The 72089-nt window shown below is 32.6% G+C and overlaps 1 long non-coding RNA gene and 1 other non-coding gene across 3 annotated transcripts; both read left to right on the top strand.

Annotated features, from left to right (window-relative positions):
* The first annotated feature begins 12436 nt into the window (after positions 1-12436).
* Positions 12437-62768, top strand: LOC108394674 (uncharacterized). 2 transcript variants are annotated; one of them, XR_001852486.3, is made up of 3 exons: positions 12437-12537; positions 21721-21773; positions 59597-62768. It is a non-coding gene; the product is annotated as an uncharacterized lncRNA (long non-coding RNA). The 2 variants fall into 2 exon arrangements; XR_001852487.3 differs by lacking the exon at positions 59597-62768 and adding an exon at positions 38400-38734.
* LOC118968991 (U6 spliceosomal RNA) lies at positions 35863-35969 on the top strand. The gene has a single exon (XR_005056877.1). It is a non-coding gene; the product is annotated as a U6 spliceosomal RNA (small nuclear RNA).
* Positions 62769-72089: the final 9321 nt, after the last annotated feature.

Here is a 72089-nt window from a genome sequence, read left to right as displayed (position 1 = left end):
TATCTAAAATTTGTCATATCAATATCATTTGCTATTTGCTTCCTAACTGTACTTCTCATGCTTTAAACCTTAATTTTTTAGGTTTTGTGGTATACATTTTTAAACCTTCAATGCATACTTCAGAATTCTTATAACTAACATTTATGGCAACATTTAATCATATTTATTGTACTCGTACTATTTGCTAATGCTATATTAAGTATGTTTCCATTTTATAATCTGATATAACCCAAGTAACTTGGGTGACAAATTACCTAGATCAATTTCTATCTTCCTAACACAGAAACAACCTAGAAACTTGATTGTTCTTTTGTACACAGTATTCAGGATATAATGGAACATTACTAAATATGAAAAGAAGGCCAACTATATGATAACCAAAGGAAAAATTTTAAAAGGCTTTTGTTATCTTGTTTGAGACAAATTCTTGATAATCAGGAATCTTTGATTACTCACCTGCTGAGGATGTAAAAACTTAATCCTCCAATTGAATTTTTTGTAATAAGTCTGCCCTAGTATCCAAATTACAGAAAGTGAATTCTTGGTCCTAGACATCCAGTTAGGTGTTGGTTCTCATCCTTAACTACACATTAGAATCACGTTGGAGAATTGTTTTGCTTGTTATTTTTGTTGTTTTTAATGCTGATATTGAGTGACATCCCCAGATATTCTGATCTAACAGATTTTGTTTGATGTATGGGCATAGAGATTTTTTAAAGCTCTCCAGGTATTTCTAATGCAGAGCCAAGGTTAAGAAACACTGAGCCAGAATGATAATTTCATAAAATACTAAATGAGAGAAGAGAAACTCCAGTTTTCCAAAAACTGTAGTAATGACTTTTTCTAAGCTTGGATCATCAGATCTTTAAATTAATTCACAATTCTGAAAAAGCACTTGCACTTTTCTGAATTACAGGCACATGTTTCTGCTTTTTACAGCAATGAAGGGAATAGACCAAATTAACAATATACTGTCAGATTACATTTACCTCCATGTTATGCAAGGATCATTTCCATCCATGCTTTAGTCAAAATCTTTCCCTAAGAAACCCAGACCAGATTTCTGTAAATATCTGTTCATTCATTTTGCAAACTTTTTCTGATATATATGATCCCAGGTTTATTAAGACATACTTAAGCCTGCAAAACCATTGGTTGAATGGTGTAACTCTGAGGGGAAAGTATGTTCCCAGCCTGGGGCAAATGACCTTTGAAGCCGAAATCAGTCAAAGGGAGAAATGAGTGTGAGAAACCTGTTTATTGTTTACAAGCAGTTGTCTACTTCTGCTCATCCATGTCTTTTGCAACCCCGCTGCGAAAAGACCCTAAAAATACCTCTTCAGTCCAGGTGCCCACTCGCTCTTCACCTCACACTTGTAATCATCTATTGATAAAGAGATGGTCTACTTCTCTCCAAGCCTTAGAAACACCTATTGACAGGGAGATGCACTAAGGCCAGGTGAGAGATTCTGGACATACTGCAATTTTACCCACAAATGGTTAAAATTAGAATAACTTTTCCTTTGAATTCATGCTTATTTAAGAAAGTCTTCTATACATCATCATCAAGATAGCCACATATGGGACACATTTATGCTTGAGATTTCTACAAGCATCTTCCTTTTTAAAAATCCCCCTAAATTCAAAAGCAATTGTCCTAAGGTATAAGGATATCATGGCACTGTGCCCATTTTTATAGAAAGGGTTTTCAGTAACACTCTAGCCAATACAGATTTGTGTTACATATTCATATTAGTCAGTGTTGAAAAATAATCAATATGTGTGTGTGTGTGTGTGTGTGTGTGTGTGTGTGTGTGTGTGTGTGTGTGTGTGTGCATTGACAGAGGTACAGAGAAAGGGAGAGAAATTTTATAAAATTGGTTCCAATGATTGTGGAGGCTGTGATCAGGAAGCTGGGATCACAAAGGCCTGGATTGCAGAGGCTGGCAAGTCCAAAATTTGCAGAATTTGCAAAACAGTCTGGCTATGCAGAGGAGTCAGTGTTGCAGATCAAGTTTGAAGACAGTATGCTGGCAGGATTGCCTCTTCCTTGAAAAACACCAGTTTTTTTTTTTCCTTTAAGGCTGTCAACTAATTGGATAAGCTCCACTTACATTATGGAGGATGGTCTGCTTCTCAGAATATGCTAATTTAAATGTAATCTCATCTAAAAATTACTTCAGAGCTATATCTAGACTAGTGTTTGACAAATATCTGGGTACTATGTCCTACCCAAGTTTACTCATAAAATTAACCATCATACTAGAAAAGTGAGGTTTGAATTAATATTTTTTTCTTTTTAGCATCTTGACCAAATCTTAGGTTCATTCATTTCAAAATACAAACAATAGAGAGATCCTGTTGTAAAAATGAGGTTTTGGTAGTGAATCCTCTTAGCCTCAGCCTCTGTCCTTGGAGTCAATGGTTAGTTGTATTATTGTTGCTGCGTTGTTATGATTATTGACTTGAATAATTCTTTGCTATGTTTTTCTGGTATAAGCACAGACTTTTAGGTGACATAATTAACAGTTTCACATAGCTTTACATTCTGAATGTTTGAGCCTCATAAATATAATTAATAAAACAATTCTAATCAAATATCTGGTGAACTCTTATGAGCTCCAAGACAGTCTTCAAAAATTGGGAGAAAAGCAAACAAAAGTTAATCATTGTAATTGTTACAAGCCTGCAGTGAATATAAAATTAAAAGGTGCTTATAAAACACTTGGAGCAGTACATGGAAGAAAATAAGCTTACAATAAATGATATTGTAATTTTGATTACTACTTTGTCTTTCTGTTTGTAGATCAGACAAGTAATAGAATAAGGATGAGAATAATATAATTCTGTACAAAGGGCTGTCTTTATTCAAACCCATGCCCTCACCCATTGTTTAAAATACTTTTATGCCTTCCAAGTACTTAAAGGGAGAACCTGCTTAAATGTTGCTTCAAAATGTTAAAAACAAATCAACCACCACCATAAGTCAATATCCCTTTTAGGATAAAGAACTCATCTTTGAAATATGTGTACCCATTTCAATGTGTATTCTGCAAATATTTCTTGTCATAATAGAATCTGATTCATAATAATATAGCCACATATGGGTCTAGCTGTCAGCAATGTGCTATGAGGCGGAGGGGGATCTACTTAGGGAGAAGTTGGTTAAAGAGCTCTTTAGGCTGACCTTTCCTGGTAAGTTGATGATGTTCTCATTAGCAGCAACCCTGCTGGTTACCCTCAATAAAAGATAACATCCTGCTGTTAACGCAATTTCCATTTTTGTGATTTAATAGTACAATTACGTTAAAGATACTTTTCTAAATGGATTAGGGTTTAAGCAGAGATAAAAATGTTTTTTAGAAATTTTCATTGTTTCCCCCAAAACCAAGCAATATTTCTCAGAATGTGTAATTATATAGGATAAATCTGACAATAAGGTCACCAATATTCAAGTGATATTTTTAATATGCTTCTTACTAAAGAGAACAATTGTTGCTAAACTCTTTACAACACAATTTTAGTAGCTTTTATCTTTGTAGTAGAGTTAACATTATTTCCCACAGAAACACCAATTTCATTTCTTCTTACTGTAAAAATATTACATCTGTTTTTTGAGACACAGGTAATTCTTTTTGTAATTGAATTAAATGAATATGCTGTATGAGTTTGGCTATTAGATTTATTTTTTGAAAGGAAGCAGTCCATCATTGTGGGAAGAGAAAGACTGAAATCTGGCAGACCCATGGTTAAATTTTGGCTTCACGAGTTATTAGATATGTGACCTTGAACAAGTTATATTCACCTTGGAACAATATTAGTTACTTAATTCACTAACCAGTGTTAGAAGTAAAAATAAGGCAGGAATCTTGCCCTCCAATGGAAAATTAGGTAATAAATGTAAAGCACATAGCTCATGTTAACTGTTGTCAAAGCATAGGCTCTTTAACTTAGGACCTCTAGTAGTTCAATGAAAGAGAACACTAAGGAAGGGGTTTCTTTTACTGTTGAATCTATTATGTTGACTTGTGGAATACTTAAATAATCTATTAATTATGATATGTGATTTTTTTCCTGTGGCAAGGATTTAAGTTTATTTCTTTTAAAGTATGATTCAACTCAAAGTCTATAGAGTACTATCAGGATACTCCTTAATTGTTCTGGCCAATTTGTTTATGAAAAAAAGACAAGAAAATATGAAAGGAAAAAGAAAAAAGAGATAAATATTGAAACCATACGGAAGAGCATTGGGGTCACCTGAACTAAGTAAAATAAAGAGGAAGCATCATTAGCTGCTTCCCACCACACACCCACTGTTCCACAAATATGAGAACCTGGAGAAATGACAGAACTTGCAGTTTAGTTAGGGAATGGCTATACTCAAAGGAAGGAATGGAGCATCAAGCAATAGATTCTGCAGCAGGGACTCAGTTAAAAGATTTTAACTGGTAAAGTACTTGGAATTTGGGGAGAAACAAATACTTTAATGACCCAATATGAGATGCTTCACATTTCCCAAGAAAAACAGGGGGCCAGAGTTAGATATCCAGAAGCCCTTCATTACCAATTAGAGACAAAAAATAGGATAAAGCTGGAAACGTATTTTTATGTGGTGCAACAATCTAGTTCTGTGTAACTATTATATGATGTATTATTATTATGTGTTAGAAACAGTAAAGGTTTGCTCTTTACAAAGTAACACACATAAATAAATAGATAAATAGTTTTTATTTATATACATTTTATTGGTGGTCTATTTCATGCAATGTACATTTATTATGACCTAGTTGGCAGTTGAAGTTTGAAGAAGTGGTTTTGATGTGAGTTCAGAGTATGTATTTGCACACAGAAAATTTATGCCTTTTTTGGTTATGAAAGTACCTTTTTCAAGGAAAAAAACTTAGCACTCTATGCCCTTTAAATTATTTAAAAAGTTAAATCATTTTAAACAAAACAATTGTAAGAATATAGTTACATTTAAAGATAAAACAAAGAGGGGAAATAAAGTTTTTAAAAATATAATTTTTATTGGTTGCCCATTACAGGCAAAATACTTTCCTGGGTGCTGTATTGACATATGACAGAATGTATAGAGAAAATAGACAAGAGCAGAAGACAAGAGTCAAAATGTAAGAAAATATCACTGGTGTTTTTGGAATACATTAATGGTGCTTACCAATAGCCAGTTCTCTTCTTGAGAATAAAAGACACTATAATTCCATGTTTAGTTCCAGTTAAGCAGAATTTTATGACTAGTTCCAGTAGTGAAATGTGAATAGAAGCAAAGTATGCTTTTTCCAGTTAAAGCAAGGTAAAACTCATCTGGAATTTTCTGTTCTCTCTCTCCCCATTTCTCTCTCTTTTTCTCCCTCCCTCTTCCCCTCCTTCTCTCTTTCTCTGTATCTCCCCAGTGATTACAAAAGCCCTAATGTTGTTTGTTACTGCATCAAAACTTAATCTGTACTGACTGTTATACTATTAATTATAATTTCTAATATATGATAAGATGTAGGTGCAGGAAAATAAGGAATAGAAGTCAAAGTCTGGCAGGAATCTTGCCCCCCTAAAGATAAAGATAATAGAACTGACAAATGTAACAGATTCTAGGGGAACATAAGAAAATGTCACATGGAGTACATTAATTACACACCTTATTCAAGTTTTGAATCAGTATTAATCTTTCCAAAAGGAATTAGTTTTTCTGATGTATGAGTTCAGAGATAAGAACCCTGAAGCCAGAAGAAGCAGAAGAGCAAAATAAAAGTTACATAGATTATTTACTATATTATTTACTGTATTTTTAAGTAAATAATAATATTTACTAAATTAAGTAAATAACACTATTATTTACTATATTATTTAAGTAAATTATTTACTATTTCCTACCTAGGAAGAATCATTATTAAAACATCTATAATTATAAAATATTTAATCCCACATGTCTATAAATTATATCATATTTCACCTTTGCTGCGAGTGAAATACCCAGTTTTAGAGGAGAGAATTCCTATTACATGTGTTGGCTCAGCCACTTCTCTCCATGCATGTCTTATTTTACCATACTGCCTTGGATTGTTTTACGTTTGGTTTGGCTACTAAATTTCTAGTTCATGAGCACCATATCATTTGTTTTTAAGGACCTGTCATTTGTGTGTCATGAATTTCTTTCACCACCTGAATAGTGCATAATTTTAACTCCCAGTGTTTGGACTACACATTTATGTTATAAACAATTGATACTTATCTTACATTCTTTTAAACGGTTTTAATCTTGTAAAATGTGCACATACACGCACACACACACACACACACACAAACACACACACACACACACAGTTAAATTACATTTTCCCAAGTTCATGGATTTTGCTCTTGTTCCTTTGAAGGGTACTGACTCCAACATAGTGATGTGGATATTACAACTGAAAACACCAAATTAACATGTGATAGATATATAGAGAAAACAGACAAGAGCAGAAGATAAGCAACAGAACATGAGTGAATCCACGAATTTTAGCATCAACTGGAAATAAGAGTTGACTGTAAGGCTTGTCTTTCAAGTCCAATGTAAATAAGTAATAATAAAAGTTGCAATTTATTATGTAGATTAGAATAGTATCTAACATTTTTAAAGAAAGTTAGAAAACTTGGAAATACATTCCTGTTTTTGCCATAGAGGATCAACTCATACTTGAACCTCCAGCTAGCTGTTATATTTCTTAAATGTTTTTCCAATACAACATTTGGGAGGAAAAAGGAAACATTATAACAAAAAAGGATGCACTCTGTTGAGACATCAATACGTAAATTCTGCACATTGACCATTTCTCTTCTCTTTGCCCCTGGTGCCTAAAGAGATACAGTTATATGTTAAGCCAGTGATCTCAGATTTTTATGTACCATTACAAATCTCTTAATTGATCTTTATGTGGAGGTATTTGTCATAATTTAATGTATTTAGATATACACTTTTCTAAATTTTCTAAATTATGAGAAGAACATAAAAAACAACTTCAGGACTTTTACTTTGTTGATTTAACAGAATCTCATTATTAAAATTATGAAGACTGAAGTTATTGGCAAAGAAATGAATTCGGATGTATTTCTATTAAAAATATATTTGGAGGTTCTGAAAAATTTCAAACATCCTAACCACAGATGATTTTCATTCTTATAATTTAGCATAAAATGTGCATACAGTGTGAGAACACTGCTATGATATCTGCAATGACATTTTTCTTATGAAGCACAACTTTATTTAAATACCTATTTGATGCATTGAAGACACAGTGATCTAGTGTTGAGAGAAACCAGAGCCATAGAATAACAAAGTAACCTCAGGACAGGGAGAGCAGGATGATGGATTAAAGAGGGTACCATGAGGAACAGCACGAGAGGAAAGGGCTGACGCAGCAGGCAGTCTGGGCCCAATGCTCCATTTGGCCCCACACAAGATGTGGAATCAATACCAAAATTTTCCTTTTTTTTAATGATAAAAAAAGGGGTAGAATTGTTTAAAGGAATCCAAAAATTTAAGAATAAGTACTATTTTTATGTGGGATTGTTTTTTAAGGCTGGTTGAGCAAATTAAATTCTACAGGAAAAGTAAAAATTCAGTCTCTTTTTTTAGATTCAAAGTAAATGGAAATAGCATACTGGATAAGAAACACAAAAATACCTTTTAAACCTTTGTATTCACCAGGCTACTAAATCCACACAATAACCCTAATGTGTGGTGAATGAATTATGCCAGAATATGGCCCTTCTCAGAGAGTAGTTTTTAATTGTTCAATGCCCTTTGTCTCAATGGAATTGATTTGCATTTAAATGGGCAGTCCTTCAAGTGATTATCCCCTTACACTTTTTTATTAATATAAAAGCACTGAGTACTATTTGAGTGCATGCAGAAATTATAGCATGCTCTGATAAACTGTAGAAATGTTAAGAGAATTAAGTTTATCTATACTTTAAAACTATTTTCTCTACCATTTATTAAATTAATTGTTGTAGAAGAAATGCACACTCCATTTCAATTTAAACAATACCTGAATTACTATTTTTAGCAAAAATACCCATCTTGACTGGATAGAATAATTGTGCATGTGCCAATAACTAACATAAACTAATCTACAACTATGACCAAAACTAATACCAAAATATTTTGTTTTGTATATGCTAACTTTTAAAAACCACTCAATATCAAATTTTTAGGACTGTAGGAAATACATGCACTGAATATGAACATTAGTCTATAAATCCATGTAAAACACTAAAAAGTGTGTCAAATTAAGAGAAAAAAAATAATTTTGAAAGACATGTGCTAGAGAATATTGACGACTATTTAAAATAAAATGAAAAATACAGCTGTGATGAACCTCTCAGATCATCCTAGCATTATTTTTAATGCAAAGGAATGCAACCAAACATTTACTTTGTTAAGCCATTAATATAATTCATTACCAACTATTGAGAATCTCCCAGTCTCTCTAATCTATTTCCTTCCTTTCAATTTTCCTTAGAAGCAGTAATAATACATTTTAGGTAAAAAGGAAAGAAAAAGAAAATTAAAGACTGGTATGCAGGCACATATCTATCCTGATTCTATGGGTGATCAGGAATGAGTGTCCTCTAACAGTTCTTTTTATGTAGCGTGGCATTAAGGTTAGGGTTAACGTGTAGCTGAACTGAGGTATATCTTTTTAATTTCCAGGGATATAGGGAACAATGGCACTTATTGTTGGCCAGGATACCAATCAAACGTAGTAATATTGAGTCATAATATGCTGCTTAAACTACTGAAACCTTCCTCTTCCCCACCCCCAGTGATTCCTTGTACCAGCTTGTCTATATTTTTTATTGAAAATTTATATAATATATTGTTCTACATATGTATCTGGTTTGGACTAAGTGACCAATGGGATATAAAACATTGCAGTGTATCTTTACCTTTCCATAAAGGTAAAGGTCTAAAACTGGGGTATCTTGAATATCTTGGCGTTTTGTGACCCAGAATAAAGTGCATCTTTATATGCAACTGAGAAAGGACTCTGCAAACTGTGCCTGCATGTCCCTGAAATTCTTGATTTTGCCTGTGTATTCTGATCCCCTTCCCAGGAAAACAACCATGACTGTTTAAAATTACATTAACAAATTAAAATATATGGCAATTGCCCTTAGGTCATACAGCAGAAAGAGAAACAGTTACTCAAAAAAATTTTCTAAATCTATTTAAATTTAAATATCTTTAAATATGTTATCTAAAATGCCTACTTTTTAACAACATACTATGAAACATTCATAGAAACAACAAAGTGAATCCCATACAGAGAAAAAATAGGGGCAATAGAAACTCCCTTTGAGAAGAGGCGAAGCATCAATTTAACAGATAAAGACTTAAACTGTCTATTGTAAATATTTTCAAAGAACTAAAGGAAACCATCCTTAAAGAAAGTAAAGAAAGGCATGACAAAGCTTCATCAATTTGAGAATAACTATAAAGATATTAAAGTTCTAAAAAGGAACCAAATAGAAATTATCGAGTTGAGAGGTATAATAATTGAAATGAAAAATGCACTATAGTAGCTCAACAATAGCTTTGATCTGGTAGAAGAAAGAATCAGCAAAACTGATGACAGATTGATAGAAATAATACAACCTTAAGAACAGAGAGGACAGAGAGAATGTGAAAAAATTATCAGAGCCTCAGAGAAATGTTGGACTCCTTTATGCACACCAACATGCCTAAAGGACTATGAGAGGAGAGATGACATAAGAGACAAGTGTTTGAAAAAGTAATGGCCAAAATCTCCAGAATTTTGATGAATAACATTTCTTCTGTACAAGCAAGAAGCTCAACAAACTCCAGGTAGTATAAATGTATAGAGGTCCTGTGGATCCAGCCATAGGATAGTCAAAATATTTAAAGACAGAATCTTGAAAGAAGAGAGAGAAAAACAACTTGTCATATACAATGAAGTCACAATAAGTTTTAAAACTGATTTCTCATCAAAAATACTAGAAGCCAAAAGACATGGTGACATCTTCAATGTGCTGAAAGAGCAAAACAAAACTGTTGCGAGCCGACCTATCATACAAGAAACTAGAGAAAGTTCTTCAGATTGAAAGCACATAATAATAAGTGTTTTCAGTCTGAAACATTTCTAACTGAAAGTTGGTGCTCCAAATAAAGTGCACCAATAAAGATAATTATTTAGGTAAAATGTACATGACATTGCAATTGTGAATTTCTTCTCTTTAATTCTAGTATCTGATTTATAAAGAAATTGTGTGAAACAATAGGCATATTTATATTACTGGGTTTATAATATACAAATGTAATATAGTTTATATTAAGCAGAAAGGATATGAGTGGGAATAGAGCTGTACTGTACAGAGGAAAAGATTTCAGATGACAACTTGAATTCATGGGAACAAAGAGAACCAAAAATTATAAATAAGAAAATCTATATTTAAAAAACTGCATAAATATATGCTGGCTCTCCTTTTCTCTCATTTTTGTTATAAAACAAAATTATACAAATATATTATGCTTGTTTAGTTTTAAACATTCATTGTTGAGTTTTAATATATATGGATGTAATATGTCTAACAATAATAGGCGTAGAATAAAGGGGAAGAGGGAAAAGACATTTATAGGAGCAGTATGTTTATATTTCACTGGAATTGTTAGCATAAGTCTGAAGCAGAGTCTGATAATTAAGGTGGTAATTGTATGCCACAGATCAACCAAAAAAAATAAAAAAATATACTGAAAAAAATAATTAAAGAAACTAAAATCTTACAATTGGAAAACAGATGCTAGTCACAAAAGACTACATATTACATGAATCTGTTAACATGAAATTTACAGTTTAGGCAAATCTATAGGTACATAAAGTAGATTTGTGGTTGCTTAGGACTTATAAAATTGAGCTTGAGGAATATAGAAGACACTGCTAATTTTGGGGGTGATACAAATGTTTCAGAATTTTAATCAGGCTGTACAACTCTAATATACAAAAAACTATTGAGTTGTATACTTTACATGGGTAATTTCATGGTGAGTTATATCTTACTAATGCTATTAAAAAATAAATACAATTTGTGTTTTGTGTTCATAAGTTTTCTATTTTGTATCTTTGATTTTTTAAGATTGACTTCATGAAATGCCAGGACATAAAAAAGATAATTGAAGCTATGCGAAAGAATAACACACAACATAGAAACAAAAGATGACCTCCAATTGTATACTAAGTTATATAGGATTTCAGCAATTTTTAAATGTATTTTACATTTTATAATACTCCGGAATATTGGAGAACACAAATTTTTGACTTAATGTATAATTCTCTAGCAGCTATAGGAGAATGTGTAAGTGTACACCTATTAAAGTCCATTTGACTTGGGTAATAGAATAGAAAACAGAAATCCCAAAATTTCTAGACATTTCTGTTAAGTTCTGCTGTGAAGTAATCTGGAGAAGGGGTTTACTAACTGTTAACAAATGGAGTTCTCACAATCTATATGCAAATAATTTATACATAGAGCTCCTTATGTCTCCTTTTTGGCCAACAAACTTGAATACTATTGAGAGGTCAAGGAGAAATGACTATTTCCAGACAAAGAGAGTTGAGAACAACAGTGCCAAATGCCTTTCACCACTGGGTCAGAGATAAAAAAGTGAGAAGTAATTAAATGCCTGGATGTAATCCCCTTGTGAGACTGCTTTAAGGAGAAAAACAAATAAATGACTTTATATATAAGGCTATTCATCCTAACTAATATAAAGCTCTTAAAATAATCCATCCATCTATATATCAACCTAAAGAGCCATTATTCCTCATGTGGGATTTAAACTGAATTCTACATATGCTTTGAGCCATTATTCCTCATGTGGGATTTAAACTAAATTCTACATATGCTTTGTCATCTGTCAATATACTGTAGTATTAGATACAAATGATTATAGTAAAGGGGATCTTAACAATCATAATACCAACAAATTTAATGTTATATGAATTCAAACCTGTTCATTTTCTCCAGCTAAGAATTTTGTGCAGTTTCTACTGAAAATGGGTTAGACAGTGAGATCCAGTTGAATATTAATTTTTTTTTTTACATTTATGCTTAAGCTAATTAATGGTAATATAAAATGCATGCTGTTCTCTTTCCAGAGTTTTGGTTTTATATTTTGATTTATGAATCAGTAAATTCAGTTAAAAGTAGAAAATATGTGGTGGTAAAAATAAAGGATCCTTTGCTTATGCCTTTATATCACAAGCATGGAGATAACCACCCATTATGTATGGGGAGGGTAGGGAGAGAGAGAGCGAGAAAGCACATGATCGATTTATTTAAAGACTTGGCTCCTGCAGCGTGGAGGCTTGGCAAATCCAAAATCTGGTGGGTGTGGCCGACAGTCTGGGGACTCAGGGAAGAGTTGCAGTGAGTCCAAAGGAAGCCTTCTGGAAAACTAGGAAGAGCATATGCTGCAGATGAGCTCTGAAGTAGTCTGCTGGGGAACCCCTTCTTGCTCAGGTGAGGTCAGCATTTTGTTCTTTTCAGGCCTTCAATTGACTGGATGACTTTCATGCATACTATGGAGGGCAATCTACTTTACTCAAACTCCACCTGTTTATCCAAATTTTATCCAAATTTCATCCAAAAACACCCTCACAGAAACACCCAAAGTAATGTTTGACCAAATATGTGGTCACTGTGGCCCAAACAAGTTAACACATAAAATTAACTATTACAGTGACCAAGGGTTACTTTATTGATGAATCAAGAACAAAAGCAGTAACAGCTGTGGCTTATCAAGTGGCATCACATGTCACCTGAGTGACAGTGCAGAATTGTCTATTGATCTTGTATTTAATTTAGAACTACTCTTAGAAACCATTTATTTCAGAATTTGCAAAGATACTCTTAAGAAAGGAAGCCAAATTCTATATTCAGATTTGCATAATTTTAAGATCACTGCATTGTTCCAGATCACATAATCTAAAGCATTGCTCTCAATAAAACTTGTACTACTGACCATTATAATCTTGTTGCTTTCCATAGTGCTAATTCTTTTTTTTTTCAGTGTATTGTTTTTCTTAGGAGCAGTTGAAAGGGTACCAATTAATTACTATTCTTTTCATCCTAGTTCACAAAGAGTTTTTTAAATTTCTTTTCATAACGTAACGCTAATTTTCCACTTTGGTGAGTGTAGCACAAAACAGATTGGTCCCTTTCAAACAGGTAAGAATTAACTCAATATTGATTCTCCTATTAAAAGATAGGAACACCTTCTTATATACTTCAAATTCTTATATATTACAAACTTTAATTCAAATTTCCCCTAGTAACAAACATTAACAATCTTATATTTCCTATTTACTTTAGGCCACCCTCTCTGTCATGTCAATGATTGTACTAATTTAAATATGCCCAAGTTATTAAGTGCTATGTAATCACAGCTTGACAATAAACAATTAAATATGGTAGCTTAAAGGCCAGTGATTGCCACCAAAGACTGAGTGGAGCTAAATTTCTTGGTGTGGTCACTGTGCACCAGAGCCTAACTCCCTCCCCCACTGACCATGTTGCAGATTCCAAAATTTAGTATTATCCAGATTCAGAAGGGTTACTTGTTCTGTCACACATTCAAGAAATCTAAAATAGTGTTAGTCTGGATATAAAGCTTTCTCATAACCAGCTTGCTTGTGTTCCTACTTCCTGAGGTCAATAGACTTTAGGGACAAAATTTTTCCTCACAATGTTGATTTGTAAACATAGAATCACAGAGTGCTGAGAGACATTTCATACAGATGGTGGTTACCTGCTGATATTTTCATATATAACTCTCTGGTTGTCAGAACATGTATCTTCCAGATTCTGTCTTTCTTCTCTGAGTACATTTAGATGTCAGTACCACATTTTGATCTTTGGTTTCCTTTTTTTGAGAGACTAAAGCTGACTGTATCTGTTCTTTAAAGGTAGTCGTTCTTCATACTGGGCTTAATACAGTTCACTTAATACAAAGTGAAGAAAGAACTAATCCATACAACAAAATCTAAAGATTATTAAGATATCATATTTTTATAAAATTGAGAGTTATAGTATTGACCAAAGATATTATCAGTAATAAACTTAGATGGACAAGAGAACAAGTTTATGATATTTAAATCTAATGATCTATAAATCATAAGAATCTGATGCATTGGTAATTATTAACAAGTATAGATATTTATCTATAGAAAAAAAAGTAATTTATATCTGAATTCCTACTTAGCAAGCAATGGCCCACTGTCTTTTTCTATTTGTAACATTAATGCAAATTTAAAATACAATGAGATGCTATTTTCCACCTGCTAGGTAGACAAATATTAAATATTTGACAGAATCCCATATATTCAAGATTGAGGTAATAGGTGCTGCAGTAGACTGAATGTGTGCTCAGTGGTATTTTTCTAATGAAGGGCAGTTTGGCCATATTGTACATCTTTTGAGATTCCACAATTATATATTTTATAATTACAGTCAGATACATAAAACGATGCTTATGTAAAAGAGTATTAATTATAACATTGTCTTCAGTAGAAAAGTATTCAAAGCAATTTAAATGTCCATCTTTAGGAAACTGGTGCAACAAACATCATGTGCTATGATAAACAATGACAGACTCCATACCTGTAAGTGAATAAGCAGCAATCAAATGAAATGGAGTGATGAAACTCTTTCAAAACTAGTATGGTACAATCTCCAAGTAATATTCTTACCAAAGGAAAGCAAGGTGTGCTACAGTGTCCATATTGTATGCTATTTGTAATTTAAGGACACACACACATACATGCACATATACACATGTATACACATATGTACAAACATAAATAAATATATATTACTTGCTTATGTGTGTATATGTGTATGTGACTTCTTGGACTGAGTAAGATGCAAAAATTTTCATTGTGTACACTTTTTTGGTACATTTTGGATTCTGTGATTCCTATAAGTATTAAGTGTATTAAAATTAAAAATTGTAAGTGAAGGAGGTAATGGCACAGCCTTTCCCCAATCTCAGACCCATTTATTTTACAGTCCTCAAATGAATGGGTTCTCACATACTTCTTTAAGTAACTTATCTGTGACTGGGAAGCTTAGAATAAACATTTAGAAATATAAAGGTATATAATAACTTTACACAGAATGGGAGTAACATAGGCTTAGAGAGCAACACTTAAATAAAGGTGCATTATCCACTGGCTCATGAAATATGGAATGGTGTAACATGCTTTTCTTGCAGGATTATCATAGATTAGAAAACAATGAGAATTCATCCACTTCAGTGATGTTACATATGGCCCAATCCCTATTCATATACTCTACCCTGTCCTTGAATATTTCAGAAATGAAATAGAAGAGAAAGCATATAAAAGCAAATCTAATTAAAGGAGGATTTAATCCTTGTCTGTCCATGAGAAGTTTCTTAGAAAAGAGGATGAGAATTTCATGCCCTAGATTAATACTGCCACTCTTCCCATCAAGATGTGTGGTTTATTCCCTTTTACTTGAATGTAGGCTGGCCTTGTGTTTGTTAACCAATGGACTACAGTAGAAGTGACACTATAGCTAAAGTCAAGGTGTTAATAGATCTACTTCCTTCTGGAGTCTCCGAGGGTAGAACTTGTTTCCTTGCCCTTTCTGGCTACCCATAAGCCATATCTTCTGGCCACTTTTCTAAAGCTACCCATAAGCCATATCTTCTGGCCACTTTTCTAAAGCTACCCATAAGCCATATCTTCTGGCCATTTTCTCACAATGACATCATCAACCTCTGCTTCCTTGTCATATCTTCTTTTCTTTCTGTATCTTACCTTCCTCTTTTAATGACCCTTGTGATTATATTGAGTCTATCAAAGTAATTCAGGGTATTCTCAGTCTCAAGATCCTTAAAATCACATTTGCAAAGCCCCTTTTGTCATATAGTTACATGTTTCAGAGACAATTAGGATCTGGACATTTTTTTCCTTTTGGTAAACAGAAGCATTATTTTATTTGCCATACCACTTGAGGGACAAGACACCTAAGTATGTTAATATGTAAACAATCTTACCATGAAACTAAGTTGGACCTTCAGATGACTGCAGCTGTAAGCCACCATCTTTTAGAAAACACAGTACACACCAAAAGAAAGAGAAGTAGCTTATTGGTAGCAAATCTAAAACAAAATTGGTCTGGCTCACTTGCTATAGCATAATCCTCCTGCTGACTTGTTCCAGGGATACCCACTCTGTTTCTGCCCCCAGTACTGCAGGAAGCAGTGGAAGCCCCAGATGCACAAAATAAGCCATGCAGGACAAAATAACATTGCAAAATGCTGATTATTAGATTATCAAAGGAATCACAGTCCACAACTTTTAGTCCAGTTTATGCATGAAAAAGAGATTGACCATATGCTAAAATTAAAAAAACAAAAAAAAATAGTACCAAGGGTCTCTAACATAATAGCCAAATCCCCAGAATAAAGTTGAAAATTGCTCATCATACAAAGAACTGAGAAAATCACAACTTGAGTAAGAAGAGACAATTACCTGAAGCTGAATAAGACAATCAACTGAAGCTTACACTGAGATGAATCTGAAAATGGAATTATCTGGCAAGAGTTTTAAAGTAGCCATTATAAAAACATTTCAATAATCAATAAAATTATCTTGAATAAAAAATCAAAGAAACATATATTCTTAAAAGAACAAAAAAGTATAAAGTATAGAACTGAAAAGTATAAATTAAAAAATGTACTATATGGTCTTAATTGCAGAGTGGAAATGACAGAGAATAGAATCAGTTAACTTTTGGACTGACTGATAGAATTTATCCAGTTTGAACAATAGGGAAAAAATAGACTGAAAAACAAAAGGAACTGAGCCTCATGGACCAATAGAATTATAACAAATATGCCAATATTTGTACCATAAAACCCAGGAAGGAAAGAGTAGAGTGGGATAGGGATATGAAAAAGTATCAAGGAAAATAATGCATAAAAACTTCTCAATTTAGTGAAAGGCGTATATGCAACAAACTGAGCAAATCTAAAACAAAATAAACCCAGAGAAATACACACCAAGAAATATATTAATTAAACTTCTCAAAATAAAGACAAAGACAAAATTCTTGAATACAGCCATAGAGAAATGAAACACTACTTACAAGGAAACAACAATTCTAATGACAGCAGGTTTCTCATCTACAGCTAGAAAAAAGTGGCATATTTTTCAATGCTGAATATAAAATACATCCCAATCTTAGATTCTTTAACTGGCAAAACTATCCTTCAGGAATGAAGGGGATGTAATCACATCTTTAGCCAAAGGAAAACTGAAACAGTTTGCTATCAGTTGACCTACGCTCAAAGAATGGCTTAGGGAATTCTTAAGACCAGAAAGGGAATGATAAAAGAGAAAATCTTGGGCATCTGATAAGCAGAAAGAACTTTAAGAGCAAAAATATAGGTAAGTACAACAGACTATATGCTTTCTCATTTATTTTTTAAGTAACATGTGATGATTAAAACAAAAATTACAACATCATGCAATACTTGAGATAATTGTATTTAATAGTGGAAAGGGGAAATGGACCTAAACAAAAGTAAGATATTCATATTCTACTCAAAGTAACAAAATGATAACTGTTGATTGTGGATAATGACTTACATATATTGCAATGGAAAGAGAAACCTCTAAAAAACTGTGTAACATAAAGACAGAAATACCAAATAACCCACAAGAAGGCAAGAAAAGAGACACCTTTATTCCTAATAGCCGATAACTGGAAACAAACCAGATGTGCTTCAATAGCTGAATGGTTTAACACTTGTGATATATCCACACCATGCTTAGCAATAGAATAGAATAAACCATGATACATGCAACAACTTCAACGAATCTCCAGGGTATTATGCTTAGTGGGAAAAGTCAATTCCCCAAGGTTACCTACTGCATGATTCCATTTATGTAATATTATCAAAATGACTGAAGTTAAAAATGGAGAAAAGATTAGTGGCTGCCAAGGGTTAGAGTTGAGGGGATGGAGGTGGATGTCCCTGTGAAACTGCAACAAGAGGGATCCTTGTAGGGAAGTAACTATTCTTTATTTAGGCTAGATCAATGTCAACATCCTTTTGATATTGTACTATGGTTTGCAAGATAGTACCACTGGTGAAAATGAGATAAAAGATACATGGGTAAACTCTGTATTATTTTTTGTAATTGAATGTTTTATAATTGATAGAATAATATATACAATTTACCTCCACCTCTCATATTTGGATAAGTTATTTCATTATTCCTTTGTGGTTTTTACTTTATATTCACAGTAACAACTGAACATCCTCAAGCATCCTGTACATTGGACATGAATTTATTCTGAATTTGGGCATGAAACTACAAAAGCTATTGGTTTTCCACAAAGAGCTAAAAGATGCCATCACAAATCCCTGTGGAAAAGATGCCTGGAGACCTAAGTGTAATTTGAATAAGTCCAAACATTTGTTGAGTTGAGGCAATCTATAAATTAAATATGAACTTAGACTTTCCTTGCCTCTCAGGTGGAAATGCTATGGTTAAAAGAGTAAAGCAAATCTAGCTGAAAACTACAAATTGAGACCTAGAAAGGACACATAAAAAAAGGGCCGAACTTAATAACTGTCTCATATAGTCTGCAATGTTCTACCTAAAATTTTCTCATTACAAAATTAAAAAAAAAAGAATATATGGATTGCTGTAAAAATATCACATATCTTCTTTATATTTTCTTCTATCTGAAAAGTATGTCAGTATGCGCATATCAGCTCCCAAACTTTTACATGCCCCATGACTATTCAGAACATAATCATCTAGCTCTTTTGTACCAACAGCTGAAGAAACAAGGTAGACTTAAATTTCCGTAATAGAGAGAACATGCACCTTATATCTACTGATATTTTAAATAGCTAGATAACAAATATGAAAATAATTATTTTTTCATAATACCTTCCTCCCTAAATTACATTTGGAGAAATAACTTATAAGATCTGACAAGCAGATGATTCACTCAGATATTTTCTTTATTCCACTGGCTTTCTAAGATTTTAGCCATTTTGATGTTTCATAACTCTGGGGGAATCTTGAAAGATCACTGCTTTCAAGCTACTGATTTATTTACGCTATTATTTGTTAAACAAATATTTATTTCCAATCGGCAGTACTTAGAGCATGATGTAATGTTACACCAAACAGACAGAAAATGAATCAGACATGCACTTTATCTCTAAGAGGTAGAACATCAGATGTTCCTTAAAAAAGCCACAAACCTAGATAGGATACATTATATGTATGAAATTCCTGCAGGAATTTAGAGAGGGAAGAATTCTGTGTAGTGACAGGATTGAGAGATGATGGGGAGAGGAAGATATTATTTTTTAAATGATATTTGCTATGAATTAGGCTGAGAAAAAAAACTCATTCATAGGCTACCATTTTCCCCAAACAATGACTAGGTTTAGAAGAAAGCTTGGCATGAACATTTGCACAAAATTCCTTCTAGTGTGCTCTCACATATGTAAACTTAGAGGTCAGTGGGCACAAATTTGGAACCGGTATAAAAATATACGCAATGCATACACATTCACCAGTATGCATGGATGTACATATGTACTAATCAAATGCAGCTAAAGTGTACAGTCAAAAATACATTTGATGTACAATCTGTAACTAAAAGTCTATAATTAAAGTTAAGTGAACAAATAAAGATGATCTAATTATAACTAAACAAAGAAAAACTGAAGATGGCAAAGCAACTAGTAGAAAGTCTCATTACACATGGCATCAATTCTGTAGCACTTGGGTATCTGGTTTTGATAGTATTTAAGAGAGCATGTCTACATTTTCTCTGCCTCTTATTAAGAGATAGCATATTAAGTAAAACTTTAGCCTTAATTACTGGAACTCTCTCACAATTTGTGGTTCTTTTATCATTTTAGAAGAGTTAAAATTGTATTATACGCATACTATCAAAGCAAGCATTCTTTAACTATATGCATCTCAATACTATCTTTCTGAATTTTTAAAAATTTTAATGGAACTACTTATGATATATTTATACACAAACAGGGAAATTTTTTTTACTCTTCTATTTAAAAATTAAAATTCAGTGTACATTATTCCAAACTGACAGTTCTTCCCCCATGACTATGTACCTAAATTGACTGAAATGAAAAAGGTAAAAGAAACGTAAAGGGCTTTTCTTTTTCAGAAACTTAAAGAGATGCAGCTGTTCCAACTAGAGTAAATGATTATAAATTATTAGTGTCAATCAAAGATGTGATTTCCATCTCCTGATTAAATCTATACAAAAGATCTTGAAACATACAGCTCAGCTGCCGTGAAATGACAAATCAATCAAGAAAGAATGCAAGTGAGCAATTAGGCTGTAGGCAAAAGATAATAGCATGTGGGTGGCATTTTCCCTCTCATTCAAAGTCCTGTTATTAATCAGAAAATAGGAGTGGCCATTTACTGATTCCACTTTTATTTAAACAATAAAGGTTTCAATATAAGCATTATGTACCATACAAACATTGAAACAACAAAAGAGAAAGCTTCAGTGGCTTTTGAACAAGTTTGCTTAAAAAATATATAGGTTTCTTTAAAACATTTAATAATTGTCGGTAGGTAGAAATTGCTTTGAAGAATACAAAAAAACTATAGATCACTTAATTAAAAAACAAAAATGTCGAGCTTTTTTCATGTGTTTTAGATTGATTTACACTCTTACCAAGTTGGTTGTCCTGTCCAATACAGTTTGATTTCCATCACTAAAGTCAAAAGACTTCAGGCAACAAGACAAAAATGTAAAAATGTTGGCCACATTGAATCCGCAGCTCAGAGAGAAATCTTGATTTTAGGAAATTAAGCCCACATTGTTTTCATCTTTATTAGTAAATATTTTTGATAAGACATAGTCCCTCTGACATATTTAACAGTATTTATGCTTGAAAATCATTTGAATATATTTAATGACAAAAACAATCACCTAGTTTTTGTGTAGAGGATTTTGTTTATTATATACATCCATTATATAATTTCAATATATAATTTTATTTTAAATTAAATATAATGTTTTCATGTCTAATTTTACAAGTGACTTAAAATTTCCTCATGAAAACATTGTCAATGTATCATATATGAAATACTTTAAAAATAACTATCAAATTGATCATTTCTATTCAAATTGACAACTATGAAGTATATCCCTTTTTAAAAGGTGAATAGTGTTATTTTTAAGCATGAAATGTATTAAGAGATCTTAATCAATATTTATAAAAATACTTTTTGGTATCTGTATGAAATAAAAATATTAATGCTACTAGGAATAGCTAAGACTTTTATTATTTAGTTATACTAGTCAGTATTAACAACAGGTTAACTCATTATTCTCATTTCATACATGACATGCCTGAAGTACAACAATTTGCATAGTCAAACAGCTCACTAGTGAATAATGTTAACTTTTCAAATTATACATACATCAATGTCTAACACTTAAAGAGTTCATAGTGATTTCTCCAGAAACATGAACAAATAAGTGATACTTGGGAATACTTGAAGAAATGCAATTTTATTTTTGCTGAGAGTTAGGAAATGCCAACAGTACCCTCATACTATTTGTACTCTTTTTCCCACCTACTGCTTTTTAAAGGTTGGATTGTAAGATGATCAGAGACATAGCCAATTCATCCACCAATGACCTATGTAAGTATTTTCAGTCTTCTTTTTCCTGTTCTGTATATAAGAAGAAACACATTTTAAATCTTGCCTATTACCCAGCCTTCAGTATCATTACTGCAGGACCTCTCTGAAACTCTTAATTTTTTTAGCCCAGGTAAATCACTAGGAAATAGTGTTAATGTGAACCCCCAGATTCTATAAGCCTAGAACACAAATCTTGAATATGTGTGTATGTGTGTGTGTGTGTGTGTGTTTGCGTGTGTGTTTGCACATAAATTATGTAAAAGCAGTTGTGGGTTTTGCACAGAATGACTGCAATACTAATCAATTCTTTCTTTTATTGACCTTTCATGTAAATATCTTATTTAAAACTGCAAGCTATTATTTTTATATAAAATTCTTTCACCACTAACTCTACAGGGATATATACTAGAGTGTATACTTCATGTGAAGATGGACCCTACCCTACAGAATTTTTATTCCACCATACAAGATCTGTCACAATAATGAACACAGAACAGGGACAAATATTGGCTTATTTTTAAGTTACCAATTGGACTTAAAACCTGAAGACAAAATAATTTTATCCTCTGTACCAATAATTTTCTATATTTCAAACTAAAAACTTTGGAAACCTATATTGGGCTTTTACATGCACCATTTGTTATACAAAAAATATTTTCACTCAATATTTTTTGCTTCAAAGAATGAAATAAACATTAGAAAGGACTACTTAGGATCTAAATTAGGCAATTGCAGTAAGTAGTACTATTTTGGAATATTCCATTCCCCTTCTTTTAAGGTAAGTATATTCACGTCATTGCTATGCAAGCTTGGTCATTTAATGTGGTCTGTAGTGATATGCCAATTCTAAGCAGAAGTTTTCAAGTCTGTCGTTTAGCGCCAGTAAGTTCTCTTTTCTCTGAGTTATAATATGTGCAGTGCCCCAGATAGGGGCTATTCTTTAGCTTCATGTTCCAAATAGTAATGAACTATAGCAGAACCACTGTTTATCCAAGATAGACAAAACATTTTTGGTGGAAGCCTTTGACATTTGCGGTTGTGACCACATGATCCTAGCATAAAGTGAATGATACAGTGAAAAGAAGCAGAGCTTTTTTTATATAAGTCCTTTTATTCCCTGTTGCACACATTCTCTTTTTAAGAACAAAGCAGCATTCGACTACCTTCACCAATACAATACATATGTGAGTACCTACTATGTGCAAAGAAGACTAAGAATTTAAATTACATAAAAAGCACAATAAGCCAAAGTTTCATACAGGGCCTAATACTGTTTTTTGTAATAAAGAGAAAGATAAATTATAAGAAATATCACAAGGCAATCATGATACCTTACATACTGAGTTCAGAAAAGGGAGAATCCTCATGAGTTATACAACTGTTTAGTAAATATTCCTGAACAATGTGGAAAGTTAGTAGGATCTTAACTGATGGTAAATTTTAGGTGGGTGTGGGGAATACATTCAATGGTTAACAGAGTGAAAAAAGACACAGATGTAAGAATGAGATATAATCAAATTTAAACTTGGAAGTTCTTTGGGATAGTACATGTTACAGGACAAGAAGCTAAATCTTTTGGAGCCTTGTTTCCCCAAATGACGTAGACAGGGCATCATTCAACAGAATAAATGTATTCTGCAACTAGAGTTCTACACTCAAATTAGTGAGGGAGATCATGAAATAGGGAAACAGTGAAGAGTTTTATACATGCTAAGATTCTCAGAGAATTTAATATATTGATATATATTACAAATCTCTATTGTGTAGATATAATTTTCACTTTCTCCTAAAATGTCTATAAAATAACTCTTTTACATTGCATCTTTATTAATATTTGAAACAACACAATTTGGAACTCAATCTAAGACATGATTGTATCAACCAATAAAAGATTGTATATCAACTATACTTCAATAAATATATTTTTAATTTAAAAAATAAAAAGAGAAATGATTTATCAAAGTTTCAGTACCATACTAAAGGTAATTAAGTGTTCAATTCTTTACAGTATTGATTTCTGAAATTATGAAGTACAAATATTTTGTTAATAACAAAAAGTTTCACGGACCGCTGTAAAATAGTAGCTATACTGGATGTGTGTTTAACAGTGTTCAAAGTTGAATTGAAATCCCTGGGTTCAAATTCCAATTTGCTACTTACCTACTAGGAATGTGACTCTGAATGTATTATTTAACTTCTCTTAACTTCACCTTCTCAGCTACAAAATTGAAAACAGTAATTACATATGTCTCATTCCTTGTGTGTGCTTATGTGTCAGTATGTGCAAGTTTTTGAGTGTGTGCCTGCATAAAACTGAGTGAAACAAAATAAAAGCTCAAAAATATTATGGGTTATTTAGAAATATGTATTTTCTTAAACTTAAGATTTTAAACTTAAAGCTTAAACTTAAAAATTGAGTAGAATTTAAAATTAGTATTTAGTTAAAAGCATCATACACATTTGGAAAACTGTAGTATCAATTTGTGCTAGATATTTATTCAGTGTACCATCAGTACATGATGTGCACATAGATTTACAATCCCTTTTAACACTCTGAAAACTGCTCTGGGAGCTGCAGAATAGCTGAAGGTTTTTGAAAAGAGGAATGATAGAAATCAAGATATATTTAAGAAGATAAATTTTGTGGAAACAATGTAGAAATGACAAGAGGTGGCAAAAAGATGGGTGAAAAGCCTATGTTATTCCCAAAGAGCCATGTGCAAGTATTATTTCACTAAAAAGTCAATAAATGGCTTCAAGGCTAAATTGTTTTCATATGCTTTAAAAATACTCAATTATTTTCACTATAAATGGAATAAATAAAATCAGAGAAAGTTTTATAAAGAAGCACAAATAGAAAGAAGAGAAAGTTATGAAGTATATGATTCCTAGCTCATGAAACTAATGCTGAAACAATTCTTTAGCACCACCACTGCAGTCCTAAGGACACTGAAGTCCTGTGGCTTGTGTGGCTCTATCAGGTTAATGGCATAAACTCTGACATAGAATGAAAAATGAGGAAAGGTGCATTAAATCTAAGTCTCAGACTGAAATGAACTAGCCTAGGTTCCTGAGAGTTCACTTATCTAAATTACAATCCAATTCACTGGGAAATTGTTTACATTCAATTACACCCACCATACCTGCAGTTGGTATTACCTTAGAGCATCTTCTAAAGATGATTTGGTGCAATACCAATTTTCATTTGAGGATAAAGAAGAGTCTATGATTGGTCCTATATGCATTTTTACTGAAGTATGGACTGAATTAGACAGAAGTTTGAAATTAAAGGGAATTCATAGTAAATGAAATTTACATAAATAATCAAAAAATGAAAGCACTTCTCAGAGAAAAGACATGATTATTGCATTATTACTGAATCCAAGGTTTGTTAATTACCAGATAAAGCAATTTATTTTGGTTGCATCCAATTAAGATAATTTAGATTCCATGGTATTGTTGTTATTATTGGAAAAAAATGAAATTAAGAAAAAAGAATAATATTAGGGAAGGTAGATCTCTTTGTATTTGCAGACACTTGTAATTAATAATTTAAAAATGTTAATATTTTAATTGAAATACTTAAAAATTGAATTTAAATTAGAAAATGTTCAGAAGAATTACAATTTTATTCAAAATATTTATTTTGAAAATGGAAAGATAACATATGCTGCCCATGTTATTATAATGTATTAAAACTTATTTAATAACATGTTTTTAATTATTTCTATTGTATCAAAATAATAGTCTGTGTGACAATGAATTTCACTGTCCTAGAATAAAAAGCAAAACTAGATACCTATTTTAAAAAGCCTCTTTACCACTAATGTACTAATGTTGCTATCTCACAAATGATTTTTTATGAATCTACTCTTCCTCAAAGACCCCTTTCACATATTTGTCCTCATTATATTCTCAAATATAAATATGTACATACAATTTATTTGGTACTAAGTGGATTTATAGAAGAACATGTAGACATGTAATTCTATCAATTCAGGTGTAGTTGTGGTAGAGCAATATTCCTTAATAAGGCTGTGGTTTTAGCATATTCCATAACTGACATGCCATATATGGCCTTAGCAAGGTAATGAAAAGATAACCTGCTCCTTATTTTATTTCCACTACACCCTGATGTCATAAAATTCTTCATTAGAGGATCTTTACTCCCATTGAAAATGTAGTTGCATTACATTGTGATTGAAATAGAGTAATTGATAACTTAATATAGACTGTTATACAGTAAAGAAGCTATCCTTGAAACTTTGGTATCCACAAAACTAAAAATAAATAGATACACAAAAGAATTAAAAAAAGAAATATAGCCACAACACTAAAGAACACCATCAAATAACAAGAGAAGAGTATAAGAGATGAAGAAAGGAACAGAGAGGAATTATAAAAACAACCAGAAAACAAATAAAATGTCAATGGTATATACCTATCAATAATTACGTTAAGTGTAAATGGTCTGAATTCACCAATCAAAAGACACGGAGTGGCAGAATGGATAAAGAAACAAGACCCATCTATATGCTACCCTCAAGAGACTCATTTGAGACTTAAAGACATACACAGAGTGAAAGTGAAGGGATGCAAAAGGTTATTTTATGCAATTAAGAAGCACAAATTGATAAAAGGCATCAACACTGGTAAGGAAGAAGTTAAGTTGTCACTAATAGTGACATGATATTATACATAGAAAACCCTAAATACTCCACCAAAAAGCTATTGGAACCAAACTGAATTCAGCAAAGTTGCAGGATATAAAATTAAGACACAGAAATCTGTTGCATTCCTATATACTAACAAACTAGCAGAAAAAGAAATCAGGAAAACAACTCCATTTACAATTGCATCAAAAAGAATAAAATACTTAGGAATAAACCTAACCAAGGAGGTAAAATACCTGTACTCTAAAAACAGTAAGACACTCATGAGAGAAATTAAAGAAGAAACAAATAAATGGAAATACATTCTGTGCTCATGGATAGGAAGAATAAATATTGTCAAAATGGCCATCCTGCCCAAAGCAATTATAGTTTCAAAGCAATCTCTATCAAAATGCCAACTGTATTTTTCAATGAACAGGAACAAATAGTTATAAAATTTACATGGAACCATGACAGACTTCAAATAGCCAAAGCAATCCTGAGAAGGAAGATTAAAGATGGGGAGGATTATGCTCCCTGACTTTAAGCTATAGTAAAAAGCAATAGTAATCAAAACAGTATGGTACTGGCCCAAGAACAGATCCATAGATCAATGGAACAGAATAGAGATCCCAGATATAAACCCACACATACATGGCCAATTAATACATGATGAAGAAATCATGGATATATAATGGGGAAATGATAGCCCTTTCAATACCTGGTGTTGGAAAAACTGAACAGCTACATATAAGAGAATGAAATTGTCTAACTGCAGACACAAAAGTAAACTTGAAATAGATCAAAGACTCGAATGCAAGGCATGAAACCATAGAACTCTTTGAAGAAAACATGGGCAAAAATCTCTTGAACATATGTATGAGCAATTTTTTCCTGGACACATCTCCTCAGGCAAGGGAAACAAAATCAAAAAAGAACAAGTGGACTACATCAAACTAAAAATCTGTACAGCAAAGGACATCATTAGCAGAATAAAAAGGCAACTTACAGTTTGGGAGAGTATATTCATAAATGACCCATCTGATAAGGGGTTAACATCCAAAATATATAAAGAACCCATAGGCCTCAACACCAATAAAAACAAATAACCCAATTTAAAAATGAGCAGAGGACTTAAATAGACGTTTCTCCAAAGAAGAAATACAGATGGCCACATGCTCTACATAGCTAATCATCAGGGAAATGCAAATTGAAACCACAATGAGATATCATCTCACACTATAAGAATGGTCACTACCTAAAGACAAAAAATAACAAATGTTGGTGAGGATGCAGAGAAATGGGAACTCTCCTACCCTGTTGGTGGGACTGTAAATTGGTGCAACTGTTGTGGAAAGTAGTATGGAGATTCCTCAAAAAACTAAAAATAGAAATACAATTTGACCCAGTAAATCCACTTCTGGGAATTTACCTGAAGAAAACAAAATCCCTGATTTGTAAAGATACGAGCATCCCTATGTTTATCATTACGCTATTTGTGATAGACAAGATAAGGAAGGAATCTAAGTGTCCATCAATAGAGGAATGGATAAAGAAGATGTGGTACATATATACAGTGAAATAGTATTCAGCCAAAAGAAGAAGAGCAATCCTGCCATTTGCAACAATATGAATGTATCTGAGGGTGCTCAGTGAAATACGCCAGGTCAAGAAAGAAATATACCATATGATTTAATATATTTGTGGCATATAAAAACAGCAAAACAGAAGGAACAAAGTAACAGTAGACTCACAGACACTGAGAAGTGACTAGTGGTTGCCAAAAAGGATGGGTTAGGGTAGATAAAGGGGCACAATAATTTGCAATCACAATATAAACTGGTCACTGGGATGGTAGTACAGCATGGAGAATACAGTTGTAAAAAAATGTACTTCCTAAAACCCAGTATTCTTTTAATATTCCCTTTTTTGTTAAAGAAACCTAAAACAAGTACTTTCATTAAGAAATTTCAGCCCAACTAATAAAGTGAATGGCCTTTCAGAAGTTTAGTTTTAATTCAATTAGTGGAGGAAGGCATAGTAACAAAAAATTGATATGCCATCATTCACATTTGACTTCATTGTCTGTGATGAAGAAAGAAAGAATAAATTTCATTTCTTTGATTTTACCACTATAAAGCAGTAGGATCTCTCAGAATGTCTAATGTGGTTTCTTTATCTCCAGGAATAAAGGAATGAAAAAAGAATCCTATAATCCTCATTAGAAAGGTGCTTTAATACTTTTAAAATATTAACAACCTGCGAATATAAAAAGTAATTCTATGATTTCTAACATGTTAAATTCACACACAACAAAGTAAATCACCACAATCATCAAGTAGGGAATGGAAATGGTATAAAGCAGCAGAAATTATAAAATGCTATTTTGATATATTCATTTAATCATATTCATTCAAAAATGGTTATTCATTACCTATTGTGTTCCAGACACTGAGCCAAGCATTTAGTATGCATTATCACTTTCAAACCCCATAACAACCCTGTGAGGTAGGTAGTTTTCTAATTTCATAGATGAGGAAACTAAGGCTTGGGCATGTCTCAGTTGCCAATGTCATGAACTGGTGTGTGGAGTCAAGATTCAGTGGGACGCCTACTGCCAAAGCTTATTTAGCTGTCTGTCATAACATTCTCCCCAAGAATCTCTGGTGGAAATACCAAGGGTTTATAAAAATAAAGCTTTGTCCTGTTTTGTAGGAACTTACTATGTACTTCAGAATCAAGAAGGGGTGCTCAAAATAAAAAGCCAGAATATCTCATATGAAGAAATCCCAGTGTAGGATACATGTGCTCTAAATCTGAAGACTAGAGGTAGATGTTTGAGGTGATGTAAGGGAAATTTAGTGAATAAAATAGTTGTTTACTTTTATATTCTTTTTGCCCAAGTCTATATATTAGATGAAGATGTTTCTCAGCTCTCAAGGAGCATTGTTTATAGATCTTATTGTTAGGAGTTAATTGACTTTCACCAACTAATAAAGTGAAGCAGGTAATCATAGCAACTACAAGATCATTGCAGGAACATGTATCGTTTCATTGAGGAAAGCTTTCTGCTCTATGCTGCAATCTATATACATATCACCCCACAAAGAAGTATACAACAAACCTCACAGTAGTACAGACTCTGGGCAATTCTGAGGGGAACTGAGGGAAGCCTGAAAGAGGACGAAATTCCACTGTCAATCATTCTTTAAAAACATAGGGAATAGAAATTAAGATAATGGCACTTAAGAACTTCTGTGTCTGTCAGAGCTTCTTTTTAAAAATGCACAGTGATATGTTGTCAATATCCTATAAATGCAGAAGAAGAATTAGAGAAAGATGGGCCCCGTGGGTTAGAAAGTATGGTAGAGAAATTTATGCACAATATTATACTGCTATTGCCAAATATTCTATGTGTGTACTGCTTGTTTAGATTTCTTTGCCTTCCTTCGGTAAAGATATATGTCACCTGGGCTGTGTGGAATTAAGATTGGCTCCGTGGAACAGGTCTGGAGTGGGCAAAGGAAGCAGCCCTCTCACTCTCCCCCGCGAACAACGTGGTGTGTCATTGGCAATTAGCAAGAGGTCCCTGGGGAAGGTGGTTTGGGATTAAAGTGAGTGTTGCACATTTAAACAAACAATTCCAGTATTGAATTCTCCCTTCATTGGCAAATTTAGGAAGCCTCTGGTTAAGGAAACTGGCCGTGTTGCACAAAATTACTTTTTTTGACATGCTTTTATCACAGCTAGTCCCAACTCTTCATTAATAAAGACATTATTATATAGTATTTCCAGTGTTACAGTCAGATTAAAGTAAATAATTTTCATGAAAATATTTAGAATCATTGCATTACTTTTTCTTTAAAAGATAATACTTTATATTTTAGAAGTCTAGAGGTAATAACCTTGGGTAAGAGACCTTGTTTTTCAAATCAGACTTTAGACGGAATGATCTAAAATGAATGTGTGACTCACTCAATGTCACTCCAGGCTCTGGAAAATATCAAGGGAAAGTTATTTGCTCAACAGAGGTTTCCCTAAACTTCTTTGTATCAAAATAAGACACTTAGAGAGCTCCTGCTCTCTGGAATTTGCTTCCAATTTTTGTTATGCAGATTCAGATTTGCTCTGAAGCAGCAGCTGGAGATTGGCTTTTACAGATACCTCAGCCAGGCAGACCTGACTTTGGAAGTAGCTATTGACTTCCTGTATCCTCGGCAGTTTCATATTGATCTTGAGGCAACTCAATTACCCACACCTGGAAGAGGCTATGAATTTGAATAGTGTTCATGGCTTTTTTTATACATCTTTTTTTGCCCCTTAGTGAAGGGCAATGACTTACGCTTTTCAAAGAGAATCAGAAAGGAGATACTTTTATTCTCTTTCTAAATTGAACAGAAAAGAATCTCTAAGATAAAGCACTTGTCAGTCCAGTGTGGAGATTATTTATGAATACTTATTCTACTCACCTTTTATAGTCTAAATGGTGAAAGCACTTTCCTTCTTTTTTAATTCTATGTTATGTAAATGTTAAACCTCAGATAGTTGAGATTTTAAGGAGCAATTGACCCTTTTTTCCAAAATTAATAATAGAAAAAATTTTATATCCAGAGGAAACAAGAGACATTTCAGTACAATTGAATTACTTTTTATTGAGCAATGACAAGGTGATTTCTTTCTGTATCTATCTATATATACATGAAACTGTAACATTTCCGAGGTAGAAGGACATTAGAGAGTGAAGTTTCTAATAAAAACTGAGATGCCATCTTAGTGTGACTCCACCAGATACTCCCTGTGTGATGTCTGAGGAGTTATTCAAAACTATGATACAAGTAACTCCAGGGCTCCTGGAATAAATGTGGATAATTACCGTACTGTCTCATAAGGTTATTATGAAGAGAGATTAGATAATGTATATAAATGTCTTATCCCAGTGTGTGGGACAAATTCAGTGATTAAACATGTTATTAATAAGTCCAAGTCCATTATTTAACTGATAAGGTGAGGCACAGTAATGTTAAATTGCTTAATAAAGGTAACAAAGGTAATTAGCAATAAAACTGGGATTAGAAGTACTAGCATTTTGAAATTGATCACTTTAAATAGAGTATTTAATTCTCATAGTCATGTCTATAGATACTTTTCAAGTTAAACAGCAGGCATATTTATTGAGCCCCTCTTCTGTTCCAAGCATTGACCTAAACACGGTGGGAGATACATTCATAAATCAGCACTCTCATGGAGCTCACCATTTAATAGAAAAAATGAGAATATAAGATGAGGATTATAAAATAGGGACAACCTCTTATAACAGAAGAGATCACCTTTAGTTAAAAGCAATTGGAAAAGATTTCCTGGGTGAATTGTTATTGAGAAGTATTTTTAAAATGGATTTATCTTCTCCTTGACAAAAGCTTATTAGAATGTACAGAGCTATTTGCACTTCCTCCTAAGAATATGTTACTCACACTGCTGTGCTTCCACTCACATTATCCCTTAGGCCTTTTTGTTGTTGCCTTAAACATTTTATTCCATGATGAAAATATAATCACCTAGATATTTCAATGTTTAAAATCTACAATCACAATATGTTGTAATTTTTAAAAATAATAATAAAATTGCTTGCTTTTAGAAGTTTTTCTAGACTTCTGTTTGATCATACCTATTTTTACACTACTATCATGAAATCAAACAAAGGAAATAACCTTTCCTTTGTCTCTAATTACCTGTCCTTACATATGAATAACTGCATACTTCATTTTAAAATATTTTTTTTTAAATAAGAAGGCTTGTCACTGAGCAGTTGTCAGCACCTGATGAATTTTTTAATTGCTCTTCAACTCTTAGCTCAGCTTTAACCATCTGTCTGTATCTTACCACTCTCCGTAGCTGGTAGGGACACACCAGAGTTGTTCTCTCAGCACTTTGGGTCACGGTACTTGCCACATTGAAAGGTGATCACATGTATTCCCATTGTGTCCCTATGAGAAAGTGAGCTCCTAGAAGGCTGAATCTGAATCTTGTACCCCTAACATTCAATAAATGTTTTCTGAATGGATCAAATGGAGATGTTTGACAAGGAGGATAACTCATTTAATGTAGTTACGATATGAAGGAAGTTAAAAAAAATCAAGAGTAGGCAAGGGTACTATTTATCCATTATTTTGAGAAGGAACTTAGAAGAATAAATACAGTAGGGATTTTCTTGAGGTAGGAGAAAAAGGCCCAAAATATGAAGGAATCTAAGAAAGCCACTAAAATGGCTTGCTTTAATTTCTCATTTAATTATATAATATGCCTGCTTCTTCAATACATGGGGGGGACTATTATTGTGTAAACATGTTTTATAAATATTAAAGCAAAAGATGGATCATAATTATGAAGAGAAAAAGTTAAAAGAAATAAAACTCACTTTAAAAGGAAATTTCTAAATATTTGAATAAAAGCTATGATGCCCTCTGGTGTGCATACATTTTAAAACCAGTATAATACATACTTTTCATATATATTCTCTAAGCACTAATTACTAAAAAAATCCCATTAGCAAATGCAACAATTCACAACATATTTAATTTCAAAAGACCCAAAATACAAACATAAAGATACTTAATGAATTTTTAAAATATAAATGCAAATCAGCCTAGTCTTTTTCACTTGTGGGTAAGGGTAGTAATTTCTGACTGAAATGCCAAAGCCTTACATTCTCTGTGAGCTTGTCTGCAACTCATCACAGGATTATGAATAAACATGAATGGAGGAGTATGCAGATTTCCTAATAGAAAATCCATGAATGTTTTAACACCCAAGGGTTCATATTATAATAAAGGGATAGCACCTGTCACTGGAGGCAAACTACACGATCACCTTTGCAGTCCCTGGGGCAATTAAATCACTGACAATTTAGCCTTTCTCTGGCAAACAGAGTCTCCAATGACATCCACGTATATAAATCTCACAGGGCCACATGTAAGACAGTTGCCTTACATTACACTTGTTCATTTTTTTAGGCACTATTTCCAAATATCTTACCAAAAATTTTTTTTTCAATAAGGTAATTTTATGTATTGTATTAAATTATGAGAGGAGAAATTACATGACCACTTCTAATCATCACGGTAGATCACTAAAATGATATGACCTTTTCATTTCAATAAAATATCACTCTATGTAGTATGTATGCAGATGTGATTTCTGCATTAGTGCTTTTGTGAAAATATTTCAATTCATTTATTTAACGGCATTCGTTTACAAGAAAAATACAGAGAAAGGTTATATTGAATGCTCCAGAAGAACCAGGCAGCATGTTTAGTAGTTACGTTTATCCATCTGACAAAATGCAAGCACTGGTTTATGCTAACAGCCTGATTTTGAGGGATTATTTATTTAGAGTCTCCTGTGTTTTCATGATCAATACACCACTGCCCTGACCACGTCTTCTGACTCTAGGGATACACAGTCCAGAAGAATCATCCCGGATGGAGGCTGGTACCCAGCCTCTAGCCACCTCATGGCCAAGTGGTATGAAAGTGAAAAAAGCAGGAAAGAGGAGCTCCAGATCAACAAATCTGGAAATAAACAGAAGCCCTGAGGCAGAGAAGAGTAGCAGAGCAGTAGAGCAAAGGCACTTGGAGCTTAAATACCTTAAGGAAAAGCACTGTAGTAAAGGGGAAATGCCTCCTTCTGAGGAAATCTCTACAGTTGCAGTAGGGCAGCCAAGCTTCTAGACTATGACATATACTAACATTCCACTCAGAAGGACCTCTACTCTCAGTCCTCACTGTGCAGCAGATAGTTTTCTGCTTTTTCTTACTGTCCTCAATAAACTCACATTAATGATAGTTACCTTAGTAACTACCAATTCTTTATAGCCTACAATGCCTAGTTAAAATACTCCACTGTGCTCTAGTGACTGCACTATTTGTGCACCGTATATTTCATAGTGTCATTTCCAAAGATGGTCCATTACAATGGAGAGAAAAAAAGAAAAGTTTTTAAAATACCAGGAAATTAATTCTGTGAGAGCATACAGTTAATGCTTATTTCACAACATTGGATACAGAGAAAAAGTTTTAAACCCCATAGCGCTGCTAAATTTACTGAATAAATGAGAAAAGTGAGGACTAACAGCCAGGAATGAATCCATATTTTCTGTAAACATTTCTTAAATCTTCTCTTATAACTGAACTCCTTGTATTAACCACTAGAAATGGAACTATTATTTTGGTATCTTACATTGAAAAAATCACATATTAGTGGAACAAGATGTATAGAGAAATATATAAAATGTAAAAATTATCAGTGAAAATAATAAAGGCATAACAGGAAAGGTCAACTCAAATTTGAAAAATAAAGCAGATATGAAGAAGTATAGAGGAATATACGAATATGCCTTTCAAATACCTAAGGATGGAGTCTGCTGAGTTCCCACATAAAAAGAGGGAAATAAATATAAAATTGTACATGTAATACATTAATAATTATTTAAACGTAAAATACACATATAAACAAAATTTGGAGATACAGGTCTCAGACATATGCATAAACACACAAGCGCATGCACACCCACACCCACACCCACCCACACACACACACACACACACAAACACACAAAGGAAACAAGGGACCTTTTGGTAACAATGCCTTGGCCGGGAATCTTAATTTCAGTTGAATGAAGAAACTGTTCATCCGGCTTCAACCAATAATTTCCAGGTGTCCTTAAATTATTTTTTTACCAAATCTATATAGACATCTACCTGAAAATACAGACAATTAGGCATAATTTTCACTGGCTGTTATTTTGTTAGCTATTACAATACAGATGGCTGTACTGCATTAACATTAATGAATGCCAATCTTCAAGTTAATTAGCTTAAACGTAAAGACAGTGATCTGGAAGGAAGTGAACAAGAAGAAAAGAGCTTAGTATTTCAAATTAACATGAACTCTTCTCTCATTTAATTGTAATTTGATGTGCAAGGCACTTTGTTAATGGTCAGTTGCTAAGATATACTGAATATTTTCATGTGCTACCTACTTTGTATTTCACAGCAATTACCTTAAATTTTTTAAAGAAGCCAGAGCTTTTTCATACTAAGCTGTGGGAGGCTAGTGACTTTATATTATTGTCCTTTTAAAATATTGTCATTTAAAAGGAGAATAAAACCTTGATTTTAAAAAAGAAAAGCATATATGTGTGTGTGTGCCCGTATGTATGTGCATATGTGTGTGTGTATGCAACAATAAGAGGTTTGCATTCAATGACTGTTTAGGATGAAATTAAAGATTTTGTTACTTAGAAGTGATAGTTTAAAGTGTTTAGCCATGATGGCTATAAAACTTAACAGATACACCTTGTCACATATATTACGTATATATGTTATAATGAAGAGTCCAGTCACATATACCAAGTATATTGTAAAAATAATTATGCTAGAGTGCTCGCTTCGGCAGCACATATACTAAAACTGGAACGATACAGAAAAGATTAGCATGGCCCCTGTGCAAGGATGACATGCATATTCGTGAAGCGTTCCATATTTAAAAAAAAAAATTATGCTAGAGAAGGACTCCCCAAATTTTAGCGCCATTATAAATTCCTAAGAATTCTACTAAAATTCCTATTAATGGGCTCTATTTCAGACATACTGAACAAAAATTTTCCAATAAGAGATTGTGATTCTGTACTTTATATTTTACCCCCATAAGTCTTATATTCAGATAAATTTGGAAAACATTTTTCTAAGGGATAAAAATATACAATGATTACTTTCATGGTTGTTTCTTTGGTTGCTAATTATTTTAAATATGTTGGATAAGAAGAGAATGTGCATTAAAGCACTGCTTCTCAAATCTTCCTGCTCATTAAAATTCACCACATAAATTTTTAAAACACAGATTTGGGACCTTGTTGCCATGTATCTGTTTAAGAAACTCTAGAAATCCTCTCTTTTAAAAGCTTCCCTGATCAAATTTTTATTAATTTTGCCTGAAGATCTTTGCTCTGAGACTCTTTTGGAGAGCTGAAGGGAGAAAAAATGCTCTGGTAAACAACTAATTTGCATTGCCTAAAATCCTAACAGTTTTTATTTTCATATATTTTTAATTACCTGACTTATAGCTTATCATTGTTGATAGGTGCTGATAGATAGGTGATTTGGTATGTTAATTTATATACTTTCCTAATTCAAATTGTGAATTAGTCCAGTAATTCATATTGTGACATTATTCATGTAAAAGTTCATTTTATACAGTTCCAATTAAAGTGCAATATTGACAATGCCAAATTAATTTTCCAAGGTTATCATTCTATAAACTTATAGAGAAAATATTCACTTTCTTAATAATATCTGAAATTATTTTGACCAAACTATCTAAAGCATAAAGACTTAAGGAAAGAGGATAAATAACTTCTCCAACTCCTTCTAAACTATCTATTAAAAAAATCTATCCCCATTTTGATACTTATTATTTAAACATCACAAAAGCCAAATTAAACTATTTTTAAACTTATTTCCATCAAGCATTTTTCTTAATAGAAACCTTATATAAAATCTGGCTTGGAACATAAATGATGTGGGATTTTCTGGTTGTTTTATTTCAAATGTCAGATAAGAAAGCTACATTTCCTCTTCTACTTTGTAGTATTTTACCATATTTGTAAATATTCTTCATTTTAAAACATTACAAAAGTGTTTGCCATAACTTAAAACCAGTTCAGAAACATATAAATACGTTTAAGCATCTTCTAAGAGAGAAAGTACTTGATTTAGATATTAATTCTGAAATATCACTCATAATGCTTATAATAATTAAAAATGGATATTTTTAACTATAGGAAGTTTTATTTCACTTTTGCATGACTATAGGTTTAATCTTCTTAGCTATCATTGGTTCTAAGAATGTAAAAATTACTTAAGTATAAGTTATTACTTTGATATTTTATTTGTTGCTGTGGATACCAAAGAGTTGAACAAACTATAATCCTTCCTCTAAGTCAAAAAAGATCATAATATAGCTGCAGGAAAACATTTAGGTTGTGTAATATCTTTCATTCATTGTTAATATCTTTCATTCATTGTTCACCTCTGCCAGGTGCTAGAAATACAAAAGTGAGAAAGCAACATCTTCCCATGGAAAAGTTACATTCTAAATAAGTAATGGTTATTAGTGCTTGAAAGGTAAATGAGAATAATGAAATAACGAAAACAGTTTTATGAAAATAATTCATTTTAGGACAGTTACATAATTATTCATATATGATAAATATGCATCATAATGAGTAATATAAGAAACAGAAAAGATAAAGTTATTTGATGTGAGATTTGAAATATGGAACATGTATGCATAAAATGCATATATTTCAAAATATACAGGGCATATGTAAACAAAATACATATATCTTTGGAGATTTTTGGCATTTCATGGATATGATGGCATTTGAATTGTGGCTGAAAGAATAGACAGTAGTTTTATAAACCTAAGTGAAAGGGAAAGATGGAAAAATCTTCTGAAAGAAGAGACAGATTAAAGAAAGCAATGAAGGTAAGAAGGAAAAACAGGACAAATTTGGGGAAAGGTGAATGGTTCAGTTTTGTTTGAGTCTTGCAGTATATGGTATGGCATCAAGATACAGCTGAAACAAATGTGTGTTTCACTCAATATGAAAAGGACTTAAAGGTCTGAACAATGATGTGATATAGGAAAATTATCCAACAACATTTAGTAGGATGGATTAAAGATTGGGAGAAACTTAAGATAGAGAAATAATTTTGAAACAAGGTACACATGGATTAATTTAATGCCTGAAAAGAATGGAAATGCATTGATAGATGGGAGCGATCTGTGCTGGTAGAATCTCCAAGGAGGGCATGCATAATGGCTAAAACCATCTTGGATGCAGATAAGTAAGCATTCAAAGACCTGCTTTTCATTTATTCTCCACGTGACCTTTAAATTTCATTTTTCTCTTCAGAGTCCACGAGCTGGTAATAAGACGTGCCTCACAGACTTGGGAGAATGAAATGAAATGCTGTGTGAAGAGTACCTACTACAATGTCTTTTAGAGGGTGGTTATGATAGTAGTGTAGTATATAATGACATTAATTAAATGGGAGAGGCAAAAGAAAGAATACATAGAATGTGACTGAGTTTTCTATTCCGTGATTGAGTTATTGATAGAATCAGAAAAACCTAGAAGAGAAAGAGGGTGACAAGACATAGAGCTAAACATAGAACTAAAAAGCATCACCTATTCTCCAAACATCATATATTGTTAGTTCTTATCATACATTGATTATCTTATTTAGATTTTGCCAATTTTTTAAAGTATTTTATTCTAAAACACTTTTTTTTAATTAAAACCTTCTGATATTTTGTCCTACTTTTACTACCATAAAGAGCAGTTGGCTAGCTTCTGTCCCCACAGGTTTTCTTGGCATTCATCACCTTCTTGCTCTATTGATTAAATGACTTTTTGTGAATTTGTATTCAATCCAACACCTCCCTTTCTAAAAGGAAAGACATAGAAGAAAAGATGCAGTTTCTGGTGCCAAATAGATTGTGGCACAGCTGATGCTTTGTTCAAAATCTATACTGATTGCAAAAACTGTATCGATCATGTAGCCATCTGCATTGATTCATAAGCTGCTGACAGTTTGAATGAACTGTCATTTTGCACTGAAAACCATTGACAAAATCTCTTCGATTAAAATCAACTTCTTTTTAAATAGTGTAAAAGGAAAACAAGAAACAAATCTGGGGAGGAAAAGGATAGTGCAATAAGAGAAATACTACTACTACTTAACCAACATTACTATGACTACTAAATACACTTTCATTGCTAAGCTTATGCCACGGTTAAGGAATTTGAATGTGTGTTTAAAATGATACATTGAAAATATGGAGATAGAAAATTAGTAACAATGAAAGGTATCTAGAACCATATGGCTCTACAGAAAATATATAGTGGAATATACACAGATAAGGCTTTTTAATTATGAAATCCAAAATGTTTAAATTTTTGAGGAATATACTTCAGTTGAGCTTGTGTCTTGTTTGCTTACTTAATATTAAGCTCATGTTCTAACTAAAAACATGTATAAATGTATGTCACAACTCTAGTGTCCAGAAAATAATTTTTCTATATGGTAAAACTGTAAAGTTCAAAACTGAGTTTCCAAAAGCTGGGTATATATATCTAATTTTCCTCTATTGCTTATTTATTAGAATTAATAATATATTTATCAAATAACTTTTTAGTTTATTAGGTTCAAGGAGTAAAAAGTGTTTGTGAGCTGTAGGACTAGAGTAATATTATTAATATGTATTCAGGTTGTGTTAACTTATTCACATTCAAAAAATACTATCTACCTCTAAGAGTAACAATTTGGGTTCAATATATCCGTGGTTATGCCTTAGGATACCCCATCAACATCTTTAAAATAACTAGATATTTTAATCATCATTAAATTATATTCTTTGATTTTATTAACCCATCTCTACTCACGAAAGTAAATAATCCAAAATCTTTCACTAATTTAGTTTTAAAAAAATTTCTGCAAGTGTTTTGACTGACCTGTCAGCAACTTTTCAGCATACAGGAAGAATAAATTACCTACATAATTAAACCTGAATGTTTCAGATGCTTGTGTTAGAAATTCTGTTTGAAAACTAAGTTTCCTACTTACTCCTCAATATTTTAATTATAAGCAGATTAAAACCATGAATGTGATTTGTGCTATTACTGTAAAGACACACATTATTCATAGCTTATAGATTTTATTAAATACTAATTTGAAAAATTGAAATACTCAATGTACCAAAAAATTAGTGGAAATGATTAAAATTTTGGAATATATTATTAACTAAATATTTAACTATTGATTTCTATTTAAATCGGTGTATATTTTGCTTCTCTATGTTTCTCATACAATGAAATTCAATAAGTTCAAAATTAAAACTTGTATCTTAAATGCTCAATTAAACCCAACCTTAGGTGTTATGTACAGACTTTGTATTAATTTAATTCCTTAAAACTCAACACATTCTAGATGAACTACATTACTTATAACATGTTTTTAATTAACACATTTTTATACCTTAAATCTTAAACTTTAAGGAAAACACTCTCAAACATTGATATTTTCAATTACAGATTACATATGACTATCATTAGAAGTGAATTTATTTTCTTTATTTAAAAATCTGGGTGAAACATAGAAGTGAGTATTAAAGGACTACTTACTCATTGTTGCTAAAACTGATGAGGTGTGAAGGTCACAAATTATATATCATACATCCCTTTACATGATCTGTTGAAAACAAAAAAACATTAAAAACTTTTAACTCCTTTGATGAATATATTAATCTGATGTTTACTGAATAGATAAAATATCTTTATTCTTTAAATATTTATTAAAATAATATTTTCTCTGCTCACCAATTAAGACACAATCTTATTACAGAAAAGATAACAGGGCAAATTCCAAAACCCTAAGAGACTGAAATGATTCACAGAATATAGGCCTTATGGTTGTCAGATCAATAATATTGATTCCTATTCTTTGTTAGATAAATAAAAATAAAATAAAATATAATGGAAACTGAAGGAAGTTATTTAAAGCTAAAATAAATGTAGAAATCCCCATCAAATTCCATATTAAATTCAAAATCTTGATTATAGTTATTTGATGAAAACCCGTTATTTGTATTAAAAATTCTAATTCTTTCTTTTAAATATATTTTAAGAAAAGTCTGATGATATCAAACCATCAAAAACAGTTTACAGCCCCCAAATTCTCTGTTCTCTTCTGTTTCTCTTTCATATACACACACACACAAGCACGTACATAGTTTTAGCTGTGAAAGATAAACAAGTATAATTATTAAAATTAAAGCAAGTCATTTTTATTCTGTTATGCTACATAATTACAAAGGTTGTTATCAATAATTATACAAAGCAGATAAACATCAGTTATATTTCATGATAAACTTTAACTAATGACAGATACACAGACATAAATATAGATAGAAGATAACTGATAGATAAATTAAAGATGATAAAAAGATGGTCACTAGATTACTTCATAGATGATAGCACGACAGGTAACTAGATAGAAAGGACTGATTTTTTTTACATGTCTTTTCTTTAAGAACTTCATTTTTAAAAAAATTGAGGTTTAACTTTCTTTCATAATGATTCTACCTCAGATAATTCTCAGTTCACTTTCCACTTTCAGGAATAAAAGCACACTTTCTTTTTTCTTTTCTAAATAAACTGACAAAGCAATACATGATTATGGAAAAATGTACTTAGGGTTTTAGTACAATTTTTCTTCAAAGTAGGGAAGGGGTGCCCTCTGCTGTTGATTTGTAGATTATTTTAGATTATATTTTTCTGTTGTCTGAAAATATTAAAAACTGTAGGAATTCATCATTAAACGTGGAATGGCATATTACATATATGCATATGTATATAAGTTAATATTTAGAATTGTTAAGTTTTTCAAAATCAACAGTTGATGCTGATAAATGTTAAAGGAACAAGCTGAGGAGTTGGAAGGAGTGATAGTTCATTTTATGTTGGTATTCACACAATATTAAACAAAAAAGTTGTAAGCATAAAACTTTTCAATGAATGAAAAAGAAATGAGTTTAAATAACCAATAAATTAATTTTGTAAAAGAGTTCTCAGTATTTCATGATGATCAGCACCTTAAATATTATAGCACATAAAGTATATTTTACTGATTTGTTTATCAAAATAAAACACAGGAATATTATCAAAGCTAACTGAGATTTATTTTTTCTATTATTCCTACTTTTCTCCCCAACTGCATAAACTTGCTTTTAGTAAACCAATGCGAATGTTATGCTGTAGGTTGTAAGCATAATGAAAACTTTTTCATCATCATTTAATATTCAGATTTTGCAATTACTGTCAGGTCAACTATTTTCTTCAAATTATATTATAAATTTGGAAATATATGTTAAAAAACTCACATTTATTAAAATTTATCATATGAAATATCATTTACATACATGTAAAACAGTTTTGTCCTTTTAATTATAAATTTTTAATATATACAATGTATTCATTCAGTATCTAATATCTATTCATAAGCCAGTTACTCTGCTGAACCTAAGCATAAAACCATTTTTAAGTAATTATTCTAGTTTCAGTGAGCAGTTATTACTACCATATAGTTTACTTATGCTACTTAAAATATCAATAACATCTTATGTAAATGATTATAATAATTGTTTTCATGAAGGTTTATTTTTTTCTCCCCAAAATTACCCCCATTCAATGTTGAAACTCACTAAAGACATAAATATATAAATGAATCTGTGTGTGTGTGGATATGTGTGTACACATGTATATATATAGCATATACATTTATAGACAGTAGATATTTAGAGAGAGAAAAAGAGAAATAGAGAACTAATTTTGATATAACGTTTTCTACCAAGAATCCAGAAATTCAAAACAAAAGATAATATATTTATTGTCATAGTACTAATCATGTGGTTAAATAATATGGATCTTCTTCAAGTGTTGCGTTTATATATGTTAGGAAGAAATATTCTCCTCTCCTTACTTATGTAAAATAACTTGCCATACTTTCTAATAATTAAATATGCATCTTTAATAATTTGTTCATTTTTGAGATATTTTTACAATTTTTTCTCTATACCAAGAAGAAACTGTTTCAAAAACAACCTCATTCAACTCTCTTCTTTTTTGTATGTCCTAAGAAAGATGTCCTCAAAATTCACTGCCCACTTATTTTGATGTACTTATGTCTTGAGGTACACTAGAACAAATCTCCTAGTTTGGTGCAGAGAATATTTCATATAAGAATTACGAACTTTGAATTAAAATATGTAAAAAAAATCATTAAAAAACATCTTTGGAAAATAGCAGAGAGAATTTGAATTTTCTAATTGGAGTAGTGAATGATCCAGTAGCAGGAATAATGGTAAACTGTTGGCAAAGAGATGTATGCCTCAGAAATGCCAAATAGTGACAACTCAAAGACAGCCAACCTCATCATTAAAAAAAAAATTAAGAAAAATATCATATTTGAATAATACCTCATTTTACCTGTGGAACTAAAATTTGTCTTTGATATAGATTCTATAATTTTTTAAAAGGCTGTCTGGGAAAATGATTTGTGCGTGTGTGTGTGTGTGTGTGTGTGTGTTTTGGGAGGGTGATAGTCTTTTTATAACTTCCTGATATATTTGATGTGGCCATACTAATATAGTTTATGGTATAAAATAATAATTTAGTTTTTTAAGTTGTTTTTTAAATTTGTCATGCAACTTACTATTGCTACTTATATATACTTTATTCCTTGAGTGTTAATTGTAAAGAACAGAAAAAGGCAAATTATTCTTTGAATTTCTAGTGAGTTATTTTATTATTACAAAATAAGGATTCTTTAAGGATATATTGTCTTTGTAACAGCTCATATCTATAATCATTATTATCCATAACAGTAGGAGCTGGAAGTAGAATACTATTTAAATTGCCTCTCTTTCATATAGGTTCTTAAAAGTCAATATATAATGGCTTAAACCATTAGCTTCATACAAGAGAAGAATATGAAATTTTGCTTAATATGTCTATTCAACAATCTCATATTTGCACTATCATTTCCAAGTATGATTGATATTTAAGCAACTTCTTTGGTTTTCCCTCTGACATCTGACTTTGACTAGACTTCGGTTCTCCAGCAGTCTTGTATTGGTGTCTGGTGGTCAAGATGACTACCTATGAAACCCTATAACTCAGAATACAAATGGTATAATCTAGATTAGAGAGTGAGACAATTTAGTTGGGAAGTAGAAGACCTGTCTTCATCTGTTATATAAATGTAGAATGAAAATCTTTGGAGAACTGTTAATATAAGCTGTTTCAGGGCCTCTCAACCCAGGGCTCTCGCCTTATCGCCTTACCTGCTCCCTCAGCCCTTCTCTATATTCTTAGCGTTCTGAAATTATATAACTATCCTCAGAAGGATAGTTATAGATCCCAAATCTGGGGAGCTATGATAAATTTTAAATAGAAATTTGATATCCTCTGCAATACAGTGATGTTGTTAACTGCTTAGGTCCAGAGTCAGACTGCCTGCTTCAGAATCCTAGATCTAACTTTTACTATTTTTAACTATGGGCATTTTTTTAAACCTCTCTAAGCCTCAGTTTCTACTCTGTAAAGTTAGGAATTGATGTTCCACTCAATGATGTATTTTACGTAATGCTCTGGACACAAAATAAGCACTCAGATTGTGCTGGCTATTTTTGTTAATCACTCCACTCTTCTTACTGGTCTTTCAGTCAACTACTGAAAAAACAACAGAAGAGGGTAATTAAATCAACTGGAAGATTATTTAAATTGCCAATATGCAATAGAATATACAGACTTTCTGAAATATTAGTTGTGAAAAATTAGAAAGTAGGAGGCAACAATTTTCCAAATTTGATGACTAGTTTGGTATTGATAACAGTAAAGGAAAATAATTGGAGTAGGCCTGCGTATTGGGATATAAGCAAAATAATTGTATTTGGTTTGAGCTATTCTGGGTTTGACAACATCATGAGAGACTGAGGTAGTCATATATGGTAAAATATTGGGAATACTGGACTGGAATTTGTGAAATTTTATTTATAAGTGACAGTATGATGCTCTGTGGCATATAAATTACTTTCTGCTATTGCAAGGGCAATATATTTTTACTTGAATTTATTCTGTATACCTGCAAACTTGATTTTTATGACTTTTAAGTTATTAAGTTTAAGAAAAATTCCTGTTTCATTTAGGTCTCTTGAAATTGATCAGAGCCTATTTTACAGGTAACTTCGGTAACCTGTAGGTTCTCACAGTTACAACTGTTCTTACCTGATACTGTAAAACTATAGGAACATAAGCTCTCATGGCCTCCAACTCAAAATGTTTTCCAAGTTTATGCTTCGGAGTCCCTAAGAATGCTTGACTCATCAGTAGGGAGTAGTTGACTTAAGACCCTCCACCCTGGTTTACTGTTCCTGTCTCCCACCAGTGTTTCCTTTGACCATGCCAACTGTGAAAAGATTGCTCTGTCAGAAAACATCATTGCTAAACTCTCAGATTCAGATTATGAAAGCTGCACTGTTGTAGGGCTGGAATGTTGAGGTTGGTCAACCGCCTGTTCTGCATTCTGTGTCACAATTTACCCCATAGGGTCTGGAGCATTACTGTTTGAACTCAGAATACCGTATTTCATGAATATAAAGCCTTTCTCAGGTCCTAACAAAAATGATCAAACACATTGTATCTTCAAATACTTATTCATTCTATAATGAAAATATCACCTATAATGTTTCCAGATTTCTGATATGCTCTGATTAAACAACGGTAAACAAAACAACATAATAACACTCTATACTATTAACAGGCATCTAAAGGTGAACCACTGTTAAATAATAATGCTTAAATTAATGTATGTATATTTCCTCAAACTATTCAATAGATACTTATTTACTCATTTCATTAAACACATTTATTTGGCTCCAGATGTTGTCTATAAAACTACTGTCTGTAAAGATGTGAATAAAACAAAAATCTCTATGGGAAGTTTACATTTTAGTTTTTGAAAAAGACAAATTAACAAATAAAGTGCTATGAATGAAAAAAAGTGGATTTTGAAAGAAAAGAGTGTAACAAAGAGAATTTACTCATGGGGAAGAAATCAGTCTATCGTTTTTCTATTAATGTTTGGACTATGAATTCCTGCTAACTATTATTCAGCATTATATCTCTGTGACTATTTCTTAAAAGATACAAAGAAGTTCAATGTATTTTAATACCACAGGGAACTGTGTAGAATAAATATAGTAAGTAGACATTTGAGTGCTGTGCTATTAGCTAGATAATAGAGGTTGCATATTCCCACTTCTCCAGTGAAAATTTCTTCTCCTTGTCTTAACCTGTTATAGAACAAATTAAGATATTTCCATTAGTCTATACCTTCCCACATTTCTAGCTATGACTTAGCAGTCAGAGTCAGATTAGAGTCTCTCTATCTGTTTCTTTTACAAATCCATTTATGTGAGCTCAATATCTAATTGCTTCTTTGGCTTTATAATTTTGTTTCACCAAAGCAATTCTGGCTCTATCCTTAACAAAAATTGGTTCTTAATAATAATTAATGAGATTGTCCATATTATAATGAATCTGAAAGGACTAGAATTCTGAGGTCATAAAATGTCAAGAGTTTAGTCTACATTGGTTGAAGAAGCCAACTCACCTTTCATTTCATTTCATTATTCTCATTTCTAAACATTATGTTCTACTCCTGTGTGACTTGAAGGTAGAGTCTGTATTCATCAATTCAATCCAAGACTTACAGTCCCGAAGTATCTAGGGAGAAGATCTGTGCTCCAACTGCTTTTTACACAAAATCCTATTTGAGTCTTCACTGTAGTGCATTATAATTATTGGGTTACAAGTTTAAAGGCAGGAATGAGTATGTCTATAATAATAGGTGATAGATAAATACCATTAAATTAATAAGTGGATAAATCAATGCACAGAAGAAAAGGACTCCCTCCAAAACTACCTCCTTTGTAATTCAGAATATTATCTGAAATCACTTATTACATTATGTTAAATATTTCCACTCAGATGTCTCTTTTAATGGGTCACTTTAGTGTATCTTTAGTTTTATCAATAAAACTAAGCAGTCACTTAAGAAAGCATAAGGTATGTCCCTGCCTGGGAGCACAGCTAAGCCATTACTGTTCTAGAAAACCATAGTAGGACATAAAAGTTGAAACAATATCACTATTGTATTTTGACTTTTAATCAATTGCTCCTACTTTACTTCTGTCTGCCTCAGTTCTCCCACCACATATGAAGCTTGTCTATTTAAGCTAGATCAGAGAAGATACTTTCACTATCTCAGTAGTGTGATAAAAGGAACAGCCTGCAGAGAAAAATGTGAAAATGTGGAATTTTAAGTGGCGTTCAAACAAACTTTCAACCAGTCTTTCTACTTTTATATCCTCTCTCTGCAGAAGCATTTAGGAGTTTCATTTGCTGAGATATTCTATTGTTCTTTGTGTAAATAAACTTGCTTTTCGTTGAGGTGTGTTGTTGGTTTATAGCCTGCAATTAATCTCTTGCACCTTTGTATCCATTACAATATCATGCTAAGGCCACAGTCGTCCATGGGTGCACCCAGCTGATGAAGCAGCATTGTGGGTTTAATAAAACTGGGCTATTCCTGCAGAATTTAGGAATCATCTGATAGGAGATCTTTGTTCTGGGACTCCCTGTGGGCCAGGAAAGAAATTTCAGAGAATTGCATTGCAGAATAAGGTTTATCTTAACACTTTCTCTGCCCTTCTCCTTTCTCCTTCCCCTTCCCTGATAGTTAGTGATGTTGGTCTGTCTGTTGGCCATCTGTATCTTTCTCTGAAAAAATGTCCTCTGCCCATTGTTTAACCTAACCAGATTATTTGTTTTTTAGGTATTGAGCTGTATAAGTTCTTTATATATTTTGGATATTAGCTCCTTATTGGATATATCATTTGCAAGTATATACTTCCTTATAGTAGGTTGCCCTTTCATTTTGTTGATGGTTTTCTTTGCTGTGCAGAAGCTTTTTAGTCTGATGTAGTTCCATTTATTTACTTTTGCATTTGTTTTCCTTGCCTGGGGAGACATATCCAGAAAAAAAACCTCCTAATGAAAAGTTGATGTTCAATAGTTTACTGCCTGTGTTTTCTTCTAGGAATTCTATAGTTTTTATATGGTATAAGACAGTGATCCCATTTTATTCTTTTCCATGTAGCTGTCCAGTTTTCTCAATACCATTTATTGAAGAGACTGTTTTTTCCCTATGGTATAGTTTTGCTTCCTTTGTCATATTTTAATTGACCATATGGGTGGGAGTTTATTTCTGGGCTCTCTGTTCTATTCCAATGGTCTGTGTATCTGTTTTTGTGCCACTATAATACTGTTTTGATTACTAGAGCTTTGTAGGACAATTTGAAATCAGGGAACATGATACCTCCACCTTTGTTCTTTCTCAAGATTGCTTTGGCTATTCAGGATTTTTTGTGGTTCAATTTTGTTATTTGTTCTAGTTCAGTGAAATATGTCATTGGTATTTGATAGAGATTTCATTGAATCTACAGATTGCTTTGGGCAGTATGGTCATTTTAACAATACTAATTCTTACTACATGGACTAGCTTTCTATTTATTTGTGTTGTCTTCAGTGTCTCTCATCAATGTCCTATAGTTTTCAGAGTACAGGTCTTTAACCCTCTTAGATTTTTTCCTAGGTATTTTATTCATTCTGATGGAATTGTCAATGGGATTGTTTTCTTAATTTCTCTTTCTGCCAGTGCATTATTTGTATATTCAAATGCAACAGATTTCTGTATATTGATTTTTGTATCCTGTTGCTTCACTGAATTAATTTATTAATTCTAATAATTTTTGGTGGGCTCTTTAGGGCTTTCTACATATAATATCATGTCATCTGAAAATAGTGACATTACTTACTCCTTATCAGCTTGGATGATTTTTTTCTTTTTCTTGTCTGATTTCTGATTGCTATGGCTAGGACTTCTAGGATTATGTTAAATAAAAGTGGTGAAAGTTCTTTGTCTTGTTTCTGATCTTAGAGGAAAAGCTTCAGTTTTTTTGCCATTCCATATGTTGTTGGCTATACGCTTGTCATATATGACCTTTATTTTTATTATGTTGAGATATGTGCCCACTCTACCCACTTTGTTGAGAGTTTTTAGTCGTAAATGTTGAAATTTGTCTAATGCTTTTTTAGCACCTATTGAGATGATCATATCATTTATATCCTTCCTTTTGTTAGTGTATCACATTGATTAATTTGAGGACATTGAAACATCCTTGAATCCCTGGATAAACCCTACTTACTTCATCATTTCTTAATTTTGTTTGCTAACAATTTGTTGAGCACTTTTGCATCAGTTTTCATCAGGAATGTTGGTCTGTAACTTTCTTTTTTTGTAGTCTTTGTTTTGTTTGGTATCAGGGTGATGCTGGCCTCACAGAATGAATTTAGAAGCTTTTCTTCATCTTCAATTGTTTTGGAATAGTCTGAATAGTACAGATATTAACTCTTCTTTAAATACTTCGTAGAATTCACTTGTGAAGCCATCTTGTTCTGAACTTCTGTTTGTTAGGAATTTTTGATTACTGATTCAATTTCGTTACTAGTAACTGGTCTGTTCAAACTTTCTATTTTTTCCTGATTTGGTCTTGAAAGATTGTATGTTTCTAGGAATGTATTCATTTCTTCTAAATTATCCAATTTATTGGCATATAATTTTTCATACTAATCATTTATAATCATTGTATTTCTGTGCTGTTGGTTGTAACCTCTCTTTCATTTCTAATTTTATTTATTTGAGCCCTCTTTTTTCCTTAATGAGTCTAGCTAAAGGTGATCTATTTTGCTTGTTTTTTCAAGGAACCAGTTCTTAGTTTCCTTGATCTTTTGGTTTGCTTTTTTTTAGCCTCTTTTTTTTTTTTTTTTACTATTTCCTTCCTTCTACTAATTTTGGGCTTTGTTTGTTCTTATTTTTCTAGTTCCTTTGGTTGTAGGATTAGATTGTTTATTTGAGGTGTTTCTTGCTTCTTAAGGTAGGCCTATATTTCTATAAACTTCCCTCTTAGAACTATTTTACCTGCAAACCAAGGATTTCAAACAATAGTATTTCTATTTTCATTATTCTCCAAGTATCTCTTGATTTCCTCTTTTATTTATTTAATGACCCATTGTTTGTTTCACGGCATACTGTTTAGCCTCCACACATTTGTGTTTTTCCCTGTTGTTTTCTTATAGTTGATATTCAGTTTCATACTGCTGTGGTTAGAAAAGATCCTTGATGTGATTTTAATCTTCTTACATTTATTGCTACTTGCCTCGTGGCCTAACATGTGGTCTATTCTAGAGAATGTTCCTTGTACATTCAAAAAGAATGTGTATTCCACTATTTTGGGATGTAATATTATATGTATATATCTGTTAAGCCCATTTATTCTAATGTGTCATTTCAAAGCCACTGTTTCCTTGTTGATTATCTGTCTAGATGATCTATCCATTGATGCAAGTAGGATGTTAAAGTCGGCTATTATATTTCTGTCAATTTCTTCTTTTGTATTTGTTAATATATAAACAAATTCCTCTGTTGTGTGCATAGATATTTATAATTGTTATATCTTCTTGCTGAACTGAGCCCTTAATCTTTATATAATGTCCTTCATTGCCTCTCAGAGTCTTTATTTTAAACTCTATTTTGTTTGACATAAGTACTGCTACTCCACCTTTTTTTCATTATGGGAATTTAAATCTATAATTTATAAGATATTAAGTTCACTCTATTTGTACTAATCAGGTCTTTCGTAGTGCTAAAAATGGGAAGCAGTTTCCTAAGCCTCTGAATGAAAGAATGCTACTTAGCTGCATGGCATAAGAAAAAAGTTACTACCTTTAATATAAATTAACCTTCTACAATGCCATTCACCATTATGTGTGCCAGTGTTTACAGAAAATTTTACAATAAGATCAACAAACAATTTTTAGTCACTGCTCTTGAGTTTTTTTATTCAAGTAAAACCATTTTGACTTTCACATTGTGTCTCAATGCAAAATACTTTAAACATAATCTTAAATGAATCATTATAATAAACTAAATATTATTTATGAATCAGAGATCTGCAAAGATTCCCCCAAGAGCCTGCAAGTGAATTTACTAACAAACAGAAGCAATTATAAATCTAAACAAAAATACAGAAAATAATACATTCTATATATAAATCAAACCAAATACCATTGCACACAGAAGAAAGAAAAAGGAGGGGCTGCTTTGAATGGATATTTCTCACTCAGGTAACAACTTGCTTACAACAACTATTTGTCACATGTGTTCTCTTTGAGGTACTCTGATAAGACCTGTGGATATAAATATTAACAAGATAGTTTTTAGTTAAGAGGAGTTTGAAAAACCAACCCTTAAAGAGTATGTGGAACCTATTCTGTGGCAGGCAATGCTGTTGGCTATATATACATGTCATTCGTTTATAAAACTGGGCCCCCTTAGTGATATCTGATGACAGGTTTATGATACATTCATGGTTACTAGTTTCTCTTTGTTCCTAACCTATATTTTCAAGGTTGGCAACATTCACTGCAGATTTTACAGGTAATCTACTGAAGGAGAGACCCAAACTTTCTTATACACTGGTATAAATTTGTCAAGTGAAATAAAAGTATGAAAACTAAGAAATGTTTGATATTCTTGATTCTTTTCTCTGTAATTGCATGAGATGATTATTAATGTTGACCAGAATATTAATTATGATAGATTGAATCCTGATACTATAGTTTTGCAATAATCTATATGTGTATGATGTAGAGATAGGCAGATAATGAGATAGACTGAGACTATCTCTAAGTGAAAAAATATGTAGAAAATCAAGGATATAGTGTGCATATATCCATGCATAAACTAGTATTGACTATCCTTGCATAGAAAAGTATATGACTTTTATTTAAACATGAGTTAATAAAAGCAATGGTGAATACACCATTGCCTGAAATTTAACATTTTAATTATAAGCCATTAATCCTGGCATGAGCTTGCAAAATTATACCACTATCCCCAACATGTAGAAAATAAGGAGTTTTCTGGAAATTATTTTCATAGAATAGGAGAGAGGGATATTTGTGTTCAAGAAAAATAGATTTTAATAAAGAGGAATTATGAGTGTTGTAATACAGAGAACCAACCAAGAATAGCTTAAAATGTGTTCCTCATATCTGTGTCAAAGTGTGACATTAAACTACCTTCCAAAGAATAATCTATGGATAATCCAGTAAAAGAAACTATTAAGATGTTTAAAAATCAGAACACAGTTATTATTCACTTTACCATGTATCACATTGCTTTAAGAACAAAATTTACTACAAAGTATCTTTTGACATTAGGAGATATGGCCGAAATAGTTGTACTTAAAGGAAGAAAACATAACAACAGGAAATGCATCAGATTCTGACAATGGCTGATAAAAACAATTGATAATACCAGAAAAAACTGGGGAGGGCATGTACACACATTAGAGAGGATCTCAGAGGGGGACATTTTATTTTGAATGAAATAAGGCATTAGTAACTAGGTCGCTGTATCTCCAGAAAGCTACTAATATTAAAATGTTGCTGATTAAAAATGACCAAAATTGCAAGGTGATGGCATGATATGCAATGAATTTACAAATAATTTCACATGTAAAGATTTTACTTGTAAAATTGGTTAATTTCTTTGTTCTTTTCAGTCAATGCTCTTTGTTAACTGTCTCTTTCATGGCTTGAAAAGTTTTCTTATATTACTACAAAATGTAGTATTTTAAGCTGTAGTTGATACAAGAGAACAGTATGATACTCTGTTCATTCCATAAAAATTAACTTGGGCTTTGAAATGTAAATTTTAAATAATTCCCTTTATATAAAATGATCCTAATTTTTATCTGGCTATATTCAGTACTTTAAATTGCCTAGTTTCAGTATTAGTGCTTATGATCTTTCCAATCCAATATCTTCTATTCTTTTTTGGGGGTCTCTATTTAACATGGGACTGAACACTGGTCATAAAATTATTCTAATAAAAATGATAATTTTATCATAATTTTAGGTTTCTGGAATGAGTCTTCAAAAAGCATAGCCAGGACAAATCTTTATTGTAGAAGAGTCAAATATTTCCATATCTCCACACACACTCCACCACTACCAGAATAAGGGAAACATGAGAAACTTGCAGATTGATTATTTCTTTAACTTTAACAAAATAAGGTTAATTGCTAAAGTAATAAACAAGAAGTTAGAGTAAAGAACAGCAATAGAACACCTCCTAGAGATTGTCAATTTAACAAATGATTTCTAAATTACAAAATCTCTTATTATCAAATGTGTTCCCCCTATGTCCTGTGGCATGCTGTTTGAAAGTAGTTGCTTTTGAGTGTTTGCTCTGTTGGTGTCATCCCTGCAATCACAAAAAAAGTAAAATCCATCCTTGATTAAAAACCCTGAATATAATTTACTTCTGAAAGTTGTATCTGGGGGAAAAAGTATTTGAGGAATTGCATGTGAATATTCAAGGGGGAACGAAGAAGCTGCAGGATTACACAGGGAGGGGTAAGAAGAATTTGAGAATGCTAATTAAGGACTTTTTTGATTTACATATTCTCCAAATAACCATACATAAAGATCAGACCGAAGTGCTGTTACTTGCAACAGTCTGATTGCCATTATCCTGGCCACCACTCTCATTAGTACACAGATGGCATGGGAAAACAGCATGACCAATTGCTCATATGACTCTAGCCACTATTGGTCCCTACCATTCAGACCAGTGGTGTAATTAAGGTAATTCCCCTCCTGCCATGACTTCAGCTGTTGCCTGGCAAAACTATCTGTTTCTATTTTCACAAATTAAGCAGTGCTGAAAGAAAAGAAAAAAATTTATTTAAAAGACAACTTAAAGAAGGAGCAATATAAGCTAGAACTCAAGATTCCTGGTACTCACTTTATAGGTCCGACTCTTCCTGAATATCTATATTTTACCTATGTCTGTATCTGTCTATATACATACATACACACACACACACACACACACACACACACACACACACACACACAAATGCACACATTTTACCGGAGAATCAGTCTGCAAAACATTACAACAATTTTCTACTCCACTATCTGTGTGAGGAGGTAATATTAGCAAAAACATGTTATAATATTGTTTGTTATTTTTGGAGGAATTTCCTTCAAGTTTTACAAATAAGAAACAATAAGTTATTGTGCAGTTGTTGCAAATGTATTTTTTAATAAGAAGAAGAGAAAATGATTTCACATAATCCCTTTTAGGACATTTATTCATTCAAATATTCATTCATATCTTTACTAAATAATTAGCATGTGATTACTATGCTTCAGTCACTTATTGGCCTTTAGATCAGGAAGTCCAGTGTCTGATGGAATTCACATTCTAGTTGGGTTGACAGAAAATATGAGTAATGAAGTGTCAGGTAGTGATAATTATGAAGAAAAATAAAACAGGTTAAAAGAATAGTGGGTAAGACTGGGAGTACACACTTGAATGGATCTTCAGAACATACCTATCTGAGGTGAAAGCATTGAACTCAGTAGGGTTAAGTCACATGCTCAAGGTCAGATTCCAGGAAATTGTAACCCTGACTAGAATCGGATATGCCTATTACTAAAATAATGCCCTAACCATTGTGAAATATTGGCCTCCAAAGCAATATTTATAAAGTATGAATGGCCATGTGAATATTCCAATGATAAGTTACAGAGTAAGTTATTTATATATTGTTTCACTTCCCCTGCTATCCATTAATGGCTTATTTTTTCCAGATACTAGAAAATATTTTATTAAGAATGTGAATTTCTAAGTTTTAATATATTTCCTTGTACATTATTTTAATACTTACTACTAACAGAAATGCATTAATCTAAATGTAATTATGCAGTAAAAACCTATTTATGAGAGAGCATGTGACATTGACACTTAGCAGAAAATTTAACTTAAATTTAAATCTGCAAAGCAATCCATAGTCCTTGAAATGCAGAGACTAAGGTAATAAGAATGTTCTGAATGTCCCTAGCACCAGATTTTTTTTTTTATGCCACTTAGGAAGACTTAGAGGTGAATGTCAAAGGAATTCCCCATTCCAGTACTGTATTTGTGAAGATGGTCAATAGCTTCCTCAAAGTGTATTTATTTTCCTCTTCTTTCTGAAGAATATCCTTTCATAATTCTTTCAAACAAGGATTACAGGTTATACTCTTTGATTCTCAATATTCATGAAAATACTATCATTTTGTTTACCTCATATTCCAGTAATTGTTTCTTTTAGATATAGTAGTCAATGTTCAAAGTTATCTCCCCTCAGATCTTTGAAGACCTTATTTCATTCTCCTCTTGTGTCATTAGTTGATATGAAGTCTGTTGCCATATGTTTGTAGGCAATCTTTCCCACACGCATTCCCTAGGTAACTCTTGTCATTTGGTTTTCTTTCTTGATGATCTGAAGTTGAACTACATACAAAGTAGGTGTATGTAAATACTTGTGTGTGTATGTGTGTGTATGCATATATGTGTGTTTATATATATATGCATATATATGGCATATTTATATACAGATAGATGTATTTATTTGCATATATCTTTGTTATTGTCTTTCTTGGGGCCTTGATTTTATTACTTTTCATGTGTTTTCTATATCATCTCTTCTGGAACTCCTATAAGATAAGTGTTATTTTAAAATGTATAGTGTGTATTGATTGGGAAAAATGTTTGTCCAAAATTTTGATATATTTCCATGTTGAAGAAACTAAATTTTTGGAAAATGCTTGGACAACTTCAATCCTTCTCCTACTAGTGACTCTCTTGATTTGTGAATTTGGAAAAAAAGACCTGGTCATCTCTCTTCTTTCTGATCTGCCCAGAGTAAACTTGTTTTCTGATACTCTTCGCCATACAGTCAATATAGTTGTGCTTACAGAAAGTGTCCTCCGGGGGTCAGTGTCCCCCGCGACTGGGTGAATAAATGGCCTGATTCTGATGTTCGCATAGCTACAACAATTAGCCTGTACATCAAACTCCAAACCCTCCCAGGTAATATCAATGAAAAAGGTGAGAATTTGGCCTCCTTATACTTTACATCTTTTTTTATTTCTCAATTGTTTTATACTTAGAGGTAGAGAAGAGGCAAACTAATTACTGGGCAGCCTCAAAGATGTCATATATTTCTCTCTAACCCTTCTTTAAAACTTTTCATCTTTTTTTTTTGTACTGCATTCTGAGGCAATTTCTCCACCTAGCCATTATCTCTACTTCAGCTGTATTTATTGTTCTAATGAGTGATATTCTACATTTTATATATTATCTAATTCATATTGTATATTGTGTAGTGCCTATGATCACTAGTATGCTTTTTTTACATACATAAATCCTTTCATATATAACTGTTCTTCTGTGATAAGGACAATATTTACCTTAATCTCTTTATGAATAATAAATTTATTTTGATCTTCTCTACTGATTACTCTATCATCTCTATTTCAATGTGTAGTCTTCATTTTTTGAGCTTGTTTACTGTTTTTCATAGCATTGAAGTCATAAGAGTTCATACCTCCTGTGAGTTCATGTCTTTTGCTTTTGAACTCTTACAACTGTTAGACTGTTTTCTGCCTTTATGTATGGAGTCCACTGATAATCACAGGAAACAAAGCCAACATCCATGTCTACAAGTCCAAAATTTTAGTTATCTTGCTAAGGATCAGAAATATTCCATCTTTAGTGTCATAAAAATAAATGAGGCATTAGTCACATGGATCATTGTTCTGTCTCTTGCATCCAAGCTCCTTTTCTTACTGTTCCTGCATAGTGACAGATCTCCTTTTTCTTTATTAATGCCTCCCATTATAGTAATAAAACTAAGTAATTTGTTGGGATTTCTTTCTGTTCCCCCCATCCTGATTCCTTGCTTTATCAGGTCTATACCTAGAGCTCTCTTGGTGTTGAACTAATGTTATGTGGCAGGAAACTAACGTGTTTATCCCAGCCTATGACTTCTAGCAGAAATGGTCAGTCTTTACTCTTTTAAGGATTTATCACAATTTCTAGCTCTTCAAGATTTTTTCTTCTTGATTTCTAATGTATCCATTTCTTTATTTCTCTATCTTTTTTTTTAATTGTTCACTTCTAGGATCGATGTGGATGGACTGCAGTGTACACTTTTCTCACCATCTTGAAATCACAGTATTACTTCAGATTCACAAAGAATATTTATGTTGACTAAGCTAAAATAAAATATATTCACTGGAAAAATTCATATCTTGGAATTCCACAAAAGAACAGAATAACTCACCCATTCTGTATCACAATAATATCTAATATGAGTATATTCTCTTCTAACAACATTATGACAACGATTTATATTTGGCTATAGAATAATTAAAATACACTCACAAGCATGCCAATTATGTAGTAGTGTCTTTATCACATCATATGTTTATTATCTCTAAAAATATAGCAATAGAACAAGTGTCATACTACAAATCCGGGGAAGGGAAATCCCGGGGCAAAACGCGTTTGAAATCGAAATCAAAGGGAGAAATAAAGTTTAAAACCCGCTTATTACTTACAAGGAATTTGTCCAGTCTCACACTCTCCTGCTGCGGCAGAAGAGGGCGAATACTCTCCCCAACCTTTCAGGTCCAGATAAGCCCTCCCTTGCCCAGATAATTTACCCACTGATATGGAGATAGACTACTTCTCTCCACCCCTTGCAAACGCCTGTTCATATGGAGATGCACTAAGGCCAGACGAGAGATTGTAGAAATTTTATGTGCAATTTTACCTGCACATACTTAAGCATATTTTTATATTTCAGCTTAATTAGACAGTAATACCAATTAATCAGCTTAAAATATAATAAAAAACGTACCTCCAGAAAATAATAATCACTCTAAGCTTATAATATTTGAAGGCTGATCTGTATTTTTTATTTCCTACTTGATGCTCCTTATACATTATTTTTCTCAATACTATAGGAAGAGCACTGAACCATATTCCCAGGAATCCCTTTCATTATATGCTTCCTGGATGGTTAGATGTCACCAATCAGAAGAATGCACATGATTTGGAAGTTAGGATTGAGGGATAATTCATTATTCTCAGCAGACATCGAAGATCATTGGCAGTGGCTTCCAGCAATTGAGTGATTCCTCTGAAAATTACCTGCTTTTTTATGGCAGGTTCCTGGGAAATTTCCATTATGATGGAAGCATTCTGTCAATGCTTAGACTTGTAGATTTCCTAAAAGTAACCATCTGATATTTCTTCCACAAAGTTTGTGCATACCTCTAATTCCTTACATTGTGTTAAATCTCTCTCTACTAGAAATAGAGTGCATTTTGATTCCTTATTTGAGCCCTGTATATTAGAAATGTATACAATTTATACAATAAATATAAGTATAATACAGGATTATTAAATCCAATGATATCAAGTATATACCATTTCAATATTATCAAACAACAAATTACACCTGATTTAAGGAATAAATAATAGACAACATTTCCTATGTGCAAAGCAACTTGGCACAAATAGCATTTGAATTTCACAGAAGAAGTAACTCAGTTCAATTACAATTTCTTTTTCCTACAAATGAATATTATGCTGGTGACAAAATTTATGTGTTGAGAAATATGAAATCAATTTAATATATTTTTCTAAAGCCCTAAAATATAACATGTGAGTGTATGTGGGTATAGGTATATATGCATTCATACATATAAGAAGAGTTGCAAGTAATCTGTATCCATTCTAATCACTATACTGACTTTTCTCAGTAAGATGCATGGCTAAGTCTCCACTGATTCTTTGAGGAATAGGCAGTTCTAATTGTAGTTGTTTCATTATTGACCATTGCTATGCTCAGTTTTATCTAAAGAGAAGCCTGTTAGAACAATTCTAAACTCTTTGTAACACTGACATTTTAAAATTAAGATGTTTTAGTTTTAACCACTTATGAGCCAGACTAGATTGTATAGATATATGAAGTTAAGGTTTTAATTGCTTTTCCAGAAATTTTTTTGTAACAAACATCTTGATAACTTAAGTGGATTACATGGATTCTTAGGAGAACATTTTTCACAATAAAATGACAAAAAGTATGAAGGCCTAAGGCTCAGTCTAAGGACTCAGTCACAGAATTTAGATGAACTGGGTCTTCAGTATTCCACATTTTTGCATGAAAGGGAAGAACAGAAAAAAAAAAAGCCTCCTGTATTGAGATATTTTATGGTTTTATTATACAAATTACCTTCAGAAAACAATTTCTTTATATTTTTTATCAGAGAATACCAAATAGAAACAAATAATAGCAGCATTGTTAAAGTATAATTCATTGCTTTCTAACGTTCTGCAACAGATAATTTGATCATTAACATATTTCATGAAGTTAATATATAAATTTTAGAGCATAGATTAACTTGTGTACCAAAAAATGAAGTTTATCTTAACATCATATTAAAATTATTCTTAGCAGTTCTACTGAAGCATTGGCACCAAATGCCCCTGAAGTCTTCTCATCTGTACGCTCTCCTCTACATGCTACACTTTGAGGAGCTGTCTGGAGTTACCGCTGAGTGTATGTCCCAGAATTTGAATAGACCATAAACACCTTATATAGAAAAGTCTTGAATTTGCTTGAAATATTTATGTTAAACTTTTGTAAACAGAATAAAATTAACACTTTGTTTTTTATTAATATGCATAAATACCACACAAAAATGATGGAAAATCATTCTAAACACTGGTATTATCACCTGTGTCCAGGAATAGCACATTCCCAAGATCCCAAAGGACTCTCAATATTTTTCCCAGTAATAATAACATCTATCCATGCTAAAGATCACTACAGTCCTGGCTTTATGAATATTATGTTTTGTTTTCTTAATTAGCAACATATTTATATTTCTGGATAGTAGGATTTAATTTTGTTCATTTACAGAACTTTACACAAGTGTTTTATTGGGGGGATATTTCCTTTCTTCAATATCAAGTTTTTAAGATTCTATATTTTGTTTTGTGCAACTCCAGAATATTCATTATCATTACATACCAAAAAGGTAACTTGGTAACTATGCAACTAATGTGTAAAGCATACGCTTGTACTTTTTATCACCTATTGAGAATTTTGTATGTCCTACTAACAACCCTAATCTTGACTGAAACAATTCATATTGAAATTATATAAATGACATTCTTTTACCTTACTTTTCTAGAGTTTTATATATTACTGTTCCTATGTGTATATGTATGTATCTAATATATGATCTTTCAAAAGATGCTTCCAGAAGTGTTTGCTTTTGTGGATAAACTTTCCTTAGAATTCTTTCTTATAGTTCTCTGAAAAGCAGCTTTTAATCTTGTAAATGTAAGTTTAGTAGGCATGATAATATTTCTGAGGGAAAGAAATTCAAGACCTTCTTGTGAAGTTGGCAATTACACTCCATCCCATACAGGGCTGTTCACTGAGAAAGAGATGAGCAAATTTTCACATAAGTCAGGGAAATGTCTCAGGAACGATTAAGGTTGGTTTCTTTATAAGCTTTAATGTTACTCTGCAAACCCTGATGAATGAGATGGTTCCAACTGGTGAGTGTTAGCAAGACAAGAGTTAAAAAATTTTAATATAGGGCATACCAAGAAAGAAGAAGATCATCTATATAGACTTTAGACACAGTTTCAAGCTTAGAGGTTTCTAGAGAAGCACTAGTCCCAGCTCACAGGGGGTTGAGGTGGAAACCTTCAACATCTAGATACACTATCATTGAATCTGTGCTTTGTATGCTGAACATGACTGTAAATTTAGAGCACTTCAAACCTTGAGATCCCTGAGGCCTAAGCAAGAATGGGAAGAGCAAGATTGGAGAACAAGCCAGAGGTTATAAGTGACCAGTTTTCAACAGCAAAAATGACAACAATATAAATAGCAAAGCACCTAAAAGTCAGGACCAACTATAACAATGAAACTTCTTTCTCGATTTGGAAATTAGAAACTGGAGTAGCACTGTTGTCAATGTAAGCTCCAGTATTTTGAGACAATTTTGGATTGTGAGGATTTCTAATAAGATTGCATGTTGAGGACTGAGTGATTAATAGGACACATAGGAGAGACAGAATTATAGTTGTATTTCAGTCTTATAAAGTAGGCCCTACTAGCTAGTATACATATGTTTCTTATACTAACTGCATGTTACAAGTTTTACTGGCTGTAATGGGCTTAGAAATCAAGAATCCTTTTATTTTCCAAACCTTTAAGTAGATACACAGAGGTTAAAAGCTTTGCCAAGAGTCAAATACTTAATCAGGGGCAGAGACAAACTAAAAGCAAAAACAAAATAAAAAACCACATGACATCCTCTACAATTTATTTTGGAATAGTCACCCAGAACTCAATATGTTCAGCAAAAGCACATAGTTTAAAAATGTCATTCATGTCATCACTTTTTAATATCAAAATGAATAGTGATGGTATAATGTCAACTTAACATTTTATGTGCATTAAGGTTAGGGTATATGTCTCATTCACCTTCCGATGTTATAAATGTTCAGTGTGTAGAATGTTATCAATAAATATTTGTACAAGGAAATTAGGGAAGGAAAAAGAAAAGAAAGGTCAAATTACAAATTAATCTCTGTCTGCAAATTCAGGAGCAATTCTCAAACTAGCACAGGTGGAAATAAGAATTGTTCCCTGAGGTTACACCTACCTAAAAGCACTAAATACTTATGCTTAATACTCGTGCATCCAGTTTCATTTTAAAACTACCAGTCATCCTTAATACACATTGAACACCTGAAGAGATAGTACAAAAGGCATATATCATAAAGGAAAAAGATGACGCACTTAACTATATAAAAAATTCAAATCTTTTGTTCATAAAATTTAAAAAACCATTAAATAAAATTAAAGATGAAAATTACAAACTGAATAGATATAATTGTAAGAGATATGACATACAACATGAGAAAGCCTTTGTATATAAATAACTTTTGCAATTCAATAAGAAACAAAAGAGACAAAAGAACAAAGGACGGGATGTGCAGAGGAAAGACCTCATGATTAATGGATATAGATAGGTATAGATAACAATTAAATCTTTAGAATTTGTAAAGACAACTATGATATACTATAAAACAAAAACAAAGAGATTATTAAGTGGTATGCACAGCACTGCACACATATCACTCTCACAATAATCTCTGGAAAGATTAAATGTCAAGACTGAGTAAATTTAAGGCTATTATTGTTTTTGTAATTGTTTGTACTTATGTTCATGTTTAATGCCCTTTTCCCTCACCCCCTTCTCTGTCTCTTAGCAAGTTTTCCTTTTTGGAAAAAAAGTATAAAATGAAAACTTTAGAGACAAAATAATGCCTAAATAATTAAGGACTTCTAGAATGCAGCTATTTATTGACTTTGAATCAATTACTCAAATGGCTGGAATAGACAACATAAAAGAGAACTATAAATTAGAGAAGCACTGGGCTCCAATTGGAAAGAACAATGGATATGATGTCAGTTAAAACTGGATTCAAAATGTATTTTACATTGTCAAACTCTATGGACATTGGTATATCATCTGAAGTCCCCATTGTCAAGTATCACTATAGTCTTGAAACTTTATTTGTATGGGGACAGAAGGGAGTTGTAGGGGTCTGGGACAGTATATTAAACATTTTGGTTTTATCTTTCTTTCTGTTCTGTGGATTTATTGTGTTTCCTTAAAGTTGTTTTATTGTGTTTTTATTTATTTTTAAATTATATTTGTTCTGGTATCTGCAGTCTATGGAATTTTCATTATATTTCTAATAATTTCTAATAATTCTAATATTTCCCTAAATTATTTAGTGCTTACCTTTTTTGCTATTTCTATTTTTTTGTTTTAAGAAAGTCCTTCCAGGTTAAAAATAGAAAAAATATTTGCAAAGCACTGTCAGGATTTCATTTTGTTACATTTCCCTCCTGTATAAATGAAATTTATTTTCCTCCATGTTGATGAACCAGATTGTCACTTGTTTAAACAGAGAAATCTCCCAGCATCAATTTTAAATTAATATTAGTGATTTCAAAATGTCATTTAATGAAGAAGCAAATGATGTATAGCTTTAGGGTAAGAGGATTATATAAGCTGGTGTAGGTAAAGTTTATATTCCAGTGCCTGATATATAATAGTGTTTGGTAAATTGCTGCTATATACAATGATAATTTTATAATAATAAAGTAATGGTCTTGAAGAGTACCAAAATGTGCTGTTTTTGGGAAATAGTAGACTTAAGTTTTAGTCTATATTATTTACTTTTAAAAGAGTGCCTAAAATTTTTAAAGGGAACTAGACTGTCTTTCACTAACAATTCTGTTTTCTTTCAAAAGTTACAAATTTATAGTTGTTTTGAATCATCAGCACTGATTTATTCTGGATATTTTTAATGAGTTTATATTTACAGATATTTATAATGAGTGAAAATATGCCATTTCTACTTTTGCCAGTCTATGTGACTATAGATAAGTATTTTTATGTGGCCATGATAATATCACAGGTACATGAATGCACTTTCTAATAAACACCCATGAGATAAATGTTTCTAATGACTCTATTGTTTAAAGTTAAAGAGGTAAAGAAGTAATAAATGAATTTAACTTTCCTGAATAATCAGAGAACACGGTATGTTCTTTTAAATATATTTAGATTTTTTTTTGAGAGGGCATCTTCATATTTATTGATCAAATGGTTAACAACAATAAAATTCTGTATAGGGGACTCAATGCACAATCATTAATCAACCCCAAGCCTAATTCTCAACCGTCTCCAATCTTCTGAAACCCAGGAATTCCACTCCTAGGAATTTACCCTAAGAATGCAGCACTCCAGTTTGAAAAAGACAGATGCACCCCTATGTTGATAGCAGCACTATTTACAATAGCCAAGAACTGGAAGCAACCTAAGTGTCCATCAGTAGATGAATGGATAAAGAAGATGTGTATTTAGATTTTATAACATACAGATTTCAATTATGCACAGAATTTCTGCCAAACCATATAACTTGAAATAAAAGCCTTTCATTGAAATAGATTAAAGAGATCTACAAATTCTTTGCCACTTTTTCTGTGGAGAAAAGTGATTTTCTTCCCTCTGTTAGAATTTGGATATGTAACTATTATGTTCAATAGTAGCGTGAAACACAGACACCATATCAATTCCAAGATAGCTTGTAAAGCACTGACAGCTTCTGTGCTGATGGCTTGGAGCCCTTCTCTATCATTTAAGAGATAATATGGAGTGACCTGCAGATAACATTGAAGAGGAAAGGTGTCCAACCTTCCATATGTGAGGGAAGAAACCATCATAGACTTTAATCTTTTATTCCCAGGTACTTCAGTTTATGACATATAAATTTGACATAAACCATCTAGTCAAGCCTTCCAAATCTCTGACTCCAAAAACTGTGAGCACATTTGTTCAAACTCAGACTGTACAACACCAAGAACAAACCAAGATGTAAACTATGCAGTTCAGTGACTACAACCTGTCAGCTATAGGTTTATGAATTTTAACAATGTACTTACCACTCTGGTGGGGATACTGATACAGAGAAGAAGCTATGAATATGTGGAGATGGGGAATATATGGGTATGTAGGGTTGGTATAGGCACCTTCCTTCAATTTTGCTGTGAATCTAAAACTGCTCTTAAAAAAGCAGTGTTAAAAAATATTGTTAGAAAAAATAAAATGATTCTTAAACTATGTTTCTAATGTGTATGAATTGAAGGTACTCTATTCTTGCTATAATGTATTAACAGATTAAATTTTGAGAAGAAAACTGTTTTCTGATATAAAGGAAACCTGAGTACTTGAAGTATTTTTAATTCAAAATCTGAGATGCATAGATCACCTTGAAAACCCAGGAAATTTTCTTTTTATAATAATCTATTGCAGGGAGGATTAAAGATGGTGACATGAGAGGTGAGACAGAGGTTATCTCCTAAAACCACATATAATACAAAACTATAATTACTACAACTTATCCTGAAAGAGCACCAGGAAAAAGGACTGCACCAAACTGCCTACACCTGGAGAAAAGAATAAACCTCATGGAACAGGGTAACATACCAAAGCCATGGCCAGGCAGGACCCAAGCCCTTTCCCCACCCCAGATCATCCACAGGAGGAAGAGAAACAGAGGAGGGAGGGAGTGGAAGGCCAGGACTGCTTAATACCTAACTCTGGAGATTTTCTCTGGGAGCACAAACCTGCATTTCATGATGCATGCATGGTACTCTCGTGATTAGGGGATTGGAAAGCTCAGACAGGTAGAATTCCTGGAGAGGCTGAAATTCCAGCTGCTTGTGGAAAGCAAGGATCCATATCCAGCTACTCTGGGACAAAGGAAAGGTGGGCATTCTGAGAGGCTTCCTATCAGCAAGAGGGCTGCTAAAAAGGCAAGGATTGCACAGAGTTTACTGCTCAGGAGAAAGGACAAGTAGACAAAATTGTCCAGGTGCACTCTGCCCAGCAGGTTGAGAGCTTTCATGAGCTTCAGTCACTCAGCTCCCTGGCTGGCTACACTGCTCCAAGGATCCCCTTGTGTGGTATGCAGCTTACTGTGTTTTTCTCCCAGCCAGCCCCACCTGGCCCAAAAACTGGCAAAACCTACCCTGGTGTTAGGCCAGCCAGAGGAAAGACCAGTCTACAGCAACTACAAATGGAAAGCATAGAGGCTTATACCTGTGTGCTTGGCCCACTAATTAGGCAGTGGACAGAGGCATAGCAGCCAAGAAGCAAGAAACAACTCTTTTCTCTCCCCAGGCAGCAATGCCACTCCCCTGTGACCCCCAACATTGCTTCAAGGGCTGAGCAGCTCCAGAAAGTAGAGCTTCTGAACACTAGAGGGAACCACATACAAATATGAAATGTCAAAGGAACCTGGTTTAAAGTAAAATTATGAACACAACTCCTGAGGAATATTTAAATGACACTGACCTCATGAATATTCCTGAAAGGGATTTCAAAATAAAAATCATTAAAATACTCATGGAGGTACAGAAAAATATTCAAGAACTCAGGAATGAATTCTGGTAGAAGAGCCAATCATTGAAGAACACAAAGGAGGATATTAAAAACAGATTTGACATGGTGTAGGAGATGATAAATGAAATAGAAACTAAAGAAGAGGAATACAAAGAAGCTGAGGCATAGAGAGAAAAAAGGATCTCTAAGAAAGAAAGAATATTGAGAGAACTCTGTGACTAATCCAAACGGAACAATATTCACATTATAGGGGTACCAGAAGAAGAGGAGAGAGAAAAAGAGATAGAAAGTGTCTTTGAGGAGGTGATTGCTGAAAACTTCTCCAATCTGAGGAAAAAGATAGTCTCTCAGGCCATGGAGGTGCACAGATCTCCCAACACAAGGAACCCAAGGAAGACAACACCAAGACATATAGTAATTAAAATGGGAAAGATCAAGGATAAAGACAGGCTATTAAAAGTGGTCAGAGAGAGAAATAAAAATCACATACAAAGGAAAGCCCATCAGACTTCTTAGCAGAAACCTTAAAGGTCAGAAAGGAGTGACATGATGCATTTAATGCAATGAAGCAGAAGGGCCTGGGACCAAGATTACTTTATTCGGCAAGAATATCATTTAAATTTGAATGGGGAATTAAACAATTTCCAGATTAGCAAAAGCTGAGAGAATTTACATCCCACAAACCATCTCTACAGTGTATTTTGGAGGGACTGCTATAGATGGAAGTGTCCCTAAGGTTTAATAGCTGTCACCAGAGGTAATAAAACCACAGTAAAGAAAGTAGAACAGCTAATTATGAAGCAAATGCAGAAATAAATTAATTATCCCCAAAGTCAATCAAGGGATAGACAAAGAGTACAGAATATGATACCTAATATATAAAGAATGAAGGAGGAAGGAAAAGAAAGGGATTAAAAAAAAGAACTTTAGATTGTGTTTGTAATAGCATATAAAGTGAGTTAAATTAGACTCTTAGATAGTAAGCAAGTTAAACTTGAACCTTGGGTAACCACAAATCTAAAGACTGCAATGCCAATAAGTACATACCTATTGATAAGTACCCTAAATGTAAATGGACTGAATGCACCAATCAAAAGACAGAGAGTTACTGAATGGATAATAAAAACAAGACCTATCTATATGCTGCTTACAAGAGACTCACTTTAGACCCAAAGGCATACACAGACTGAAAGTGAAAGGATGGAAACGATATTTCATGCAACTAATAGGGAGAAAAAAGCAGGAGTTGCAGTACTTGTATCAAATAAAATAGACTTCAAAACAAAGAAAGTAACAAGAGACAAAGAAGGACATTATGTAATGATAAAAGGGTCAATCCAACAAGAAGATATAACCATTATAAATATATATGCTCCCAACACAGGGGCACCTACATATGTGAAACAAATACTAACTGAATTAAAAGGGGAAATAGAATGCAATGCATTTATTCTATGAGACTTCAACACTCCACTCACTCTGAAGGACAGATCAACCAGACAGAAAATAAGTAAGGAGACAGAGGCACTGAACAACACATTAGAACAGATGGACAATAATAGACATCTGCAGAAGTCTACACCCAAAAGCAGCAAAATACACATTCTTCTCAAGTGCACATGGAATACTTTCCAGAATAGATAATATACTACACCACAAAAAGAGCCTCAATAAATTCAAAAAGATTGAAATTGTACCAATCAGTTTCTCAGACCACAAAGGCATAAAACTAGAAATAAATTATGCAAAGAGAATGAAAAATCCCACAAACACATGAAGGCTTCACAACATGCTCATAAATAACCTATGGATCAATGACCAAATAAAAATAGAGATCATGCAATATATGGAGACAAATGACAACAATAATTCAACACCACAAAAATCTGTGGGACGCAGCAAAGGCCATGCTAGGAGTAAAGTATATTGCAATACAGGCCTACATCAGGAAAGAAGAACAATCCCATATGAGCAGTCTAAATTCACAATTAAGGAAACTAGAAAAAGAAGAACAAAGGAGGCCCAAAGTCAGTAGAAGGAGGGATATAATAAAGATAAGAGTATAAATACATAAAATTGAGAAGAATAAAACAATAGAAAGAATCAATGAAAGCAGGAGCTGGTTCTTGAAGAAAATAAACAAAATAGATAAACCCTTAGCCAGATTTATCAACAAAAATAAAGAGTATACAGAATCAGAAATGGGAAAGGAAAAATCACTATGGACAACAGAGAAGTACAAAGAATTATTAGAGAATACTATGAAAAATCATACACTAACAAACTGGATAACCTAGAAGAAATGGACAACTTTCCAGAAAATAAAAACTTCCAAGCCTGACTCAAAAAGAAACAGAAAATCTGAGAAGACCAATTAGCAGCAAGGAAATTGAACTGGTAATCAGAAAACTACTTAAGAGCAAAACCTCTGGACCTGATGGCTTCACCGCTGAATTTTGTTAAACATTTACTGAACACCTAATATTCATCCTCCTTAAAGATTTCCAGAGTAGAAGAAGAAGGAATACTTCCAAACTCATTCTATGATACCAGCATCACACTAATACCAAAATGAGGCAGATATCACAAAAAATAAAATTACAGACCAATATCCCTGATGAACATAGATGCAAAAATACTCAACAAAATATCAGCAAACCAAAATCAAAAATACATTAAAAGGATTATACAGCATGATCAAATAGGATTTATTCCAGGGATGCAAGGATGGTACAACATTCGGAAATCCATCAACATCATCCACCACATCAACAAAAAGAAGGACAAAAACCACATGATCATCTCCATAGATGCTGAAAAAGCATTTGACAAAATTCAACATCCATTCATGATAAAAACTCTCAACGAAATAGGTATAGAGGGCAAGTACCTCAACATAATAAAGGCCATATATGACAAACCCACAGCCAACATTATACTTAACAGCAAGAAGCTAAAGGCTTTCCCTTTAAGATCAGGAACAAGACAGGATGCCCACTCTCCCCACTTCTATTCAACATAGTCTGGAGGTCCTAGCCATGGCAATCAGACAATACAAAGAAATAAAACACATCCAGACTGGCAAGGAAGAAGTTAAACTGTCCCTGCTTGCAGATGACATGATATTGTACATTAAAAATAACTAAAGAATCCACTCCAAAGCTACTAGATCTGGTATCTGAATTCAGCAAAGTTGCAGGATACAAAATTAATAAGCATAAATCTGTGGCATTCCTATACACTAACAATGAACTAGCAGAAAGAAAAATCAGGGAAACAATTCCATTCACAGTTGCATCAAAAAGAGAAAAATACCTAGGAATAAACCTAACCAAGGAAGTGAAAAACCTATACACTCATGAGAGAAATTAAAGAAGATACCAATAAATGGAAACACATCCTGTGCTCTTTGGTCGGATGAATTAATATCGTCAAAATGGCCATCCTGTCTAAAGCAATCTACAGATTCAATGCAATTCCTATGAAAATATCAACAGCATTCTTCAATGAACTAGAGAAAATCATTCTAAAATTCATATGGAACCACAAAAGAGCCTGAATAGCCAAAGCAATCCTGAGAAGGAAGAATAAGCCTGGGAGGATTATGCTCCCCAACTTTAAGCTCCACTGCAAAGCCACAGTAATCAAGACAATTTGGTAATGGCACAAGAACAGACCCATAGACCAATGGAAGAGACTAGATAGCCCTGATAGAAACCCAACCATATATGGTCAATTAATATATGATAAAGGAGCCATGGACATACAATAGGGAAATAACAGCCTCTTCAACAGCTTGTGCTGGCAAAAATGGACAGCTGAATGCAAAAGAATGAAACTGGATTATTGTTACACAAAGGTAAACTCAAAATGGATCAAAGACCTGAATATAAGTCATGAAACCATAAAACTCTTAGAAGAGAACATAGGCAAAAATCTCCTGAATATAAGCATGAGCAATTTCTTCCTGAAAGCATCTCCTTGAGCAAGGGAAACAGAAGCAAAAATGAACTCATGTGTCTACATCAAACTAAAAAGTTTCTGTACAGCAAAGGACATCATCAATAGAACAAAAAGGCATCCTACCATAGGGGAGAATATATTTGTAAATGACATATCCAACAAGGGGTTAACATCCAAAATATATTAAATAAATCACACACCTCAACACCCAAAAAGCAAATAACCCTATTCAAAAATGGACAGATGATATGAAGAGACAATTCTCTAAAGAAGTTCAGATGGCCAACAGACACATGAAAAGATGCTCCACATTACTAATCATCAGAGAAATGCAAATTAAGACCTCAATGAGATATCAACTCACACCAGTAAGGATGGCCAGCATAGAAAAGACTAAGAACAACAAATGCTGGCGAGGATGCGGAGAAAGGGGAACCCTCCTATACTGCTGGTGGGAATGTAAGCTAGTTCAATCATTGTGGAAAGCAATATGGAGGTTCCTCAAAAAACTAAAAATGGAAATACCATTTGACCCTGGAATCCCACTTTTTGGAATTTACTCAAAGAATACAACTTCTCAGATTCAAAAAGACATATGCACCCCTATGTTTATCACAGTATTATTTACAATAGCCAAGATATGGAAGCTACATAAGTGTCCATCAGTAGATAAATGGATAAAGAAGATGTGGTACATATACACAATAGAATACTATTCAGCCATAAGAAATAAACAAATCCTACCATTTGCGACAACATGGATGGAGGTGGAGGATATTATGCTCAGTGAAATAAGCCACGCAGAGAATGACAAGTGCCAGATGATTTCCCTCATGTATGGAGTGTAACAACAAAGCAAAACTGAAGGAACAAAATAGCAGCAGGCTCAGAGACTCCAAGAAGGGACTAGTGGTTACCAAAGGGGAGGGGTGTGGGAAGGCTGGTGGGGAGGGAGGGAGAAGGGGATTGAGGGGTATTATGTTTAGTACACATCGGGTGGGGGTCAGGGGGACAACAGTGTAGCACAGAGAAGGGACATAGTGGATCTGTGACATCTTACTACACTGATGGACAGTACTGCATTGGGGTATGGGTGGAGACTTGATAATATGGGTAAATGTAGTAACCACATTGTTTTTTCATGAGAAACCTTCATAGGAGTATATATCAATAATACCTTAATAAAAAATTTAAAAAAATAATAATCTAATGCAGATAATTGTATATATAAAATTACATATAACAAGTTTATAGAGTATAATCATATATAACTACTAATATAACTAGTAAGTCATGTCAAACATATAAATCATTATCAAGTAAGCCTATAAAACATATACCATTGCAAGGAATATTAATACTGTAGTTCCCAAATTGTGTGTAAACTCAGGTTCATAAATTCTGTTTCAACTAATTTAGTGGATTTACAAAATCTAATTGCTGTTTTGTAACATTTTCCCAGTAAGAAGAATCTGGGCCTTTATAATGCTAATTATAAATCAACATGAAATCTGAAATGTTTCCAGGCAATGAGCTTTATGTATTAGACAAAATGTCCCAACAAAGTATTTCTGTTTTTCCTCTGGTCACTGATATTGGTAACTGTAATTGCTAAAGGCATATGTTTATTAGCATGCAAAATGCATGTAAATTGACTGGCAAAAAGCAGAGTTAAAGAATATGGTCCATAGAGAAGTGACTCTACATGAGTGTAAAGGTTAAGTAGAGATGGGTAACTGTCTGGCCATCTGACAAGAATGGAGTGGAGCTGATGACTGAGAAACAGTGAAAGAAATGCAATGTGTTATCTTAAAAGCTGCCACTATCCTGGCAAGTGAATCAATATCTCTGTGCAGTTGAATGTCACATGAATATTCACATCAAAGAAACATTGCATTTTTAAAGCACTGAGAAATCCAAAACCTGGAGATCTTATGTAAGAGAGAAAAATTATATTCGAACTTTTTTATTAGGATG

This window comes from Manis javanica, chromosome 3, assembly GCF_040802235.1.
Source record: "Manis javanica isolate MJ-LG chromosome 3, MJ_LKY, whole genome shotgun sequence".
Classification (NCBI taxonomy): Eukaryota; Metazoa; Chordata; class Mammalia; order Pholidota; family Manidae; genus Manis; species Manis javanica.
This window is presented reverse-complemented; position numbering and strand designations above follow the sequence as displayed.